The sequence below is a fragment of the Epinephelus lanceolatus genome, chromosome 22 (genome assembly GCF_041903045.1).
Source record: "Epinephelus lanceolatus isolate andai-2023 chromosome 22, ASM4190304v1, whole genome shotgun sequence".
Taxonomy (NCBI): domain Eukaryota; kingdom Metazoa; phylum Chordata; class Actinopteri; order Perciformes; family Serranidae; genus Epinephelus; species Epinephelus lanceolatus.
The window spans coordinates 9,922,895-9,994,983 of NC_135755.1; the positions used below are offsets into that span (position 1 = coordinate 9,922,895).

The 72,089-nt window shown below is 41.0% G+C and overlaps 2 protein-coding genes and 2 long non-coding RNA genes across 4 annotated transcripts; all 4 read right to left on the reverse strand.

Moving 5' to 3' along the window:
• Positions 1 to 590: 590 nt before the first annotated feature.
• LOC144459840 (uncharacterized) lies at positions 591 to 4,021 on the reverse strand. Its single transcript, XR_013488630.1, has 3 exons — positions 2,662 to 4,021; positions 1,171 to 1,281; positions 591 to 816 (listed from the first exon to the last, which is right to left on the reverse strand). It is a non-coding gene; the product is annotated as an uncharacterized LOC144459840 (long non-coding RNA).
• A 27,969-nt stretch (positions 4,022 to 31,990) lies between these two features.
• LOC144459606 (uncharacterized) lies at positions 31,991 to 38,686 on the reverse strand. The gene is made up of 4 exons (XM_078163755.1): positions 38,446 to 38,686; positions 36,400 to 36,455; positions 34,165 to 34,524; positions 31,991 to 33,355 (listed from the first exon to the last, which is right to left on the reverse strand). Exons 1-4 carry the CDS (start codon positions 38,448 to 38,450, stop codon positions 33,168 to 33,170), a joined length of 609 nt encoding a protein of 202 aa, XP_078019881.1. The 5' UTR covers positions 38,451 to 38,686; the 3' UTR covers positions 31,991 to 33,167.
• A 1,344-nt stretch (positions 38,687 to 40,030) lies between these two features.
• On the reverse strand, positions 40,031 to 42,134 carry LOC144459936 (uncharacterized; the record flags this gene model as incomplete). Its single annotated transcript, XM_078164771.1, has 2 exons — positions 40,031 to 41,503; positions 41,780 to 42,134. Coding segments are annotated over 2 exons (642 nt in total), but the record flags the coding sequence as incomplete, so codon positions are not given.
• Positions 42,135 to 42,389: 255 nt separating this feature from the next.
• Positions 42,390 to 49,343, reverse strand: LOC144459609 (uncharacterized). The gene is made up of 3 exons (XR_013488454.1): positions 49,227 to 49,343; positions 42,802 to 42,912; positions 42,390 to 42,446 (listed from the first exon to the last, which is right to left on the reverse strand). It is a non-coding gene; the product is annotated as an uncharacterized LOC144459609 (long non-coding RNA).
• Between the last annotated feature and the right edge of the window lie 22,746 nt (positions 49,344 to 72,089).

Consider the following 72,089-nt stretch of genomic DNA (forward strand, 5'->3'; position numbering starts at 1 on the left):
AGTACTTTAATGTTTCTGTAGAGTAACTGAATTAAATATTCAAACTAGAGCTAAAACATGAATAATCTTGATCTTTAATTTTCAAGTTCAAACAGAAAAACAGTCTCTGGTTCCAGTATTAATCAATTTACCAGTGACAGTGAGCCGACATGTAGCAGTGCTGCTGCCATAACGTGTGAACACTTCACACATGTACAGTCCTGAGTCATTAGTCCTGAGTCTGGACACATGAAGTCTGAGTCGTCCCTCTCTGAGGACGTCTTTGTCACACTGGACTCGTCCTGTAAACTGTTCATCCTGAGACTCTGGGACCTCAACACCTCCATGTAGACGAGACAGGACTGAGGCTCTGAGATCAGTTTTCAGTTCACAGTAGATATAAAGGGAGTGGAGGGAGCTGCCAGGTTTGGTGGTGAACATCCACTCCAGTGTGATGTTGTGGTTCTCCTCTGCCTGATAGGAGGTCTGTGTCACATTGACTACAAATGTTCCTGTTGAGGAGACAGAGAGGGAAAGTGAGGAGCAGACAAAGTGACAACTTTAACATGTGAGCCTTTAAACTCCATCTATAGATGTTTGTGTGGAGAGTTTGACTGATTCACTGAATAACAGTGTGCTCTTATTTAGAACAGAGCTGGAAGGCTGCAAAACTAAAGAGCTGAAAGATACCACAGGTAATACATGATAGCAAAAATCAACAGTCTGAGAGTGTGTTTAGTCTTTAGTGTTTGTGGATAATAAAGTGAAGGTGTAAACTAACCACAGACACAGGAGGTCAGGTTGATGAGCAGCAGGATGATGCACATCATCTTCTCCCTGTGAGAGGAGACAGAGGTGAAGAGTCACAAACACATGAGATCAAAGTTCACTTATTACAGGTGACACAGAGACAATCTACAGTCTGTCTGTAGTCAGTCATCACAACACTGGACTGTTTCTGGTCACATGTGAAACATTAACATATACCTTTATGTCAATATGATTTTAGCATTTTCTTTTTAATAAATGTGCAATGCATTTACATTATGGGGTGCTGAGTGGAGATTAATGAGGGGAAATAAATACATTTAAGTGATTTTAGCACAAGGCTGCAACCAAACAACATGGGAAAAAGGTGAAGTCTAAATACTTTCTGAATAAACTGTGAGTTACTCAGTAACAACATCCTACCTGTTCCTGTGTCAGGTGTCTGTTTGCTGTTGTCAGGAACCATGTACTCATCCTCAGTCTATGAGAATACTGGAAAACTTTCCAGCTGCATCTCATCAGTCAGACACTGAGCTGGAAATGAAACACAGTTGTTTACATATTTTCTTACTTATTTTTCTAAAGATGCTTCAGTCAACTTTCCATAAATACCAAAGACACCACATATATTTCACTGGTTTGCATCATCAGTACAGTGTTGATGTTGATGGTATTCAGAGGCCTGTACTATGAAGCAGGATTTGAAGTGAGCAAGGTAACTTCAGTATGGGGTGCCGTCTGTAAAGTGGCTCACATTTAGCTTCAAACAACGTTTAAAAAAGTGGTGTGAATGTGTTAAAGTCACTTTTTACCACATTTACAGCAATATTTGAAACATGTTAAATATGTTGTCATAGTTACATCTAAATATTAAATGTTAAATCTAAATGTTAAATCTAAACTAGTCCATACCCATTGAGTGCACAGTTGCCCACGTACAGTTTCACATGGTGTGTGTTTGGGATACAGGTCATAGGAAATTGCAGATTAAATAGTCAACTGAACCCATTAAGAAGAGCAATGTATTCAGACAGAGGTTTTGTGAATTTGATGGTACGACTGCTTTATTGAAAGTACAGTAGTACCATTGCCAATAGTGGGATAGGTAGTGGGCTAAAACTGTACATTAGTAGTTGAGGTAGCACATTGAAAAGCAGATAGTTAAAGTCATTGCCTTATAGAAGCTCAGTTTTAGTAAGTTTTCCAACTTTTGCCAAGAGGGAACTTTAGATATTGGTCCCTAGATTATGTTCACCCAGTTTCATGCAGATTGCTCAAACTTCCTAGGAAGAGATCGATTTGAAGTGTTTTTCAGAAAATTCAAAATGGCGGAAATCTATATAAGCGGAAGTTATGGGTTCTTGAGGCAAATGTGTTCCTCATGAGGAGAGGCATCTCTGTGCAAAGTTTCACGTCTCTGCGACATACGGGGCATGAGATACGCACATTCAAAGTTTGTAATTTCAATCGGTTGCTATAGCGCCCCCCTTTGGCCAATTGATGTAATATTGCTTCATTCACATCCTCCCATGACCCTCTACCACTGTGCCAAATTTCACATGGATTGACCAAGTCAGTGAGGAGAAAAACGTGGAACAAACACAAACACACACACACACACACACACACACACCTTGCTTGGCAACATGCCAACATGTGCAGCGACTTAGCTAGAAACATTGGAAGGGCCGTTTTGGCCGCAATTCAGAATTTCAGCAGTGCATCGTTGGCGTCTTCAGTGAATCACATGTCTGTTAAATTGTTGTTGTTGAATTGTCTCTTTACTGAGAGAAGCCAGCACATTATTATCTGTTAACATCTTGTCTAATCCAGGCACTGATCTCAGTCCCCAAATACAACATCTTTACATCTGGATTCATTTAATATCAACTGAAATACAGAGACATATATTACCTTGTCTTCAGGCACATACGGACCAAAGCGTTAGATGAGTGGACTCCATCAGTCAGGTAAAATGTGTCTGTGTGACTGTGGTTTATAGTTCACCTCAGTGGTCCTGCAGACACAAAGACCTGATACGCCCTCTGCTTATTCAAATAAGAGCCATCTGACAGTAGGCGTGGTTTCCCAGTAACCGTTAACAGAAACGGGGTGGGGGGGGGTGATTCAGCATTTTTGGGCTTGTGGAATGTAGAACACATCCAACAGCAACAGTCCACAGCACAGAAACACTAATGTTCACCTCAAGTTTTAAGTCTGAAAGCAAGGCGCTTCATAACCTCACTGCAGTGCCACATTAGAATAACAACAAAACTATGTCAGTATATATTATATGTGGTGTGAACAGAAAGAGGACTGACACCTCTTTCAAATGAACTGACAATGTGAACACAAACAGAACTTAGTCCCTTTTCTGTTGGTCCACTTTTTGGTGAAGAGGAAGAAGATGACAAAGAAGATGAAGATGAAGAGTTATTGATGTTATTAATAATAAGGTCAAAATCAAAACAGCAGAGGTCAAGATTCCCTTTCTTTTCTCTCTAATGTGGGTAAAACTCTGGCATTTCCAGATCCTACGTTTCCCATAATGCATCTTTTATTGGTCCCCATCCATCCACCAGATGCCCTCAGTCTTTCCCACCAGTCCCCTGTCTCTTCCTCACCTGCTCACCTGTCCCCAGTGTCCCTAATCAGCCCCTTTCCCACAGCCAGTTGTCAGTGTTGTGCCTTTGCTCTTTGACCTGTTGCCTGTTCCTGACCTGCTCAGCCGTCGTGCCTCCTCTTGGATTTGCTTCTTCCTGACCATTACCTAGATAACTTCTCCTTCATCCCACCTTCTTGCCTATTACTGTCTGCATTAGAGTCCACCTCTGGGCTGTGACAGGTGGGGCTGGAGGAACCATGTGGAGTTGTATGAAGCTAACGTGACTTGATGGCTGAGGTGAGCACGCACAGCTTATTTCACCTTTTTATTCTATGAAACTTGTTGTGCTGCTTTTCTCTGAAAGAGGCTGGACACTGGTGCATGTCGTCATGTCAAAGGTCAAAGTTCAGTCAGTGTGTAGGAGGTAAGGGAGGAAGTGCCTCCATTGAAATGACCACACTTGGGTGTTGATGTGGCATTAAGGCCTGCTCACACCAGTGATGTAACAAACTCAATGCCAAACACTTTGTTCTGCTCTTGTTTCATGAATGAGACCCATTGTGTTTATAGGGCTTGATATACCTGAAATCAGCACAATGATGTCAGATCTTTGTTTCAGAATTTTATCACCAACACTTTAACTGTTATTGATATCTGATTGCTTTTTGAAGAGACTGACCAATGAACTTTAAAGGGGGCGTGGCTCAGCACTACTCCACAACCCTTGGGCCAATCATCACAATATTTGCAAGCAATGTTCTCAGAGGTACCAGGATCATATCCTGAAAGTTTCACTTAAATTGACTACTAGGGGGCACCACAAATGCAAAAATGTGCATGGGACGATAGAAATAAAACTAGAAATCAGAAGCTGATTGTCCAATCATCACAGAACTTGCAGGGTATGTTGAATAACAATGATGAACCATGTGTAGTAAATTATTTTGACATCAGTCGATAGAGGGCGCCACAAGGTCCAAACAAGTGCAATGGCCTTTTGCAAGATTCCAAAGAACAGCGAGGCCCTGTAGAGATTTGGACATTAATGAATGAGCATCTGTCTGTATTTCCACTTTATAATGTGAGATAATTTGTCTGACTTGATGGTGAAAGAATAAACTCTTTGGTCATTATTGTAGAGGAACAGCCTCTCTGGACTTCCCTTGAACCAGTATTATCAATGAACAAGACCCGCGAGACCACCCGGGGTCAAATGTTTAGGACTCCACCCCTGTATTTCCCCAGACTGGATGAACACTTCTTTCAGCCATCCTTAAGCCAAAAGGAGGTAAAAAGTCACTTGGGATCCCTCAAGTTTCAGATGCCATCATAAAGTATCCAGCCTTGGGGCAAAACGCGGTGATGAACGACCCACTAGTTGTCGTGAGACAATGCTTCTTTCTCAACCACATCCTGTCTATTCGCATCGCCCCGGGGAAATCAGGCCCTCCCCTCTCTTACCAAATGTTCCTGTGTGACAAACTTGAAATGTCTGTTGAAAGTGAAATTACACATTTTATCCATGTTATATATTTGGAGTTAAAATATAGTTGGGTTTATTAATCAACTTGTTTTCATGAATATGTGCTTCCTCATTTTGTTTTTCATTATATGTTGCAACTATAGGTTAGTCTACAGTGTGTGTGTATTTGAAGCAGTTTAGGCTATACATGTACTTTGCTGATACACGTGGTATAACAATAGTATTCATTTTAATTGGATGTTAAGAACCAATTTTGACCATAATGGGAAGAGTATGTGTCTATCGCGCGTAACATGTTAAAGTATATGATCTCATATAATAGAAGCATTAAGTTTCCTTCAAAATAAAGTAATAAGCCTATTTTACAACTAAGAAGACCGCCTTAGCAAACCTGCCCCCCTTTGGCCGGATAAAAACATGTGAGCTCTGATGCGCTCTCTCTCTTATATTCTTGCTCTCTCTTTTCCTTTTTTGATTCTTCTCTTCTTGTTTCTTCTTCTCTTCCTTTTTGTGTCTTCTTTTTCGTATCTTAGCCTCTCTTGTATTTACGTTTTAGTTACGCTTTTATACTCTCACATCAAAGTTATTTTAAACTTTTAAGGTTTGCTTATCCAGTTTTCTTTTATCTCCAGTGTTTTCAACATTTTTATGCGCGTTAATAATAACTTTGATAACAATATCAAACGACCAACGATATTGTTTTCACTATTATTATCATCGAGTAATTATAACAAAGCAGACAAGTGCCCTTTTCGACCTGCCTCTTCACCCAAAGATTCATCAAACCCAGCGGCTGCCAGCCACTTGCCACAGTGGTTCTTGTGCCAAACCCAAAGGCTTTTTGCAGCATAAGGAAACCAACGTTGGGGGCACCCACTGGACGTCACAGGCTCAACAGCTCCCCCCACCACAGTGCGCCAGCTGGTTTCATTCTGCTGGAAAGTCTGGGAGTTGCAAAGTGACAGTCTGGGGCCCCAGGAGAAACTTCTGCATGATTGGCTGCTAAGAAAGGAGGCAACGAACTCCCCTCACAGGTGACCCACTGGGCAGTGGTAAGAGCTGATGTCGAATAGGAGATTTAATTATCTTCATCATAATTTAGGATTCATTTGATAAATATTTTGTGCATCCCTGCATTCCCAATTTATCTATAGTCACATACTCTCTCACTATCGCCAAATTAGATAACTCACACGAGTGTTACTTCTTGTTTAATCCATTTATTCATACTGTTAATTTTGTGTTATTTCATATTATCCTCTTTCATTTATTTAGTTGTTACCCATTTAGCTTAAATACATTTGCATTTATGGCCAAGTCGTTGTCTGTGGATATTTCTTTTGAGCAGGAATTAAGACCACTGTATGGAGATTTCATAACGCAGATACTGAGATTGATTCATTATTGATAAGCGTGCTGACGAATTAATCATTGGTTTAATTTGATTAGTCGCTTCCCTCATTAGGAGGGTGGTGCCCCAACCTTTATTACGAGTGCAAACATTCTCAAAAAGGTATTTCCCCTACATTATGATGACACATTTTTAATCCCCAGTCATGGACTATACAGACCATTATTTAAACACTGATTAACAGTTAAATGTATCAGGCCCATAAATAACATTTTATTCTGATAAATGTTTATGAGTCTTCCTTCATAAAGGCTTTCCACCAGAAGTGATGTTTAACATTTCGCTTTACACCGTGTTTACCTTCCCATCACACCTGGATGCTTCTTTACTTTCACTTTCACCAGTAACAAACCTGCGGTGGCTCAATACACCATCTAGTGACCTGTTCAGGTATTACACCAACACAGGAACAAGTAAAGTACAATGACAGTGCATTAGATTCCTATTTAAGACATAGTAGAATAAGAAATGTATATTTAACTCATTATTTTAGACATGACCTGAACCATAGCCTCACTTTCTGTATATTAATGTCTGTTTTTTTAACCCTTTACATTTACATATATTACATTCAAGGTAAACAAAAATCATGTGTATTTTAACAACTGAAACGCTGTGTGAATAAAAACAATATTACTGTGCAGCTGATTACACGTGCTTCATTTTAAATAGTACAGTAACTGCAACATGTCACCTGAGGAGAAATACCAGTCTCACTAATAAAACTGCAGTGTTTTGAGTTGTTGAGTTAGGGACAGGGCTGTTGCTGGACATTCAGCGACTGCAGATGCATAGTGGTTTTTTCATCAGTAGATAGTAAAACGGACTATGACAGCACAGAGAGTGATGCAGACAGTCAGTAGAGCTGCTGCTAGCGGTTCCAGTCCACTATAGAGGCCGATCCCTCCCCCACTCTCTGTTGGTCTCTGAGGTTTGGGCTCATCAGCAGCTGCTGACAGAAAATAAGATCAGCAGACTGACAGGGATCCTAATCTGCATCACAGGTCACATATTAAAGATGTGAGGTTTTACTTCAAAGTCAGAAAAAGGTCTCTTAAAAGTACTTTAATGTTTCTGTAGAGTAACTGAATTAAATATTCAAACTAGAGCTAAAACATGAATAATCTTGATCTTTAATTTTCAAGTTCAAACAGAAAAACAGTCTCTGGTTCCAGTATTAATCAACTTACCAGTGACAGTGAGCCGACATGTAGCAGTGCTGCTGCCATAACGTGTGAACACTTCACACATGTACAGTCCTGAGTCATCAGTCCTGAGTCTGGACACATGAAGTCTGAGTCGTCCCTCTCTGAGGACGTCTTTGTCACACTGGACTCGTCCTGTAAACTGTTCATCCTGAGACTCTGGGACCTCAACACCTTCATGTAGATGAAACAGGACTGATGGTCTGAGATGAGTTAACAGTTGACAGTAGATATAAAGGGAGTGGAGGGAGCTGCCAGGTTTGGTGGTGAACATCCACTCCAGTGTGATGTTGTGGTTCTCCTCTGCCTGATAGGAGGTCTGTGTCACATTGACTACAAATGTTCCTGTTGAGGAGACAGAGAGGGAAAGTGAGGAGCAGACAAAGTGACAACTTTAACATGTGAGCCTTTAAACTCCATCTATAGATGTTTGTGTGGAGAGTTTGACTGATTGACTGAATAACAGTGTGCTCTTATTTAGAACAGAGCTGGGTGAGTGGACAGTGCTAAAGATACTACAATATAAAAAGGTAATGTGTGATAACAGTAATAAACAGCCTGAAAGTGTGGATGATAAAGTGAAGGTGTAAACTAACCACAGACACAGGAGGTCAGGTTGATGAGCAGCAGGATGACGCACATCATCTTCTCCCTGTGAGAGGAGACAGAGGTGAAGAGTCACAAACAAACACCAAAAACATGTTAAAGTCAGGACTGACTCCTTATTATCAGGAGTTTCTCTTTACTCAACCAGTTAGGAGCTACTTTAAGCTTTAGGATGGATGTTGTGTGAATACGAGCCAGGAGTGCAGAAAATCCTAAAGTGTGAACCTGCAGCTCAGATAAACATGTTACATGAGTCAATGTGCCTGCATATAAAGGAAAGACAAAACCCTGTCAACTGAGTTACACTGAGTTCAAATAGAGTGTAGGGCTCCTTATAATGATACACAACAGAAACTATTAAAGCTAAAGCTTTTTCTGTGGATCAGGTTTTAGGATGATCTGTCTTCAATCAATCACATGTCTGTTAAAGTGTTGTTGTTGAATTGTGTCTTTACTGAGAGAAGCCAGCACATTATTATCTGTTAACATCTTGTCTAATCCAGGCACTGATCTCAGTCCCCAAATACAACATCTTTACATCTGGATTCATTTAATATCAACTGAAATACAGAGACATATATTACCTTGTCTTCAGGCACATACGGACCAAAGCGTTAGATGAGTGGATCCATCAGTCAGGTAAAATGTGTCTGTGTGTCTGTGGTTTGGAGTTCACCTCAGTTCCTGCTGTAGCCTGCCTTTACCACAAAATCATGAACTGAGGACAGGTGCAGCTTTCAGAAGCAGCTCACTGTATCTCCCCCAACCACAGTGCATGATGGGAAACTCTCTGCTCTCCTCTAATCTAATGAAGTTTAATACAAACTTTTCTTTATGTTGAACTGTAAAGATGATTCTTCAGTATGCATTACCTTATGATCTATAAGGAATCATGTGGAGGTGGATCAGTGACGTGTAATTTAAAAGCAAAACAGAGTAATGGCTGTTACGTGTAAAATAATAAACACTCTGGATGTCTGTCAGAGAGATCTTATTGCTGCTGATGACATATGTCTGTATATCAGCCACTTGACTTGTTTTAACTTCCAGCTTATTACTCTCATCTCAGATAAGTTCTATATTACCTTTTGTTTGTATATTTATGTATTTTATCTTTTGAAAATTATTATTAGTGAATCTTATCTGTCTTTATTTAGACATCCTGTGAAGCACCAGTGTTGGTGGTGATGATGATGATGATGATGATGATGATGATGGTGGTGATGAACTGTTTTAGTTCTTGTCAAAGACATGTCTCCACGTCTAACAAAACATTTCATTTTAGAAATGAGAGATAAAATGTGGGCTGTAAGTATTTCCTGTGCATGTGTGTATATTATTTGAGACAACAACATAAGAGAGACATTATTATCAGAAAACCAACAGTATGATCTTAAACCTGTTAATAACTGTTAGGTGACTTCATCCTTTTGGTTTAAAAAAAAAAAACACTATAGGTGTGCGTTAAGCAGCATATAAAGAACACACAATGCATTTGGTCTTTGCAAAATGAAATTATTCACGTTTATTTGCCTGTAGAGTGAGATCCTATCACAGGTGGTCAGCCTCATGTGAAGCCACATTTACATATCAGGTCTGAATACACAGACATAGAACTGTCCACTGGTGATTGGATCACCCAGGACTGGTAACACCAATGTAAGTGTTAGGTCAAGAATAGATTATGTGTGTGTGGTATCTGGATCAGCAGCCAAGTCTGTGCTGGGGAAACTGGATGTTTTGCATGCTCGAGCTCTGAGGATTTGTTTAGGGACAGTCAAAACAGCACCTCACTCCAGGCACAACAGCACAGAAACACTAATGTTCATCTTAAATATTAAGTTCATTTGAAAGCAAGGCGCTTCATAACCTCACTGCAGTGCCCTGTCAGAGTCGAAAAAGAAGAAGAGGAAGAAGAAGAAGAAGAAGAAGCAGAAGTAGTAGTTCAGGGAACTTCCAGGAGACAGATGTAAAACAGAAAGGTCAAAATCAAAACAGCAGAAGTCGAGATTCCCTTTGTTTTCTCTCTAATGTGGGTAAAACTCTGGTATTTCCAGATCCTGCATTTCCCATAATGCAACCGATAGCATCTTTTTATTAGTCCCCATCCATCCACCAGATGTCCTCAGTCTTTCCCACCAGTCCCCTGTCTCTTCCTCACCTGCTCACCTGTCCCCAGTGTCCCTAATCAGCCCCTTTCCCACAGCCAGTTGTCAGTGTTGTGCCTTTGCTCTTTGACCTGTTGCCTGTTCCTGACCTGCTCAGCCGTCGTGCCTTCTCTTGGATTTGCTTCTTCCTGACCATTACCTAGATAACTTTTCCTTCATCCCACCTTCTTGCCTATTACTGTCTGCATTAGAGTCCACCTCTGGGCTGTGACAGGTGGGGCTGGAGGAACCATGTGGAGTTGTATGAAGCTAACGTGACTTGATGGCTGAGGTGAGCACGCACAGGTTATTTCACCTTTTTATTCTATGAAACTTGTTGTGCTGCTTTTCTCTGAAAGAGGCTGGACACTGGTGCATGTCGTCATGTCAAAGGTCAAAGTTCAGTCAGTGTGTAGGAGGTGAGGGAGGAAATGCCTCCATTGAAATGACCAACCTTGGGTGTGACTGTGGCATTAAGGCCTGCTCACACCAGTGATGTAACAAACTCAATGCCAAACACTTTGTTCTGCTCTTGTTTCATGAATGAGACCCATTGTGTTTATAGGGCTTGATATACCTGAAATCAGCACAATGATGTCAGATCTTTGTTTCAGAATTTTATCACCAACACTTTAACTGTTATTGATATCTGATTGCTTTTGGAAGAGACTGACCAATGAACTTTAAAGGGGGCGTGGCTCAGCACTACTCCACAACCCTTGGGCCAATCATCACAATATTTGCAAGCAATGTCTTCAGAGGTACCAGGAACATATCCTGAAAGTTTCACTTAAATTGACCACTAGGGGGCACCACAAATGCAAAAATGTGCGTGGGATGATAGAAATAAGACTAGAAATCAGAAGCTGATTGTCCAATCATCACAGAACTTGCAGGGTATGTTGAATAACAATGATGAACCATGTGTAGTAAATTATTTTGACATCAGTCGATAGAGGGCGCCACAATGTCCAAACAAGTGCAATGGCCTTTTGCAAGATTCCAAAGAAGAGGGAGGCCCTGCAGAGATTTGGACATTAATGAATGAGCATCTGTCTGTATTCCTACTTTATAATGTGAGATAATTTGTCTAACTTGATGGTTAAAGAATGAACTCTTTGGTCATTATTGTAAAAAGGAACAGCCTCTCTGGACTTCCCTTGAACCAGTATTATCAATGAACAAGATCCGCGAGACCACCGGGGGTCAAATGTTTAGGACTCAACCCCTGTATTTCCCCAGACTGGACGAACACTTCTTTCAGCCATCCTTAAGCCAAAAGGAGGTAAAAAGTTGTGGGGCAAAACGCGGTGATGAACGACCCACTAGTTGTCATGAGACAATGCTTCTTTCTCAACCACTTCCTGTCTATTCGCATTGCCCCAGGGAAATCAGGCCCTCCCCTCTCTTACCAAATGTTCCTGTGTGACAAACTTGAAATGTCTGTTGAAAGTGAAATTACACATTTTATCCATGTTATATATTTGGAGTTAAAATATAGTTGGGTTTATTAATCAACTTGTTTTCATGAATATGTGCTTCCTCATTTTGTTTTTCATCAAATGTTGCAACTATAGGTTAGTCTACAGTGTGTGTGTATTTGAAGCAGTTTAGGCTATACATGTACTTTGCTGATACACGTGGTATAACAATAGTATTCATTTTAATTGGATGTTAAGAACCAATTTTGACCATAATGGGAAGAGTATGTGTCTATCGCGCGTAACATGTTAAAGTATATGATCTCATATAATAGAAGCATTAAGTTTCCTTCAAAATAAAGTAATAAGCCTATTTTACAACTAAGAAGACCGCCTTAGCAAACCTGCCCCCCTTTGGCCGGATAAAAACATGTGAGCTCTGATGCGCTCTCTCTCTTATATTCTTGCTCTCTCTTTTCCTTTTTTGATTCTTCTCTTCTTGTTTCTTCTTCTCTTCCTTTTTGTGTCTTCTTTTTCGTATCTTAGCCTCTCTTGTATTTACGTTTTAGTTACGCTTTTATACTCTCACATCAAAGTTATTTTAAACTTTTAAGGTTTGCTTATCCAGTTTTCTTTTATCTCCAGTGTTTTCAACATTTTTATGCGCGTTAATAATAACTTTGATAACAATATCAAACGACCAACGATATTGTTTTCACTATTATTATCAGCGAGTAATTATAACAAAGCAGACAAGTGCCCTTTTCGACCTGCCTCTTCACCCAAAGATTCATCAAACCCAGCGGCTGCCAGCCACTTGCCACAGTGGTTCTTGTGCCAAACCCAAAGGCTTTTTGCAGCATAAGGAAACCAACGTTGGGGGCACCCACTGGACGTCACAGGCTCAACAGCTCCCCCCACCACAGTGCGCCAGCTGGTTTCATTCTGCTGGAAAGTCTGGGAGTTGCAAAGTGACAGTCTGGGGCCCCAGGAGAAACGTCTGCATGATTGGCTGCTAAGAAAGGAGGCAACGAACTCCCCTCACAGGTGACCCACTGGGCAGTGGTAAGAGCTGATGTCGAATAGGAGATTTAATTATCTTCATCATAATTTAGGATTCATTTGATAAATATTTTGTGCATCCCTGCATTCCCAATTTATCTATAGTCACATACTCTCTCACTATCGCCAAATTAAATAACTCACACGAGTGTTACTTCTTGTTTAATCCATTTATTCATACTGTTAATTTTGTGTTATTTCATATTATCCTCTTTCATTTATTTAGTTGTTACCCATTTAGCTTAAATACATTTGCATTTATGGCCAAGTCGTTGTCTGTGGATATTTCTTTTGAGCAGGAATTAAGACCACTGTATGGAGATTTCATAACGCAGATACTGAGATTGATTCATTATTGATAAGCGTGCTGACGAATTAATCATTGGTTTAATTTGATTAGTCGCTTCCCTCATTAGGAGGGTGGTGCCCCAACTTTTATTACGAGTGCAAACATTCTCAAAAAGGTATTTCCCCTACATTATGATGACACATTTTTAATCCCCAGTCATGGACTATACAGACCATTATTTAAACACTGATTAACAGTTAAATGTATCAGGCCCAGAAATAACATTTTATTCTGATAAATGTTTATGAGTCTTCCTTCATAAAGGCTTTCCACCAGAAGTGATGTTTAACATTTCGCTTTACACCGTGTTTACCTTCCCATCACACCTGGATGCTTCTTTACTTTCACTTTCACCAGTAACAAACCTGCGGTGGCTCAATACACCATCTAGTGACCTGTTCAGGTATTACACCAACACAGGAACAAGTAAAGTACAATGACAGTGCATTAGATTCCTATTTAAGACATAGTAGAATAAGAAATGTATATTTAACTCATTATTTTAGACATGACCTAACCATAGCCTCACTTTCTGTATATTAATGTCTGTTTTTTTAACCCTTTACATTTACATATATTACATTCAAGGTAAACAAAAATCATGTGTATTTTAACAACTGAAACGCTGTGTGAATAAAAACAATATTACTGTGCAGCTGATTACACGTGCTTCATTTTAAATAGTACAGTAACTGCAACATGTCACCTGAGGAGAAATACCAGTCTCACTAATAAAACTGCAGTGTTTTGAGTTGTTGAGTTAGGGGCAGGGCTGTTGCTGGACATTCAGCGACTGCAGATGCATAGTGGTTTTTTCATCAGTAGATAGTAAAACGGACTATGACAGCACAGAGAGTGATGCAGACAGTCAGTAGAGCTGCTGCTAGCGGTTCCAGTCCACCATAGAGGCCGATCCCTCCCCCACTCTCTGTTGGTCTCTGAGGTTTGGGCTCATCAGCAGCTGCTGACAGAAAATAAGATCAGCAGACTGACAGGGAGAAAACCTGTTTTAAGTCAGTAGAAAGACTAAATCAAATCCTAATCTGCATCACAGGTCACATATTAAAGATGTGAGGTTTTACTTCAAAGTCAGAAAAAGGTCTCTTAAAAGTACTTTAATGTTTCTGTAGAGTAACTGAATTAAATATTCAAACTAGAGCTAAAACATGAATAATCTTGATCTTTAATTTTCAAGTTCAAACAGAAAAACAGTCTCTGGTTCCAGTATTAATCAACTTACCAGTGACAGTGAGCCGACATGTAGCAGTGCTGCTGCCATAACGTGTGAACACTTCACACATGTACAGTCCTGAGTCATTAGTCCTGAGTCTGGACACATGAAGTCTGAGTTGTCCCTCTCTGAGGACGTCTTTGTCATACTGGACTCGTCCTGTAAACTGTTCATCCTGAGACTCTGGGACCTCAACACCTTCATGTAGATGAAACAGGACTGAGGCTCTGAGATCAGTTAACAGTTCACAGTAGATATAAAGGGAGTGGAGGGAGCTGCCAGGTTTGGTGGTGAACATCCACTCCAGTGTGATGTTGTGGTTCTCCTCTGCCTGATAGGAGGTCTGTGTCACATTGACTACAAATGTTCCTGTTGAGGAGACAGAGAGGGAAAGTGAGGAGCAGACAAAGTGACAACTTTAACATGTGAGCCTTTAAACTCCATCTATAGATGTTTGTGTGGAGAGTTTGACTGATTCACTGAATAACAGTGTGCTCTTATTTAGAACAGAGCTGGGTGAGTGGACAGTGCTAAAGATACTACAATATAAAAAGGTAATGTGTGATAACAGTAATAAACAGCCTGAAAGTGTGGATAATAAAGTGAAGCTGTAAACTAACCACAGACACAGGAGGTCAGGTTGATGAGCAGCAGGATGATGCACATCATCTTCTCCCTGTGAGAGGAGACAGAGGTGAAGAGTCACAAACAAACACCAAAAACATGTTAAAGTCAGGACTGACTCCATATTATCAGGAGTTTGTCTGTACTCAACCAGTTAGGAGCTACTTTAAGCTTTAAGATGGATGTTGTGTGAATACGAGCCAGGAGTGCAGAAAATCCTAAAGTGTGAACCTGCAGCTCAGATAAACATGTTACATGAGTCAATGTGCCTGCATATAAAGGAAAGACAAAACCCTGTCAACTGAGTTACATTGAGTTCAAATAGAGTGTAGGGCTCCTTATAATGATACACAACAGAAACTATTAAAGCTAAAGCTTTTTCTGTGGATCAGCTTTTAGGATGATCTGTCTTCAATCAATCACATGTCTGTTAAAGTGTTGTTGTTGAATTGTGTCTTTACTGAGAGAAGCCAGCACATTATTATCTGTTAACATCTTGTCTAATCCAGGCACTGATCTCAGTCCCCAAATACAACATCTTTACATCTGGATTCATTTAATATCAACTGAAATACAGAGACATATATTACCTTGTCTTCAGGCACATACGGACCAAAGCGTTAGATGAGTGGACTCCATCAGTCAGGTAAAATGTGTCTTGTGACTGTGGTTTGTTGTTTTTCTCAGTTCCTCCTGTAGATGCCATAAAGACCAGGGGCCTGTATCACGAAGCGAGATCAACCTTTCCTGGGTTAACCAGACCTATCCTGGGTTGACTAACCCTAACAATGGCAATCAAGATAATCGGTATCACGACGCTGGATATCAACTCTGTAACCCAACCCAGGGTTGCTTTATCAAGAGCCGTGAACGCGCACGCAGCGGACCAATCACAATCATGAGAGAAGTGCAGCATCACTGAGCGTCACTGAGCATCACTGAGCATCCTCAGAGTGAGGGGAAAAAGTATTTCTCATGTGAGGATCAGACATTAATTCTACTAAAATATGAGGAGGAGAAAAGCAACATTAGAGAAAAGGCCAACACCGTGGCAGCTGCAGGAGGAGGAAACATGCGTGGCAACGCATAACGGGATGAATAATGTTTAGTTTTAGTTTAGATTAGTTTATTTGCACATAATGTTAAAAACAGACAGTATAACATTTACAAGATTAAAAAAAAGAAAAGTGCCGGAGAGGTTAGAAGCCACTAAAAGCTTATCAAAGAAATTCCCCTGTCAAAACATCAATGAAATCACATGATAGAGAAGAAAAAAAACGGGTGAGGAAAGAAGAAATAGAGGAGGAGAGAGGGAAAAATCAAGACAAAACAAGGCAGCAAATAAAATGATGTGTAGGTTAAATGACTGATCACTGGTTCAAGTAGCTACAGTACCTGTACCTGTACATCTGACACTGATCACACCCTTGAATCCCATGAAATCAATGCTGCGCACTTTGGCAGCACGCTCTGGAGGACAGACATGTGACAACACACGACAGTAACACCGACTTCAAAGCAGGTTAGTCCAGCTTTCAGGTCCGTTAGCTGGTTTGGAAACTTGAGGAGTCCAGCCTGACAGAGAAAAAAATTGCAACACATGACTGTCCTCCAGAGCGTGCTGCCAAAGTGCCTTGAGAAATCGCATAGTTTACCGTTTCCTCGTCCCTTGGATACTTTTCGTGCCTATGAGAACACATGTTAAGATGTGGACATACACTTTAGGTGTCAACCTTAAATTCGGCGATGTGCTTTCCATTGATATAAATCTGACGGCACGCACTTATCACACTGTTGTATTGACTTCGTTTACTTCTGTTGGTGGTGAAGACGATCAAAACAGACTAGCCGACAGCATATAGCAAATAACCAATCGGAGGAGAACTCTTCAAGCCAATCAGAGGCGGAAAAGGCGGTACCTTCACCTACCATCCTACGAAATGCGTCTCTCACTTTCACCAGTAACAAACCTGCGGTGGCTCAATACACCATCTAGTGACCTGTTCAGGTATTACACCAACACAGGAACAAGTAAAGTACAATGACAGTGCATTAGATTCCTATTTAAGACATAGTAGAATAAGAAATGTATATTTAACTTATTATTTTAGACATGACCTGAACCATAGCCTCACTTTCTGTATATTAATGTCTGATTTTTTTTAACCCTTTACATTTACATATATTACATTCAAGGTAAACAAAAATAATGTGTATTTTAACAACTGAAACACTGTGAATATAAACAATATTACTATGCAGCTGATTAGACGTGCTTCATTTTAAATAGTACAGTAACTGCAACATGTCACCTGAGGAGAAATACCAGTCTCACTAATAAAATTGCAGTGTTTTGAGTTGTTGAGTTAGGGACAGGGCTGTTGCTGGACATTCAGCGACTGCAGATGCATAGTGGTTTTTTCATCAGTAGGTAGTAAAATGGACTATGACAGCACAGAGAGTGATGCAGACAGTCAGTAGAGCTGCTGCTAGCGGTTCCAGTCCACTATAGAGGCCGATCCCTCCCCCACTCTCTGTTGGTCTCTGAGGTTTGGGCTCATCAGCAGCTGCTGACAGAAAATAAGATCAGCAGACTGACAGGGAGAAAACCTGTTTTAAGCCAGTAGAAAGACTAAATCAAATCCTAATCTGCATCACAGGTCACATATTAAAGATGTGAGGTTTTACTTCAAAGTCAGAAAAAGGTCTCTTAAAAGTACTTTAATGTTTCTGTAGAGTAACTGAATTAAATATTCAAACTAGAGCTAAAACATGAATAATCTTGATCTTTAATTCTCAAGTTCAAACAGAAAAACAGTCTCTGGTTCCAGTATTAATCAACTTACCAGTGACAGTGAGCCGACATGTAGCAGTGCTGCCGCCATAACGTGTGAACACTTCACACATGTACAGTCCTGAGTCATTAGTCCTGAGTCTGGACACATGAAGTCTGAGTCGTCCCTCTCTGAGGACGTCTTTGTCACACTGGACTCGTCCTGTAAACTGTTCATCCTGAGACTCTGGGACCTCAACACCTCCATGTAGATGAAACAGACTTGATGATCTGAGATCAGTTAACAGTTGACAGTAGATATAAAGGGAGTGGAGGGAGCTGCCAGGTTTGGTGGTGAACATCCACTCCAGTGTGATGTTGTGGTTCTCCTCTGCCTGATAGGAGGTCTGTGTCACATTGACTACAAATGTTCCTGTTGAGGAGACAGAGAGGGAAAGTGAGGAGCAGACAAAGTGACAACTTTAACATGTGAGCCTTTAAACTCCATCTATAGATGTTTGTGTGGAGAGTTTGACTGATTCACTGAATAACAGTGTGCTCTTATTTAGAACAGAGCTGGGTGAGTGGACAGTGCTAAAGACACTACAATATAAAAAGGTAATGTGTGATAACAGTAATAAACAGCCTGAAAGTGTGGATGATAAAGTGAAGGTGTAAACTAACCACAGACACAGGAGGTCAGGTTGATGAGCAGCAGGATGATGCACATCATCTTCTCCCTGTGAGAGGAGACAGAGGTGAAGAGTCACAAACACATGAGATCAAAGTTCACTTATTCCAGGTGACACAGAGACAATCTACAGTCTGTCTTTAGTCATCACAATACTCCTTTGTATTTATTATCCTGATTATCACACACAACTGATGGACACCAGGCATCAGCACTAAAAACTATGTCAACTACAACCACAGCAAAGCTTTTTCTTTTCCCTGAAGACACCTGAGATTTATCATTTAAATAACTTTCTTGCTGCAGTAATGCATTTCTGCCACAAGATGGCGCCAGTGGTTGAAGTGAATATGTGTTGACTCCAAGCATTGTAGACTGTGAGCCCCTCTAAAACGTATGTCATGCAAGAGTACCAATAGAAACAAATGGATTGATAACAGTTATTTTGACATTCAAAGTGTGTCGACAGATTCATGTCATCAAGTCATGCATTCAGAAACATGTAAGAAAATATTCCACCTCATGGCAAAAATACATGGGACATGATGGAGGTACGACACATCAGCCAGCGCATGCCCACAGCAGACCACAACCAATCAACTTGTGGTGAGGTGCTCCTTTAATGCAGTGTGTTTCAGGCATTTAGTGCTATTGAATGCAGCCTAGCCCTGCCTCCTCCCCAACCACACCCCTAATCAGTGCCAGATTATATAAGGCCCCTGGTGGCTCCTGTCCTCTTCCCTGTTGTGGCTGATTGTTAGCAGCTCTGATCCATTATCTGAGCACGATGCATGTGGAAACCCTGCTGAGTGATTCTGTGTTAATGCCCTGTATCAGAGGTGGTTCTTTTTATTTAGCTTTATAATTGGTTTGCTTAAGTTGTCCTTATTCAGCTGTTAAATCAAACCAACTGGGTTTAATTGTATGAGCTCTTTTCTTTCAGTAAAGCAGAGCACCACCTGTGTTGGGAGGCGAGGCACCTATGATGATGTCCCTGAACTTACTGCATGCGAATAAAAGCAGTAGGACACGAGTGTAGATTGCACCATTTTGCCACGAGTATTGTTGTGTTGCACCTGAGGTGAAAGGGTGGTGGCAGCCCTGGGCACTCCTCAGTGCAGCCTACCTCTCCACGAGTGGCCTCTGCTCACCATCCCTTGTTCAGTTGTGTGTCGGACTCGATATTTTATCTAACTTGTGGTTTTAGATTTTGGGTAAAGACTCTTTTAAGCTAATTCTAAAACAGTATTTTAATTTCCTCTTATTAGTATTTGCGTTGGTTTGACAATTAACGTTTTTTTCTCCCAGCAGCTCCAGTCCCTACTTGCTCATTTTTGCAAAATTCAACAAAATATTTGGTTTATATTGACTTCACGTCTCTGTCCTTGTTTCAGTAACAAGTCTGTTTGCAGCATTCCTAATGAAGTCAGGAACACTTATTTCCATTTGCAGGATTATATTTGGTGGTATGGCTCTGTTCTGGGGCCTCTTTGTCTTTCCTCAGGCCTACGCAGAAAGCCTAAGGTTAAGAGTGCACACCTCTCTGCCCTTCCATGTGCAAAAATGAGGAAAGCCTGGGGCAGAGAGCACATATCCCTGCCCTTCCATGCGCCTACATGGAAAGCCCAAGGCAGGGAACGCAGCAGCAAAGACCCCCAGGAACAGAAGAGAGCAGCATCAATAATAAGTCAGACACAGCATGAAAAGGAGGAGCTGGGGTGGAGGCAGGTTGCAAAGCAGCTTGCAGAGGAAGCAGCAACAGTAGGCAGGCCAGAGCAGTTTAAATAGGGCGCCCTGAATGAGATTTGCCAATTGGTTGCATAGAAAGCAATCATGTGATCTATCAGCTGACTCCCTTCATCAATCAGCTACTCCATCAGTTGATTGGGCTGTTTGAGATCAGCTGATGTAGCTGAGCTTGACATCGTGTCCTGCCTGAACTAATGCTATGCTCAAGTTTTGAACTAAATTTAGGGTTCTGGAAAAAGTATTTCCTGGGGTGTAATTCCCCCAGATGGCGTTGTCGGTCCTCTTCTACTTTTTCCACTTGTTGCCCCCCCCCTCGCCACAAACTGAAGCTGCTACACTGACCACATTAGCCACACCTGCCTGTATGGGCACTGTGCTGCTAGTGAAGAGTCCTGTCTCTGACTTCTCACAGACTGAGGACACAGTTTTAGTGCTAAAAGGTCAAACACCAAAAACATGTTAAAGTCAGGACTGACTCCTTATTATCAGGAGTTTGTCTTTACTCAACCAGTTAGGAGCTACTTTAAGCTTTAGGATGGATGTTGTGTGAATATGAGCCAGGAGTGCAGAAAATCCTAAAGTGTGAACCTGCAGCTCAGATAAACATGTTACATGAGTCAATGTGCCTGCATATAAAGGAAAGACAAAACCCTGTCAACTGAGTTACATTGAGTTCAAATAGAGTGTAGGGCTCCTTATAATGATACACAACAGAAACTATTAAAGCTAAAGCTTTTTCTGTGGATCAGGTTTTAGGATGATCTGTCTTCAATCAATCACATGTCTGTTAAAGTGTTGTTGTTGAATTGTGTCTTTACTGAGAGAAGCCAGCACATTATTATCTGTTAACATCTTGTCTAATCCAGGCACTGATCTCAGTCCCCAAATACAACATCTTTACATCTGGATTCATTTAATATCAACTGAAATACAGAGACATATATTACCTTGTCTTCAGGCACATACAGACCAAAGCGTTAGATGAGTGGACTCCATCAGTCAGGTAAAATGTGTCTGTGTGACTGTTGTTTATAGTTCACCTCAGTTCCTGCTGTAGGTGCAAAAAAGACCTGATTCGCCCTCTGTTTTTGCAGATAAGCTGTTTGTTTCAGTAAGATCAGTGCGATATGAGATCTTGTGCCCTTGTTATCTTTATCACAAAGTCATCACTGACAACAGGTGCAGCTTTCAGAAGCAGCTTATCTCCCCCAACCACAGTGCATGATGGGAAACTCTCTGCTCTCCTCTAATCTAATGAAGTTTAATACAAACTGTTCTTTTCTGATTCTTCAGTATGCATTACCTTATGAACCATAAGGAGCCATGTGGAGGTGGATACATGTCTAACAGTAACAGCTGTTAGGTGTAACAATAAACAATAAACACTTTTATAATTCTCAAGTCTTGTTTCCATGAGTTGATTTTCTCATCCTGATGATTTACCTGCAGCCACACGGCAACACTCTCAAACACCAACCACACAAAGCACCAAGACTTGCAAAATAGAAATCATAGAAATAAGAGAGACATTATAATCACAAATCCAACAATATAAGAGCAGTTAAAGAGGCAGGATCTTAAAGCTGTTAATAATTATTAGGTGAGTTTATCCTTCTGGTCTTTAAAATAATAGCCACTGTAGGTGTGCGTTAAGCAGCATAAAAAGAACAACGCATTTGGTGTTTTCAAAGGGAAACTAGATATAATGCCTTAAGAGATGTTACCAGAAGTGATGTTTAACATTTCGCTTTACACCGTGTTTACCTTCCCATCACACCTGGATGCTTCTTTACTTTCACTTTCACCAGTAACAAACCGACAACAGCGCCTCCTTCAACCTGCGGTGGCTCAATACACCATCTAGTGACCTGTTCAGGTATTACACCAAGACAGGAACAAGTAAAGTACAATGACAATGCATTAGATTCCTATTTAAGACATAGTAGAATAAAAAAATGTATATTTAACTTATTATTTTAGACATGAACTGAACCATAGCCTCACTTTCTGTATTACATTCAAGGTAAACAAAAAATCCTGCATATTTTTCCTTTTGTCAATATTGACCAACAACTGAAACACTGTGTGAATAAAAACAATATTACTGTGCAGCTGATTGGACATGTTTAATGTCAAATAGAACAGTAACTGCAACATGTCACCTGAGGAGAAATACCAGTCTCATTTATAAAATTGCAGTGTTTTGAGTTGTTGAGTTAGGGGCAGGGCTGCTGCTGGACATTCAGGTCTTGAATCAGTGCTCTAATGACTCACTCACAGGGTCCTGTACGTCCTCATGAGTTGTTTCTCTGGTAAACTCAGTGTCTGTGGATGCATAGCTTTCCTTCTTATCAGTTCATTTAGTTAAATAGACTTTGACTGCAAAGAGTATGGCACAGACAAACAGTAGAGCTGCTGCCAGTCCCAGTCCAACGTAGAGGCTGATCCCTCCTCGACTCTCTGGTTGTGGACTCTCTGTTGGTCTCTGAGGTTTGGGCTCATCAGCAGCTGCTGACAGAAAATAAGATCAGCAGACTGACAGGGAGAAAACCTGTTTTAAGCCAGTAGAAAGACTAAATCAAATCCTAATCTGCATCACAGGTCACATATTAAAGATGTGAGGTTTTACTTCAAAGTCAGAAAAAGGTCTCTTAAAAGTACTTTAATGTTTCTGTAGAGTAACTGAATTAAATATTCAAACTAGAGCTAAAACATGAATAATCTTGATCTTTAATTTTCAAGTTCAAACAGAAAAACAGTCTCTGGTTCCAGTATTAATCAACTTACCAGTGACATTGAGCCGACATGTAGCAGTGCTGCCGCCATGATGTGTGGACACATCACACATGTACAGTCCTGAGTCATCAGTCCTGAGTCTGGACACATGAAGTCTGAGTCGTCCCTCTCTGAGGACGTCTTTGTCACACTGGACTCGTCCTGTAAACTGTTCATCTGTTTGGACCTCAACACCTTCATGTAGACGAAACAGACCTGATGATCTGAGATCAGTTAACAGTTGACAGTAGATATAAAGGGAGTGGAGGGAGCTGCCAGGTTTGGTGGTGAACATCCACTCCAGTGTGATGTTGTGGTTCTCCTCTGCCTGATAGGAGGTCTGTGTCACATTGACTACAAATGTTCCTGTTGAGGAGACAGAGAGGGAAAGTGAGGAGCAGACAAAGTGACAACTTTAACATGTGAGCCTTTAAACTCCATCTATAGATGTTTGTGTGGAGAGTTTGACTGATTCACTGAATAACAGTGTGCTCTTATTTAGAACAGAGCTGGGTGAGTGGACAGTGCTAAAGATACTACAATATAAAAAGGTAATGTGTGATAACAGTAATAAACAGCCTGAAAGTGTGGATAATAAAGTGAAGGTGTAAACTAACCACAGACACAGGAGGTCAGGTTGATGAGCAGCAGGATGATGCACATCATCTTCTCCCTGTGAGAGGAGACAGAGGTGAAGAGTCACAAACACATGAGATCAAAGTTCACTTATTACAGGTGACACAGAGACAATCTACAGTCTGTCTTTAGTCATCACAATACTCCTTTGTATTTATTATCCTGATTATCACACACAACTGATGGACACCAGGCATCAGCACTAAAAACTATGTCAACTACAACCACAGCAATGTAAAGCTTATTTGTTCTCCTGCACACATGTAGGCCTGACTTTTCAAAGAACAAAAGCTGCAGTAATATATTTCTGCCACAAGATGGCGCCAGTGGTTAAAGTCAATGAGTGCTCTCCTAGCAGCAGGTGAATGGGACTTGTTGGTGACTGAGGAGTCCTCTGGACTGTCTCTGAAAATGTTTATATATTATATATTACTATTTTTACTGATAAAACACTAGTGGTAAGTTATGGCGAAGGGTTACACTTAAAATACAGCTAAGGATGAGTGGTTAAACATTTCAGTAATCAAAAGAAAAATGACGTACTGATGGAGGGCAGGGGCGATTCTAGGATCAGAGGTTTAGGGGTGCTGAGCACCCAGAGAGCTGCCCGGCCAGGCAAGATAATTTTGACTGTTTTGTACATTTTAACTCAATTTCATTCCCACATTTGTGAAAGAAAAGCACTTTTTGGGAAAGTCTGTGACTAAACCATCAAATCTGATAAAGGTTATTTAAATGCTGAGCCACAGCAAAAGAGGAATGGATTGGAATCATGAAATAAACATATCGTAACCCTAATTTCTGGGGGAAGACAACTCATTTTGATACAGCAGCTCCTCAACATACATATAAACAGTATGTATGTTTCTGGAGTAAACCAGCCCCCCATAGTGAGTACCAAAAATACCAAAAATGGACCTTGGACTTATTTTTTGGACTTTTATTTGAAATGCAATGCACAACATGTAACATTAACACATTAACAGTAATTGACTTTTTCAGTGTTTGTCTCTGCCTTTTTCCTTCTTGTCTGTATTATATAATACAAATACATAAATAAAAATACACTTCAAAAAAAGAGAAGTGCTTGAAATCTACAAAATAATAATAATAAATACACACAATAAGAGTTATAATGTTAATGGGCATCCAGTCAGTTAGCTAGTCAGTAGCACCTTGGCTTTAATATTAACACATGCACATGACACAACAGCTAGCTTCTCTCTCAAACAGAGGACAGTGGTACTGACCACCTGTAACGTTTCCTAGCTAGAAAAAATGTCAGCTAACTCCTACCTAACAACATAAACAGTGACCTACGATTAAATGCAGCAAAAATGAGGACTGGTAATGATAATAATGTGTTGGTATTGAGTGGTAGGAGTTAAGAAATGTCCTATATATCCTGGTTTCAGCCAGGTTCTTACACCACTACTGCATATCACCCATTCTGGAAGGCAGCACATTGCTCTGTGCAGATAGAGCGCTCAGAGCCCGAGTCGGGGAAAGGTGGGAGGGATGAGGTGGATCAAACCATTTTTGAGGCAAGGGGGGGGAGGTGCTGCTGTATTTTTGTTGTTAAAATATTACGTTGCAACCAAGTACTGTATGGTTTTGACACTTTTCTAGCTTGTTAAAAAGGGACATACAGTAAAAAAAAAAAAAAAAAAAATCCCAAAAATGGGCTAGAAACGCCTAGGATGGAGGGCTATTTTATTGTTTTAAATCATGTGCAGACAAAATATTCTTTTAAAACTCTCTCACTCACAAATACAGTTACAGATACGCAAAACAATACAAAATACACAATACTAAAAGGAAACAAAAGGTAAGACTCAAAATAATTACGCACAAAGACACAAATTAGGCTACTGCTTTCCTCCTTCCCTCACGATTTGCAAGTATGGCACAATGAATCAGAGTATTTAATTTAACGCGGCTTCGAAAAAAAGAAGATTTCAAAAGCTCTCTGGTAGTTGAATGCCTCTGGAACAGGCCCATTTGTGGCAACACACTGGATCCGTGGCGTGCACGATCCGGCCGAGGTGCGGGTGCCGGAGCCAATAACGCCCAGTCATCTATTGGTGTTGCTTTAATTTGCAGCTATGCTTTTAATGAAGCTGACATGTCATGACAGTCAAGTCCGGCGTTGTTTCGGGCATGGAGGCTCCGTAGGATCCCTTGATATCCGTGGCGGGGAATCTGAGGTGAGGCCGGATGATATTCCACAGGGAAGTGCAACTACTTCGTGGACTTTGAGTGGAGAAATACCAGTCTCACAAATAAAACTGCAGTGTTTTGAGTTGTTGAGTTAGGGGCAGGGCTGCTGCTGGACATTCAGGTCTTGAATCAGTGCTCTAATGACTCACTCACAGGGTCCTGTTCGTCCTCATGAGTTGTTTCTCTGGTAACCTCAGTGTCTGTGGATGCATCGTTTTCTTTCTTGTCAGTACATTTATTAAAATAGACTTTGACTGCAAAGATGGCACAGACAAACAGTAGAGCTGCTGCTGCCAGTCCCAGTCCAACGTAAAGGCCGATCCTTCCTCGACCCTCTGGTTGTCGACTTTCTGGTTGTGGACTCTCTGGTTGTGGACTCTCTGGCTGTGGACTCTCTGGTTGTGGACTCTCTGTTGGTCTCTGAGGTTTGGGCTCATCAGCAGCTGCTGACAGAAAATAAGATCAGCAGACTGACAGGGAGAAAACCTGTTTTAAACCAGTAGAAAGACTAAATCAAATCCTAATCTGCATCACAGGTCACATATGAAAGATGTGAGGTTTTACTTCAAAGTCAGAAAAAGGTCTCTTAAAAGTACTTTAATGTTTCTGTAGAGTAACTGAATTAAATATTCAAACTAGAGCTAAAACATGAATAATCTTGATCTTTAATTTTCAAGTTCAAACAGAAAAACAGTCTCTGGTTCCAGTATTAATCAACTTACCAGTGACAGTGAGCCGACATGTAGCAGTGCTGCCGCCATAACGTGTGAACACTTCACACATGTACAGTCCTGAGTCATCAGTCCTGAGTCTGGACACATGAAGTCTGAGTCCTCCCTCTCTGAGGACGTCTTTGTCACACTGGACTCGTCCTGTAAACTGTTCATCCTGAGACTCTGGGACCTCAACACCTCCATGTAGATGAAACAGGACTGATGGTCCTGGACTTGTTGGTGACTGAGGAGTCCTCTGGACTGTCTCTGACTTCTCACAGACTGACGACACAGTTTTAGTGCTAAAAGGTCAAACACCAAAAACATGTTAAAGTCAGGACTGACTCCTTATTATCAGGAGTTTCTCTTTACTCAACCAGTTAGGAGCTACTTTAAGCTTTAGGATGGATGTTGTGTGAATACGAGCCAGGAGTGCAGAAAATCCTAAAGTGTGAACCTGCAGCTCAGATAAACATGTTCCATGAGTCAATGTGCCTGCATATAAAGGAAAGAGAATCAAAGTGCAAATAAAGCTTTCAAGTGAATTCTATGAAATGAAAATAAATGCTGTGGTCTCTTATAAACAATAGACAAGAGAAAATATTCAAAGTTAAAGACAAATAGAAAGTGTGTCTCTTTCCTAAATGTTGCAGCTGTTGTTTAAAGTCACATAGAGGAGCTTTTTCTGTGGATCAGGTTTTAGGATGATCTGTCTTCAATCAATCACATGTCTGTTAAAGTGTTGTTGTTGAATTGTGTCTTTACTGAGAGAAGCCAGCACATTATTATCTGTTAACATCTTGTCTAATCCAGGCACTGATCTCAGTCCCCAAATACAACATCTTTACATCTGGATTCATTTAATATCAACTGAAATACAGAGACATATATTACCTTGTCTTCAGGCACATACGGACCAAAGCGTTAGATGAGTGGACTCCATCAGTCAGGTAAAATGTGTCTGTGTGACTGTTGTTTATAGTTCACCCCAGTTCCTGCTGTAGATGCAAAAAAAGACCTGATTCGCCCTCTGTTTTTTCAGATAAGCTGTTTGTTTCAGTAAGATCAGTGCGATATGAGATCTTGTGCCCTTGTTATCTTTATCACAAAGTCATCACTGACAACAGGTGCAGCTTTCAGAAGCAGCTTATCTCCCCCAACCACAGTGCATGATGGGAAACTCTCTGCTCTCCTCTAATCTAATGAAGTTTAATACAAACTGTTCTTTTCTGATTCTTCAGTATGCATTACCTTATGAACCATAAGGAGCCATGTGGAGGTGGATACATGTCTAACAGTAACAGCTGTTAGGTGTAACAATAAACAATAAACACTTTTATAACTCTCAAGTCTTGTTTCCATGAGTTGATTTTCTCATCCTGATGATTTACCTGCAGCCACACGGCAACACCGTCAAACACCAACCACACAAAGCACCAAGACTTGCAAAATAGAAATCATAGAAATAAGAGAGACATTATAATGACAAATCCAACAATATAAGAGCAGTTAAAGAGGCAGGATCTTAAAGCTGTTAATAATTATTAGGTGAGTTTATCCTTCTGGTCTTTAAAATAATAGCCACTGTAGGTGTGCGTTAAGCAGCATAAAAAGAACAACGCATTTGGTGTTTTCAAAGGGAAACTAGATATAATGCCTTAAGAGATGTTACCAGAAGTGATGTTTAACATTTCGCTTTACACCGTGTTTACCTTCCCATCACACCTGGATGCTTCTTTACTTTCTCTTTCACCAGTAACAAACCGACAGCAGCGCCTCCTTCAACCTGCGGTGGCTCAATACACCATCTAGTGACCTGTTCAGGTATTACACCAACACAGGAACAAGTTAAGTACAATGACAATGCATTAGATTCCTATTTAACACATAGTAGAATAAAAAAATGTATATTTAACTTATTATTTTAGACATGAACTGAACCATAGCCTCACTTTCTGTATTACATTCAAGGTAAACAAAAAATCCTGCATATTTTTCCTTTTGTCAATATTGACCAACAACTGAAACACTGTGTGAATAAAAACAATATTACTGTGCAGCTGATTGGACGTGTTTAATGTCAAATAGAACAGTAACTGCAACATGTCACCTGAGGAGAAATACCAGTCTCATTTATAAAACTGCAGTGTTTTGAGTTGTTGAGTTAGGGGCAGGGCTGCTGCTGGACATTCAGGTCTTGAATCAGTGCTCTAATGACTCACTCACAGGGTCCTGTTCGTCCTGATGAGTTGTTTCTCTGGTAAACTCAGTGTCTGTGGATGCATAGCTTTCCTTCTTATCAGTTCATTTAGTTAAATAGACTTTGACTGCAAAGAGTATGGCACAGACAAACAGTAGAGCTGCTGCCAGTCCCAGTCCAACGTAGAGGCCGATCCTTCCTCGACTCTCTGGTTGTGGACTTTCTGGTTGTGGACTCTCTGTTGGTCTCTGAGGTTTGGGCTCATCAGCAGCTGCTGACAGAAAATAAGATCAGCAGACTGACAGGGAGAAAACCTGTTTTAAGCCAGTAGAAAGACTAAATCAAATCCTAATCTGCATCACAGGTCACATATTAAAGATGTGAGGTTTTACTTCAAAGTCAGAAAAAGGTCTCTTAAAAGTACTTTAATGTTTCTGTAGAGTAACTGAATTAAATATTCAAACTAGAGCTAAAACATGAATAATCTTGATCTTTAATTTTCAAGTTCAAACAGAAAAACAGTCTCTGGTTCCAGTATTAATCAGCTTACCAGTGACAGTGAGCTGACATGTAGCAGTGCTGCTGCCATGATGTGTGGACACATCACACATGTACAGTCCTGAGTCATCAGTCCTGAGTCTGGACACATGAAGTCTGAGTCGTCCCTCTCTGAGGACGTCTTTGTCACACTGGACTCGTCCTGTAAACTGTTCATCTGATGATCTGAGATCAGTTAACAGTTCACAGTAGATAAAAAGGGAGTGGAGGGAGCTGCCAGGTTTGGTGGTGAACATCCACTCCAGTGTGATGTTGTGGTTCTCCTCTGCCTGATAGGAGGTCTGTGTCACATTGACTACAAATGTTCCTGTTGAGGAGACAGAGAGGGAAAGTGAGGAGCAGACAAAGTGACAACTTTAACATGTGAGCCTTTAAACTCCATCTATAGATGTTTGTGTGGAGAGTTTGACTGATTCACTGAATAACAGTGTGCTCTTATTTAGAACAGAGCTGGGTGAGTGGACAGTGCTAAAGATACTACAATATAAAAAGGTAATGTGTGATAACAGTAATAAACAGCCTGAAAGTGTGGATGATAAAGTGAAGGTGTAAACTAACCACAGACACAGGAGGTCAGGTTGATGAGCAGCAGGATGATGCACATCATCTTCTCCCTGTGAGAGGAGACAGAGGTGAAGAGTCACAAACACATGAGATCAAAGTTCACTTATTACAGGTGACACAGAGACAATCTACAGTCTGTCTGTAGTCAGTCATCACAACACTGGACTGTTTCTGGTCACATGTGAAACATTAACATATACCTTTATGTCAATATGATTTTAGCATTTTCTCTTTAATAAATGTGCAATGCATTTACATTATGGGGTACTGAGTGGAGATTAATGAGGGAAAATAAATACATTTAAGTGATTGTAGCACAAGGCTGCAACCAAACAACATGGGAAAAAAGTGAAGTCTAAATACTTTCTGAATAAACTGTGAGTTACCCAATAACAACATCCTACCTGTTCCTGTGTCAGGTGTCTGTTTGCTGTTGTCAGGAACCATGAACTCATCCTCAGTCTATGAGAATACTGGAAAACTTTCCAGCTGCATCTCATCAGTCAGACACTGAGCTGGAAATGAAACACAGTTGTTTACACAATTTCGTACTTATTTTTCTAAAGATGCTTCTGTCAACTTTCCATAAATACCAAAGACACCACATGTATTTCACTGGTTTGCATCATCAGTACAGTGTTGATGTTGATGGTATTCAGAGGCCTGTACTATGAAGCAGGATTTGAAGTGAGCAAGGTAACTTCAGTATGGGGTGCCGTCTGTAAAGTGGCTCACATTTAGCTTCAAACAACGTTTAAAAAAATGGTGTGAATGTGTTAAAGTCACTTTTTTACCACATTTACAGCAATATTTGAAACATGTTAAATATAATGTCACAGTTAAATCTGAATATTAAATCTAAATCTAAATATTAAACCTAAACGTGCTTTGTGAAACTAAATATTTAGCTAATATGCAAATGCACACTGCCAGTTGCAGGAAGTACCAAAAGAAAAGCCCGGGTGGTCAGACTGTGTTTATAGCATCAAATAATGAATTAAAAACAAACTAATGGGAGAAAATGAACACTTGAACAAACATCAGCGTGATAAGAACTACCTAAAATGACAGAAACCAGGTTTGGGAATATTTCATTTGACGCCACTGACATTTTACTGACTTGCAGTCACAAACCCTTTTAGTACCATTTCATCACACGTGATATGAAGCAGCCTCCTTCATTCATGGTTCTGATGATGTCGCTCATGAACGCACTCGTGACTGGATGGGAAAATCCAGAGTGGACTGAACTAGTTGATAACCAGCTTTGTGTTACCAGTTATGAGACAGAGACCATCTTTTAATCCCCCTTACTGGTATTTGTGTTGATTTCACTATCAATGTTTTTCTTTTCTCCCAGCAGCTCCAGCCTCTGCTTATTTGCTCATTTGGTTTATTTTGACTTCATGTCTCTGTCCTTGTTTCCCATAATGCATCTTTTTATTAGCCCCCATCCATCCACCAGATGCCCCCAGTCTTTCCCACCAGTCCCCTGTCTCTTCCTCACCTGCTCACCTGTCCCCAGTGTCCCTAATCAGCCCCTTAATTAAATTAATATGTATATGTTTTTAAGGTTTCAACATATTTAACTGATACACAAAAACATATAAATAGCCAAAATATTTTCATAAAATGTCTCATAAAACCTTTTCCCTGCAGCTGACCTCTGATTATAATCAAAAGCCAGCTGCAGGGGGAAAAGTTTGTGGAGAGTTGGTGGTTATTGTGATCGTGAGCATTGGCGGGTTGGAAATCAAAAATCAATAACTGACATGGATCGGAGAAGGCGTCTTGGTGCAGTTACTGCAGCAGGATTTTTGTACCTGCAGGCTGAAGAGGAGGCTGCCCAGCTGAGGAGGCAGATCCCAGAAAGACAGTGGAGGATGAGGATGAGACATGATGAGATGAATGAAATGAATGAATCAAAAGTTAAAAGTACTCAATATGCAGAGTGACCCAATTTCAAGTGCTGTTATCATCATATACATTCTTAGTTACTGTCCATCACTGCATTTGTCTCATCATTTTGCTTTCTGTCTATATTTTTATGGAGACTTGGTTCACCTAGAACAAACAACAGCAGTTTAATATTCAGTCTGACATTTTACTGAAGTGTTGAGTTGTAGATTGTGGTGCTGTTGAACTGTACTGGATTACACTGACAGCAGTTTCTCATTTAGTCTGTCCTCACCAATATAAATGGATCAAACAGGTCAGAAGTGAAGAGGAAAAGTTTATTCAGCCACACTTCAGACATCAGGTATACAATTCATATCAGATAATCAATATTTAAAATGCAGTTGAATAAATACTACAAGAAATACAATTCTTAAAATCATTATTGAATGGTAAAGACACAAATAGGCCTAAATAAGCAAAAGAATGCAAAGAACAATAACATGTTACAACATTAAATAATATAATAATATATCTTATACTGAGACTGAATGTTGCCCATTAGACATTCCCCAAACGGATTACATCTCATATTTAACCACTACAGAGATATCAGTGATGAATTTAAAAGGACTACTTGAGAGAGGCTGCTCTCAGTGGGGCAGCCTGAGCGCTCATACACACGTTTATTATCTATGAGCACTGACACTGCTGTCATCTAGCGGACCTCAGTCACATTCAACTGGGCTCTGTATTAAAACATCGACCACGGGTCTGACGTTTAAACTACGTGTGAAAAGAACTACGTTATGTGACAACACAACAGTCACATATTGGTAATTATGGCTTACAATTGTGCGCCTTTCCTTTCTGATGCATCCCCTGTAAAAGGGGCATGGCGAGAACACATCCAGTACTTGGGCTGTGACTGATGACGTGTCACAAGTCCACAAGAACACAAGTTCGCACATTGAGAAACGGCTACGGACGAAATGAACGCGGAGCACAGACAGACGGCTCTGTCTCTATCCAGATCCGTATTTAACGTTGAGCATAAATGGGCCTTTAGGGGCAGGTCTGCTGCTGGCAATATAGGTGCCCTTTCTTTGTGGTGCCAAGTTCCACCCCAACACACACACACACACACACACACACACACACCTTCTTTAAAAAACAAACAAAAGAATACTGCGGACCTATTCACATCTAGCCCAGAGGTAACCACCCAATATTAATACCAGTGTTAACAACTCAGAGCTTTTCTTTTGAGCATACATACAATGAAATAATGACCGTAAATAACAGACAGTAAAAAATAACAGCCAGCTGTAACAGACACAAATAAAACAGTAACTGTACATCTGAGTTTAAAGGGCATATTACAAAAAAAAAGTAAACGCTCTGCATGTTAGAATTAGGCGGCACGGAGGTGCAGTGGTTAGCACTGTCACCTCACAGCAAGAGGGTTCCCTCTGTGTGGAGTTGGCATGTTCTCCCCGTGTCAACGTAGGTTTTCGGCTGGGAATAAAAAACTCCCCAAAGGATCCAGCACTGCTGCTGCTGCTACTGCTGCTACTGCTGGTGCTGCTGTCAGTACCAGGAGACAGTGTAGCACGATCCGTCCCCAACTCTCTGGTTGTGGTGCACTTGTTGGGTTTGGTCTCACAGGTTTGGGCGAAGCCTTTGCTGCTGTAAAGAGACCAAACAAATCTGTGTCATTCCTATGAAGAAATAACATTTCAATAAAAACGACCATCTTGCTATAGGATCACACCAGCCGCAACACTGTGATTTGCAACTTAAAACAAGTGGCATGAAGTGGGGGGCCAGTGGCCCATTCTCTACTTCCTACCCCCCTATTTCTGTCCCCCTTGCTCAGACCACAGCCCTCTATGAATTTGGCTTTAATTTTGATCTCAACTACACACCTGTAAAGTATTGTGACTGTGTCTTGCACAGTTGTGATGCTATCACGTTGACAAAATCAGTCCCATATCTTCAGTAGCTAGCTAGCTAACCCTACACTTTTCAGGGTTTGATTCTGGTTTTGGAACAGAGAAGAAATTTATATCTTTTTCCAACCTCTCCAGGTAACGAGTAACATTAATACACAACGTGCCCCAGGCACAACATTTAGCTCCAAATCCACAAAACCAGCCTGACAATGAAGGAAATCTGAAACGACTGCATTAGAGTCAATGGAGCACAGCTGTGTTGTTGGACCCTGGTCTGAGCCGGCCTGATGCTACTTCTCTTACTTAATGAAGGGTCAATGGGTGTCATCAGGACCATATTCGTCATGATGACAAACACACAGACTTGCGGCTGGCAAATATCCACAACAGAATGAGTTGTAACATAATTCGCAGATACTACAAGAAGGAAGTGTACAGATTGTGGATTGCAGAAGTCCACAATATTTTCCTCCTCAGGTTCTTATTTATCTAAAAAAGCTGCTGAATTGAATCTGCTAAGACAGTTCTACTGAGTTTACTTACCAGTGACAGTGAGCCGACATGTAGCAGTGCTGCTGCCATAATTTGTGAACACTTCACACATATACTGGCCTGAGTCATCAGTCCTGAGTCTGGACACATGAAGTCTGAGTCGTCCCTCTCTGAGGACGTCTTTGTCACACTGGACTCGTCCTGTAAACTGTTCATCCTGAGACTCTGGAACCTCAACACCTCCATGTAGACGAAACAGGACTGAGGCTCTGAGATCAGTTTTCAGTTCACAGTAGATATAAAGGGAGTGGAGGGAGCTGCCAGGTTTGGTGGTGAACATCCACTCCAGTGTGATGTTGTGGTTCTCCTCTGCCTGATAGGAGGTCTGTGTCACATTGACTACAAATGTTCCTGTTGAGGAGACAGAGAGGGAAAGTGAGGAGCAGACAAAGTGACAACTTTAACATGTGAGCCTTTAAACTCCATCTATAGATGTTTGTGTGGAGAGTTTGACTGATTCACTGAATAACAGTGTGCTCTTATTTAGAACAAAGCTGGAAGGTCGGGAAACATGAGAGCTCAGAGTTGCTGCAGCTAAGAGGTGATGCATGAAACCAGTAATTAACTAGAAAGGCACTCGGACAGACTTTCTCTGAGACCAATAGTCCAGTCTTCTATGATATGGAAAGCCTCAAGTACAACCACTATACATGTCTGGATATATTTCCACAACTATTAGAATGAAGTCAATGATGTATTGTTTGTATGGACTATAACATTTTTAACCACTAGATGGTGGTCTGTGTATGGTCTATGTATAGTAACACTGGTCACAGGTGATATGAATCAGGTGTTATAAGGTCACGGGGGAGGAGGAAGTCTTTCTGAACACAGCCCACCCGACTAACACCATCATTAAGTTTGCGGATGACACGGTTGTAGTTGGACTCATAACAGGGGGAGACGAGTCCAATTACAGAGACGAGATCCAAAGACTGTCGAGGTGGTGCGGCACAAATAACCTGGAACTAAACACAACCAAAACAAAAGAACTCATCCTGGACTTTAGGAGAAAACACAAGGCAGACCCATCACCACTGTGGATTAATGGAGCATGTGTGGAGCAGGTTCACTCTTTCAAGTACCTGGGGCTCCACATATCCAACAACATCTCCTGGAACATCAGCACCACAGAAATAACCAAGAAGGCACAGCAGCGTCTCCATTTCCTCAGGCTGCTGAGGAGGAACAACCTGGAGGAGAAGCTGCTTGTGGCCTTCTACCGGTCAGCCATTGAAAGCATCATAACATACAACATTACAGTCTGGTACGCAGGCAGCACAGCTGCGGAGAGACACTCACTACAACGCATCATCTGCACAGCTGAAAAGGTCATCGGCTGCTCACTTCCCTCATTAAACGACATCGCCACTGCTCGCTACCTCAAAAGAGCTTCCACTATCTCAAAAGACTGCACTCACCCTGGCCATAACCTGTTTCAGCTGCTGCCCTCAGGCAGGCGCTGTCGGTCCATCAAAACACACACATCCAGATTTAGAAACAGTTTCTTCCCCCAGGCCATTACTGTGATAAACTCTCACTGACTTTCTTTCTTGTTCTGTTTTTTTCTCTGTCTCCACTTTATTGCTATTTGCACCGGACTACTGCTGATAGATGCAGTATTGCACTATGGACTCTATTTTAATGTGGAATGTGTGTCTATGAGTGATACTTTTTTAGTGTGGAGTTGTTGTTGTGCACCATTAGGAGCAGCATGTCCAATTTCGTTGTATCTGGTATACAATGACAATGAAGGTTTCTATTCATATTGTTCTTACCCTAAGCAGGGCACGGCATGAACATGGCATCTAGATCGCTTCACGTTCATCTCAGTAAGTCATCACGTTAATCTACTTATGTCTGTATCATCATGCTGCAATTAATGGGAACATCACCCAACCAAAGATGCTTTTTTGTTTTGGACATTAACTCATTTGACTGGATACGTGTCAAGAACATTATTCTGTCAACCCAAGTTGAAAAAGTAATTGGTGTATCTGCCTAGTGATTCAGATCTGCTCCAGAATTTAGTGGGTTCTTTTTCTTTGTTTGCCCGTGATACACCCTTCCACCAAGTTGCATGGAAATCAGGACGGTAGTTTTTCTGTAATCCTGCTGAGTTACAAACAATCATACCGCAAACACAACCTCCTGGTCAGAGGCAAAAAGCCTGAGAGTACTCTGTCTTTAGTGTTAGTGGATGATAAAGTGAAGGTGTAAACTCACCAGAGACACAGGAGGTCAGTTTGATGAGCAGCAGGATGATGCACATCATCTTCTCCCTGTGAGAGGAGACAGAGGTGAAGAGCTAGACAGTAATTATAATACTGGGGCGGACACATCCACCACAATATTCAAATATATCATAGTAGCCTATAGTATGCCAAAAAGAAAAGTTATGGTGTGTACTAAGCCTGCTCCCTAATAGTCGACCAAATGTTAGTCGACCAGAAAGGTCATTATTCCCAAGATTTCATTGGTCGCTTAGTCGCAGAACAGAATCTAGAATTTAGAATATTAAAGTCTGTGTTCGTTGGACCCATCCAGTATCCTGCCCCAGTCGGACTTTAGCCGCCTTAATTTTTGTCCTTGTCCTGCTGTGTTTCCCCCTGATGCTGACAGACACCGTTAAACTATAACAGCAACCAGCTGCGTATCATGTCAACGTCACAGGTTGCCTTTTTTGTTGGTTTCTCATGCCGCAAGTCACTGCCCATGCACTGAATTTCGACGACTTCGAAGTGAAACCGGGCTTGACAGACACAGGAAGTGTCCACGCTCAGCAGTCAGACAGGAGTCAGGTTAATTTCCAGGGCTGGTACCTGCGGTTATTCCACAGGCTAGTTAATAACATGTCGGGCAGGAAATCCAAAGTGTGGGATCATTTTGAGAAGGTGAAGGACGAACCCAAGGTGATATGTAAACTCATCTTCATTGGTCGACTACAAACATGACGTATCATCTGAAACATGGAAGTAGCTACATGCCCATTAGCCCACAGCGTCATTAACAGGCGGCTCGCTCAGTGTGTGACGTGCACTTGGAGATAAAATATAGGCCTATATTAATGAAGGTTCATTAGTACGGTTTTGTATTTCTCTGTAATGTAGCACAGTGTTAACAATGTTACTGATACTATTCTTTCTCACACCTTCAACTCAAACCACCAAAATATATCATTTAATTATTACATTAATATCTTAAACATGCGAGCGACTAGTGATGACTATTGGTTGACCAGGAAAATTCTTGTCGGGGTCAGCCCAAGTGTGTGAACCTTTCCTGTGCCGCCCTCAATCAGATGCTGCCCCCTAAAGTGGCGCTCAGTCATGAAAAGTTTGAGAACCCCTGATCTAAGATTTTTATTTTTTTCAAAAATGTTTTAAAATGATCACTTTACCTGTGAAGTTGTTCCTGTGGGGAATAACCCCCCACCCCCCCTTACAACGAGTGATGACATTATAGATACTAAATATATACAGAATAATTCATACTCAGTTTAGATGCACCCATAGGAGCAGTGTGGCACAAACTGTAAGTGGACAATGTGGTAAAAACATTGGTTGTTGGGTCGTAGTACCTCAGATACAGGCACAGTACATCAGAATATCCTCTTAAAATTTGTTTTATTGACAAGATTGACCCCAAAACCTTTGGAACAGACACAGAATATGTTAAATAGGTGTACAGTACATACACCATCTGATATTAACATGATGTCACCCAGACCATGTGACTGTGAAATGACCTTGAAAAATAATGTTCCATTAAATCCATAAAGGTTTATTATATGATACAGGAGGGTATTAGGACCAATCAAAACTATGAAACACTGCTATTGTGTTTTCTCCTAGGTTGGGCCCACTTTGGATTTAAATTGACTTGACTATATCATCATATTCAAAATATTTCCATCCAGCGTTCGACTGAAAAACAAAACAAACTGAAACTATAGCAGAAAGGGCAGGAAACCACGAGCTCTCACCTCACCTAAAATACATGCGTCGAAAAAAAATACAGGAAACAAGTCGGCTGTTAATCATGTCACTTTACAGTTAACGTATACAATGCTTCCAAAATAAGGATGCTATGAATTGGATAAGAAAGAGGAGAGGAGAAAAAGCCTTCAGAGGCACCAAGTTGTTTTTTTTTTTAATTTATTTCTGTTTCCTCTGCTCTCTTCAACAGCTGTGGGAACAGTCCAAATTACTGTCAGCTAATAGACTACAGGACTATTAACAGTGATATCAGCTCTTTGTATTTGCACATTACCTCATGTTTCATCTGGCACACTGGAAAGGTCCAAAAGTTGAAATTTTGCACAGCAACTCACACAATGTAAAAGTTAGCAGGTGGAGTTTCGTGGTGGGTGGATGGTAAGATGTCTTCCTCTGTGTCTCAGTGCAGTCAGTTCGTGGTGATGGTGCTGCAAACAGCGCACGCTCTACGAAACTGCTGGAGCGTGATTGGTTGATCAGAGTAACTCTAAGTCTAACACATATTTGTGACAACCCCCTTCCTCTAAAGTGCTGGCAGTCAGCTTATCTCAAACACCCAGTTGTTCAATCTGTAGCTCATTTCTCTTTCAGTTTTGTAAAATAAACAGGTCTTTAGTTATAACAGCAGCATCTTGAATCAGTGCTCTAATGACTCACTCACAGGGTCCTCAAGAAAGAGTCCTGTACGTCCTGATGAGTTGTTTCTTTGAGAACCTCAGTGTCTGTGGATGCATAGCTTTATTTCTAATCAGTAAATTTAGTGAACCAGGCTTTGACAGCACGGACAGTGATGCAGACAAACAGTAGAGCTGCTGCCAGTCCCAGTCCAGCGTAGAGGCCGATCCTTCCTCGACTCTCAGGTTCACTTATTCCAGGTGACACAGAGTCAATCTACAGTCTGTCTTTAGTCATCACAATACTCCTTTGTATTTATTATCCTGATTATCACACACAACTGATGGACACCAGGCATCAGCACTAAAAACTATGTCAACTACAACCACAGCAATGTAAAGCTTATTTGTTCTCCTGCACACATGTAGGCCTGACTTTTCAAAGAACAAAAGCTGCAGTAATATATTTCTGCCACAAGATGGCGCCAGTGGTTAAAGTCAATGAGTGCTCTCCTAGCAGCAGGTGAATGGGACTTGTTGGTGACTGAGGAGTCCTCTGGACTGTCTCTGAAAATGTTTATATATTATATATTACTATTTTTACTGATAAAACACTAGTGGTAAGTTATGGCGAAGGGTTACACTTAAAATACAGCTAAGGATGAGTGGTTAAACATTTCAGTAATCAAAAGAAAAATGACGTACTGATGGAGGGCAGGGGCGATTCTAGGATCAGAGGTTTAGGGGTGCTGAGCAGCCAGAGAGCTGCCCGGCCAGGCAAGATAAATTTGACTGTTTTGTACATTTTAACTCAATTTCATTCCCGCATTTGTGAAAGAAAAGCACAACACTTTTTGAGAAAGTCTGTGACTAAACCATCAAATCTGATAAAGGTTATTTAAATGCTGAGCCACAGCAAAAGAGGAATGGATTGGAATCATGAAATAAACATATCGTAACCATAATTTCTGGGGGAAGACAACTCATTCTGATACAGCAGCTCCTCAACATACACATAAACAGTATGTATGTTTCTGGAGTAAACCAGCCCCCTATAGTGAGTACCAAAAATACCAGAAATTGACTTTTGGACTTTTATTTGAAATGCAATGCACAACATGTAACATTAACACATTAACAGTAATTGACTTTTTCAGTGTTTATCTCTGCCTTTTCCTTCTTTTCTGTATTATAGAATACAAATACATAAATAAAAATACACTTCAAAAAAGAAAAGTGCTTGAAATCTACAAAATAATAATAATAAATACACACAATAGGAGTTATAATGTTAATGGGCATCCAGTCAGTTAGCTAGTCAGTAGCACCTTGGCTTTAATATTAACACATGCACATGACACAACAGCTAGCTTCTCTCTCAAACAGAGGACAGTGGTACTGACCACCTGTAACGTTTCCTAGCTAGAAAAAATGTCAGCTAACTCCTACCTAACAACATAAACAGTGACCTACGATTAAATGCAGCAAAAATGAGGACTGGTAATGATAATAATGTGTTGGTATTGAGTGGTAGGAGTTAAGAAATGTCCTATATATCCTGGTTTAAGCCAGGTACTTACACCACTACTGCATATCACCCATTCTGGAAGGCAGCACATTGCTCTGTGCAGATAGAGCACTCAGAGCCCGAGTTGGGGAACGGTGGGAGGGATGGGGTGAATCAAACCATTTTCGGGGCGGGGGGGCTGTATTTGTGTTGTTAAAATATTACATTGCAACCAAGTACTGTATGGTTTTGACAGTTTTCTAGCTTGTTAAAAAGGGACATACAGTAAAAAAAAAAAAAAATTTTTTTAAATCTCTTAAATTTTAGGGGTGCTGGGATTTAATTTAGGGGTGCTTCAGCACCCCCAAAATGGGCTAGAAACGCCTAGGATGGAGGGCTATTTTATTGTTTTAAATCATGTGCAGACAAAATATTCTTTTAAAACTCTCTCACTCACAAATACAGTTACAGATACGCAAAACAATACAAAATACACAATACTAAAAGGAAACAAAAGACTCAAATTAATTACGCACAAAGACACAAATTAGGCTACTGCTTTCCTCCTTCCCTCACGATTTGCAAGTATGGCACAATGAATCAGATCCGGCCGAGGTGCGGGTGCCGGAGCCAATAACGCCCAGTCATCTATTGGTCTATTGTTGCTTTAATTTGCAGCTATGCTTTTAATGAAGCTGACATGTCATGACCGTCAAGTCCGGCGCTGTTTTGGGCATGGAGGCTCCGTAGGATCCCTTGATATCCGTGGCGGGGAATCTGAGGTGAGGACAGATGATATTCCACAGGGAAGTGCAACTACTTCGCGGACTTTGAGTGGAGAAATACCAGTCTCACTAATAAAACTGCAGTGTTTTGAGTTGTTGAGTTAGGGGCAGGGCTGCTGCTGGACATTCAGGTCTTGAATCAGTGCTCTAATGACTCACTCACAGGGTCCTGTACGTCCTGATGAGTTGTTTCTCTGGTAACCTCAGTGTCTGTGGATGCATCGTTTTCTTTCTTGTCAGTACATTTATTAAAATAGACTTTGACTGCAAAGATGGTACAGACAAACAGTAGAGCTGCTGCTGCCAGTCCCAGTCCAACGTAAAGGCCGATCCTTCCTCGACTTTCTGGTTGTGGACTCTCTGGCTGTGGACTCTCTGGTTGTGGACTCTCTGTTGGTCTCTGAGGTTTGGGCTCATCAGCAGCTGCTGACAGAAAATAAGATCAGCAGACTGACAGGGAGAAAACCTGTTTTAAGCCAGTAGAAAGACTAAATAAAATCCTAATCTGCATCACAGGTCACATATTAAAGATGTGAGGTTTTACTTCAAAGTCAGAAAAAGGTCTCTTAAAAGTACTTTAATGTTTCTGTAGAGTAACTGAATTAAATATTCAAACTAGAGCTAAAACATGAATAATCTTGATCTTTAATTTTCAAGTTCAAACAGAAAAACAGTCTCTGGTTCCAGTATTAATCAACTTACCAGTGACAGTGAGCCGACATGTAGCAGTGCTGCTGCCATAACGTGTGAACACTTCACACATGTACAGTCCTGAGTCATCAGTCCTGAGTCTGGACACATGAAGTCTGAGTCGTCCCTCTCTGAGGACGTCTTTGTCACACTGGACTCGTCCTGTAAACTGTTCATCCTGAGACTCTGGGACCTCAACACCTTCATGTAGATGAAACAGGACTGAGGCTCTGAGATCAGTTAACAGTTCACAGTAGATATAAAGGGAGTGGAGGGAGCTGCCAGGTTTGGTGGTGAACATCCACTCCAGTGTGATGTTGTGGTTCTCCTCTGCCTGATAGGAGGTCTGTGTCACATTGACTACAAATGTTCCTGTTGAGGAGACAGAGAGGGAAAGTGAGGAGCAGACAAAGTGACAACTTTAACATGTGAGCCTTTAAACTCCATCTATAGATGTTTGTGTGGAGAGTTTGACTGATTCACTGAATAACAGTGTGCTCTTATTTAGAACAGAGCTGGGTGAGTGGACAGTGCTAAAGATACTACAATATAAAAAGGTAATGTGTGATAACAGTAATAAACAGCCTGAAAGTGTGGATGATAAAGTGAAGGTGTAAACTAACCACAGACACAGGAGGTCAGGTTGATGAGCAGCAGGATGATGCACATCATCTTCTCCCTGTGAGAGGAGACAGAGGTGAAGAGTCACAAACACATGAGATCAAAGTTCACTTATTACAGGTGACACAGAGACAATCTACAGTCTGTCTGTAGTCAGTCATCACAACACTGGACTGTTTCTGGTCACATGTGAAACATTAACATATACCTTTATGTCAATATGATTTTAGCATTTTCTCTTTAATAAATGTGCAATGCCATTTACATTATGGGGTACTGAGTGGAGATTAATGAGGGAAAATAAATACATTTAAGTGATTGTAGCACAAGGCTGCAACCAAACAACATGGGAAAAAAGTGAAGTCTAAATACTTTCTGAATAAACTGTGAGTTACCCAATAACAACATCCTACCTGTTCCTGTGTCAGGTGTCTGTTTGCTGTTGTCAGGAACCATGAACTCATCCTCAGTCTATGAGAATACTGGAAAACTTTCCAGCTGCATCTCATCAGTCAGACACTGAGCTGGAAATGAAACACAGTTGTTTACACAATTTCTTACTTATTTCTCTAAAAATTCTTTAGTCAACTTTCCATAAATACCAAAGACACCACATATATTTCACTGGTTTGCATCATCAGTACAGTGCTGATGTTGATGGTATTCAGAGGCCTTTACTATGAAGCAGGATTTGAAGTGAGCAAGGTAACTTCAGTATGGGGAGCTGTTAGTAAAGTGGCTCACATTTAGCTTCAAACAACGTTTAAAAAAGTCATTTTTTACCAAATTTACAGCAATATTTGAAATATGTTAAGTATAATGTCACAGTTAAATCTAAATATTCAATTTTAAATCTAAATGTTAAATCTAAATCCAAACTAGTCCATACTCACTGAGTGCACAGTTGTCCATGTACAGTTTCACATGGTGTGTGTTTGGGATACAGGTCATAGGAAATTTCAGATTAAATAGTCAACTGAACCCATTAAGAAGAGCAATGTATTCAGACAGAGTTCTTGTGAATTTGATAGTACGATTGCTTTATTGAAAGTCTGTGGCGTAAATATTGTCAGTGCAGCCGGTGCAGCTGCACTGGGGCCCAGACACCGTCAGGGGCCCATGAAGGAACGAGGTGTTCCACGCTATCCACCCGGGTACACTGAACAAAGCGCAGGATGACGCACTTCACCAGGATGCACGGCGCCTAACGGACCACTACAGCAGGGATTTATCCTCAAGTTTCCCCGACCAACTCCTTGCATTCAGAGCCTGCTTTAAGTCTGAAATAGCAAAAGAGCCAACTGTGAAGGATCTGGCTAAGATGCTAATTGTGGAAAACAGCACCATGGCAGCATCATTTACTGATGTTTGCACTATCTCACCATACCTGTCACTGTCGCGACTGCAGAGCGCTCATTCTCCAAGCTCAAGTTGATAAAGACTTTGCTGAGCTCAAGGCCCGTAAGATGAGCTTCTAATGAGTGAGTACAGCTTCTCTTTGTTATGAAGTGGAATTAGTGGGATTTAAATCTATGGCAATGGACTTGTAACCTCATATGTTGGAAAAATGTGTGTGTGTGTGTGTGTGTCTGTATGTGTGTGTGTGCGTGCGTGCAGTGCGCACGAGCGTGCGCTTGTGTTTAGGGCGGGGGGCACAAAACAAATATTTGCACCGGGGCCTATCACCATGATGTTACGCTACTGGCTACACGACCAGGGCCACCACAAGGGGGGGTTGTATAATCCCACTCAGGCGTACCTCGTGTGGGCAGTCAGTCCTTTCAGTTGCAGGTAGCCACATCTGGAATAGCACACCATCCATGATACGGGACTGTAATACGTATGCCACATTCAAAATAAATCTAAAGAAGTGGCTCAAAAGTACACAAATCTGTAACCACAATTAATGAACTAATGTACATTATATGTTTTTTTTCGTTTTTTTTGTGAGTGACTCTTTGTTTTTTATTTATGGTTCCCTTCTTCTTTCTTTTTGTGTTTAGTTACCATGCACCTCACTATATAACTGACTCCTACAATCAATTACTCACAACTACAACAATAACTACGATCTGGACTCTGCATTGCTGCAGCTTCACACTCCACCTACACACCCCATACAGCCCCCCCCCCCCCCAAAATCTGATTATTACTTGGTTGCATCCAGAAACAAGGCGTAAAGTTTACACATACTTAAGGCACTGGAGGCAACACGATGTGTGAAATATTACTATTTGTGTCTAGGGATGTCACGATTATAGATTTTCTTGGTACGATTATTGTCAGAGAAATAATCACGGTTTTACGATTATCACGATTATTATGCTTTAATTAATCTCACACTATAAATGTGTAAAATCACATGAACACAGCCAACATAACAAAAATAATATAGCAACAAAGAAAAGTAACCAAAAAGTAGTGTGTGGACTCTACTTTCACTACATGCCTCTTTGTGGTCCAGCAGTCTAAGTTTTTTCTAGGATGTGTGTGTCTTTTTGTTCTCTTTAAATTACAATTACACAAATAAATTGAGAGCATATCTCGTGCAGTGTTAATAATAAATGAAACAGACATAGTGCTGGAAGGACAAGTCCAACATTTACTCAACACAGATGGGAGGAAGCATTACTTGAGAAGACATTACGTATATCTTCCACATTGCACACTGACACTGAAACAGCCTGACGACTAAAAAAAGGATTTGAACTTGTAAGAGTCACATATATGAAATGTGCCTTTAACATGGTGTATACTGTGTTGCCTAGCAGCAACGTCATCAAACAGCGCCTGTTATGATTTGAGTCTGTTGAGCGCACCCAACGCTGGTCGGACGTAGGGGCCGTTCAGATGTAGCGTCTTTTGCGCGCACAAATCCATTAGTTTCAATGTAGACGCGCGTCAAGCGCGCTCACAATCCAAAGTGACGCCGTAGCGGCGCGCATTCGGTGCGACGCGCCTGTTTTGTCGTGCGCATCTGTGGCGCACAGAGATGGAAAAATCTCAACTTTTTCGAATGCAGCAAGCGCACTGCATGTCATGTGATAAGAATTAACCAATCAGCTCCACGGACCTGCTTCTTCCTTTCCGTCGGACTTCACAACATTCAGTGGTGTGAAAGGCAGCAAGCAGTGGAGGAGCGACTGATCATTCTTGTCCAGGGATACCCAGAGTTACATGACCTGTCTTCGTCGTACTACTTTGACTCCAACAGAAGGAACAATGCCTGGAGAATTATCAGCTCGGAGCTTGGGATAACTGGTGAGCATGATGATACGCTATTTCTGTGTCACTTTTTACTCCCCCTGTGAGTGACAGGCGGTTTTGGTTGCTTAGTAACGGTGTTGTGTCCCTACTGGTTTCCAATTTAACTGGTTTCCTTACCGAACAGCTGCAGATGTGCTGCGCCTCCGTCGGCAGATTCGTCACAAATTCACAAACATACACAACATATTACTGGCGATCTTAAAGTCGCAGCCCACATCTACCACAGCGAATATGCTTCTGTAAGTGAGCACTACGTACCAGCGACATTAAAAAGAGAAAGGAAAGAAAATATGATATACACAAATTTGCGTCAAGCTGGACTCGATTTCACGTCAACAAAAGACAACATAACACAAACTACATGTCTACCTGTGTGAGCCACTGAGACTCACAGAGCGCACAGCTTTCCTCAGGTATTAGTAAATTACGTCAGCATCCAGGTAACATTTTGATTTGGGCTGACCTGAGACAACTGGTTACCCTCGGCTTGCCTTGAAAGTACCCACACATATAATGTTTCTTGTTCTTTGTCCACGAGTCTACAAACATATTCAGTGCCACATTACAGTCTGCACAACACTGCACACTATGACAAAGCCTGTCATGTTTAAAAAGTGACGATCTAACTCGCTCACTGCGTACCTGTAGAGACAGAGATAACAGCATGACGTCACCTCTCTCGGACCATGGCGACATTTCTTTTAGTGTGCGTCCATAATTGTGAGTTTGTTCTTAGAGCTCCTATGTCTCCATCAGAGCTAGCTGCCAGGTTGTCATAGAGTGTAATACTATTATTATTGTGTCATGTAGTTAACGCTTATACAATTCCGTTTGCTTTTTTAAAATTTCGGCCGACTTTTTTTTTTTTTTACTCCGTCACAGAAGTCATTTAAAATGCAGCGAAGCATAATACTTAAATTAAAACATAGGCTACTGATGCAACACTCAAATTAGATTTTAAAAAGTGCAAGTACACAAAAAAATACTCAGTTACAGTGACGTGAGTAAATGTAAGTCCTTGCGTCACCTCTGTAATGATCCAGTGGCTGTAAGTGCTTGGTTTTTATTTACATATCATTAAGCGTATTTTGAGAGCATTTTCCGAGTTAGATCGTCACTTTTTAAACATGACAGGCTTTGTCATAGTGAGCAGTGTTGTGCAGACTGTAATGTGGCACTGAATATGTTTGTAGACTCGTGGACAAAGAACAAGAAACATTATATGTGTGGGTACTTTCAAGGCAACCCGAGGGTAACCAGTTGTCTCAGGTCAGCCCAAATCAAAATGTTACCTGGATGCTGACGTAATTTACTAATACCTGAGCAAAGCTGTGCGCTCTGTGAGTCTCAGTGGCTCACACGGGTAGACGTGCGGTTTGTGTTAGGCCTATATTATCTTTTGTTGACGTGAAATCGAGTCCAGCTTGATGCAAATTTGTGTATATCATATTTTCTTTCCTTTCTCTTTTTAATGTCGCTGGTACGTAGTGCTCACTTACAGAAGCATATTCGCTGTGGTAGATGTGGGCTGCGACTTTAAGATCGCCAGTAATATGTTGTGTATGTTTGTGAATTTGTGACGAATCTGCCGACGGAGGCGCAGCACATCTGCAGCTGTTCGGTAAGGAAACCAGTTAAATTGGAAACCAGTAGGGACACAACATGGCAGGCGCAACAGTAGCGCAACCTCCGAAGCGCCTTGGATAAAAAGGATGGAAACGGCACAGCTGGCGTTTTCCACACGCTTTTAGAAGCTACATCTGAACGGGGACGTATACTTATGTGCTCCTGCTTTTTCTTTTATCTCTCAACACAACAGTGATGGTTATAAGTACGCGTGGCGTGTTCATGTATGAAAATGTAGTAGCCGTACAACCGGGCTTGGTAAGCTTGGAGTGTTTTTAAGTTGATGTAAAAATAAACGACGAGCAGTTGTGAAGTCCCGCACTCGTGTGGACGTGAGTTTCTGCCTGTCGTCTCACTCCAAAGACCTACAGTAACCCAAAACCATTACAACCTCACGCTGTGTGCACACAAACTGCAAAACTATCCATCAAAAAAGTTTTTGAGACGTGCCTTAGCTTGTCACGTTGCACTGTAAGCCCAACTCGTATCATACCACCACGCCATTAATTGCAAATGACATGCTAACATGTAATTTTTAATTCAGTGTTACATTAGATAAATTGAGATTGACGTATTTTAACCCAGTTATTGTGCAGTTACCTTTACTTGCACATGTAAAGCCGGGTGGTTGTCCTGCAGGTGTTGTATCATGTTGCTCGTGTTTGATCCTTTGGCCGCGACTTTTTTGCGGCATGTTTTACACACTGGAAAGCCGTCGTCAACAATGACCCCTTGGTCATTTTGCGATAGCCAAAATGATCCCACACGGCTGACTTTATCCGTTTTTTTGGGGGTAAAAGTCTTCTTCATCCATACTTCATCACTCGGAGATGCCGCTTGTGTTTAACTTTGTTTTCGTTCCGTGTGAGTTGCGCTGATCTGCCTACTGTATATGGTTCCGCGTCCCGGCATAATCTTTGGAGAGTGACGGTGTTGAGGAATCTTTACCAATAATTAACCGTGGCGTTTAAAATCGCGGTTAATAGTGAAATCAAGTAATTGTGACATCCCTACTTGTGTCGCTGGGTGACTTTATACTGTGACAAGATCATTATGTGTCTTAATGTATTTTATATTTTGTAACTGCATATTTTATGTGAACTGTATTGATTCTTTATTATTTCTGTAGGAACTATGTTTTCTTTTTCCTTCTTTAAAAGGAATGTTTATTGATGTACACTGTCCCTTCTTAAACAAATAAATTATTTTAATTGAAAAACACTACTGCGCACGGGGAGACAGAGACCTGCTCTGCTCCAGACACACTCAGCACCTTGGACAGCACGGCGCACCTGACTATTGTCGCTACTGTTACTAGCCAAAGTTAATTCATAAAGTTGGTGATTTGCGAGTGGGGTTGGATACAGCACAGATACTGAAATGTCAGACCAATGGAACATGTTCAGAGCCTCCTCACAGGCTCACACAAATGCAATCAAATCGCAATTTCTTTTTTCTTTCTTTTTTTTTTTCATGGATCTTACTGGGTGTGCAAGCTGTCAATCTGGTGCCCACTCAGGCCCACCCATAGATCCGCCCCTGGGTGTAATTCTGCCAGATGGAAAAAGGTGAAACACCAAAAACATGTTAAAGTCAGGACTGACTCCTTATTATCAGGAGTTTCTCTTTACTCAACCAGTTAGGAGCTACTTTAAGCTTTAGGATGGATGTTGTGTGAATACGAGCCAGGAGTGCAGAAAATCCTAAAGTGTGAACCTGCAGCTCAGATAAACATGTTCCATGAGTCAATGTGCCTGCATATAAAGGAAAGAGAATCAAAGTGCAAATAAAGCTGTCAAGTGAATTCTATGAAATGAAAATAAATGCTGTGGTCCCTTATAAACAATAGACAAGAGAAATCCAGGCACTGATCTCAGTCCCCAAATACAACATCTTTACATCTGGATTCATTTAATATCAACTGAAATACAGAGACATATATTACCTTGTCTTCAGGCACATACGGACCAAACCATTAGATCAGTGGACTCCATCAGTCTGCAGACACAAAGACCTGATACGCCCTCTGCTTATTCAAATAAGAGCCATCTGCCAGTTGGACCTGTTTCCCAGTAACCGTTGAAAGAATAGAAAACAATAAACTGTAGGCAGCTGTATTTTGGGGTGTGGGGGTGGAGTCAGTGGAGCATGATCTTCTTTCTTGCAGCACATATGAGGGATAAAAAAGAGTGATGATGGCAGGACTACAGAGGCCAGGATTAAGGACATGCTTGTGAGTGGAGACCCTGTGGAGGGGAGAAAGGTGATATTCAGGTGTCTGAGGATGTTTTCACACTTGGTCCTTTTCAGCCCTCTGAGCACACTAAGCAGTGGTGACTCAGCATTTTTAGGCATATGTGAACACTCCAAGAGAACTCCGACCCCTCTGAAGTGAACCATACTCGGACCACCTTGAGTATGGCTCTTTGCCCTTTGTATTTAGCCGTCTAGATCACAAGCTGTTGCACTGGGACGCTTGATAAGACAGACCAAACCACGTCGGCCTGTAACGGTTGCAAGGACGCAGGACGAGGATTAGTTTGATCCACTGAAGATACTGCACGTCTCCAGGTGTGGAATGTAGAACACATCAAACAGCAACAGTCCACAGCACAGAAACACTAATGTTCACCTCAAGTTTTAAGTTAATCTGACAGCAAGGTGCTTCATAACCTCACTGCAGTGCCACATTAGAATAACAACAAAACTATGTCAGTATATATTATATGTGGTGTGAACAGAAAGAGGACTGACACCTCTTTCAAATGAACTGACAATGTGAACACAAACAGAACTTAGTCCCTTTTCTGTTGGTCCACTTTTTGGTGAAGAGGAAGAAGATGACAAAGAAGACGAAGATGAAGAGTTATTGATGTTATTAATAATAAGGTCAAAATCAAAACAGCAGAGGTCAAGATATCATTTCTTTTCTCTCTAATGTGGGTAAAACTCTGGCATTTCCAGATCCTACATTTCCCATAATGCATCTTTTTATTAGTCCCCATCCATCCACCAGATGCCCTCAGTCTTTCCCACCAGTCCCCTGTCTCTTCCTCACCTGCTCACCTGTCCCCAGTGTCCCTAATCAGCCCCTTTCCCACAGCCAGTTGTCAGTGTTGTGCCTTTGCTCTTTGACCTGTTGCCTGTTCCTGACCTGCTCAGCCGTCGTGCCTCCTCTTGGATTTGCTTCTTCCTGACCATTACCTAGATAACGTTTCCTTCATCCCACCTTCTTGCCTGTTACTGTCTGCAAGTAGGTTAAGCTGACTCTCTTCCAGTAGATGGCAGTATGAGTACTTAAATGTATGCCTGGTTTGTCTCTTTGTGAACTGTTGGCTTATTTTCCAGGTTATCGATGCAGATGTATTTAATACTATTCATTTAATTTGATATTTGATGTTTATGGTTTATTTACAACCTAGTTATAGACAGCATGTATTTACTTTTTATTCAGAACCACACGTAGGCCTACCTGTATGGAAGAATGAGCATGTGTTGATAGTGGACACGATTGAGTGGATCAGGCTTCAGTTACCAGCCAGTCACAGCACCACCTGTACACTATACCTTCATCATTTACTCTCAGCTCAGAGTCAAAGCTGCATGTCCTTCTGTTCCAACTCTGCTGTTAGCGGCTTACATCAGAAATTTCTTGATGTAGGCTGTTTGGTCTAAAGAATGATTTACAGGAGTGCAGAAATAGGACACAGCCAATACAAAGGCACAATTTACTGACCCTCCACAGAAACTGTAGCAAAAGATGAATGAATGACGAGAGGTAATCATAGAAAGAGTGGCAGGATTAGTTTGAATTGTTCAGGCTTATATGTACCAGATTTATGAGAGTGATACTTGAATATGTTGTGAACACTATTCATATGTACCACTGTTTGACTAATCAGCCAAGTGCTAATCCCAAGCTCCACATAGACCACCACTGTTTACAAGAAGAAAACATCTTACCTAAACTTTAACCGCCCTCTTTCAATTAGGACGTTTGTGCCAAATTTGAATAAATTCCCTCAAAGTGTACTTGAGATATAGCATTCAAAATAATGGTGATGATAAAGGATGATGATTATTTTGCATACACAATCACTGACTGTATATAAGAAAACCAGAAGTGGCATTAGACACCAACCTGATGAAGGGAAGCCCAAAGTGTTTGTTGAATAAAGCATTGTGTACCTGAGAAGAGTAGAGGAATGTGTTTTAATTGTAATGGACTTGCATAGAAGCTCAACATGGTTTGCACCATGCTGTAAGTGAATTAATTGAAAATGAACCATAAAAATGAACATGAACTGAGGCAGTATTCATATTAGAATTCAGATTGTATCGTATTTGGCTCTGAAACAGCTGAAAAAAAGAACAAATACAGTTGAAAAAGTCAACATTTTCTGACAATATTGTAGTTTTTATTCCACTCCAATTATTTCACAGTTTACTTTAGAAAAGAACATTTTGCACGCAAAACATGAATAATCAATTTGAGGTTTGGACTGTTGGTGAGACAAAACAGGCCTCATTTTGAGTTCTTTCTGAGTTGCAGTCAAACTGTATATAAAATAGTTACTTCACACATAAAAATAAAACAATCAAACTAATCCTGCCACTCTTTCTGTGATTACCTCTCGTCATTCATTCATCTTTTGCTACAGTTTCTGTGGAGGGTCAGTAAATTGTGCCTTTGTATTGGCTGTGTCCTATTTTATTATTATTATCACCTTCATTTATTCAGGGAGGGCCAATTGAGAGCGAGCTCTCATTTCCAATGGCGCCCTGATTACAGTACAATAAAATACAATTCAATACACATTACAATACATATCAATAACAATAATATACACACAACAGAAGCATATAATGAAATCAACAAGTACATGTACATTCAGAAAGCATGAGGTCAATAAGTATGTGTTTAAAATGATTAAAAGGAATCAATGTATCCAACTGAAGCTGAGACAGCAGATTATTCCATTTAAGAGGAGCGAAATAACCAAAAGCAATTTTTCCTACCTCCGTTCTAACAGTTGGGATATTAAGAGCTAGTGAGTTTTGTGCACGAGTGGGGTAGTTAAAAGATCGAAAACTCAGTAAGCTCAATAAATAGAGAGGAAGTTTTTTAAGCAATGCCTTATAAATAAACAATATACAGTGTTGCTCCCTTCTCAGAGCCAGGGAAGTCCAGCCTACATTCTGATAGAGTTGGCAGTGATGGGTCATGAACCCATTAAGTGGTTTAAGAATCGAGGGAGAAGCAGGCATATAAATAATATCACCATAATCTAAAACTGATAAAAAGGTGGCAAGTACTAACTGCTTTCTACAGTGCTGAGGTAGACAGGATTTATTTCTATAAAAGAATGCCAATAAAGGCTTCAGCTTCTTTAAAAGTTCTGCAACATGTAAATTAAAAGACAATTTGTCATCGATCCAGATACCCAAGTACTTATAACAGGAAACCCTTTCTAAGGGAGTCCCATGAGCAGTAGCAAGGCTGATCTTATTTAAATCAGCAGTGCGTTCTTTTGTGAAAATCATGTACTTTGATTTTCCTGGATTTAAAACCAATTTAAGATCAGTCAGAGTTCTTTGGATACAACAGAAGTCATCTTGTAAATTACTCAGAGCTAGTTCAACAAAGGGAGCAAGAGAATATATGATTGAATCATCAGCGTAAAGATGAATTGAGCTATTTTTGATACCACAATTAAAATCATTGATATAAATATAAAATAACAGAGGTCCTAAAACAGAACCCTGTGGTACCCCTTTGTATATATTCAGAAATTCTGATATGAAACCATCACCAATCACAGCTTGGGATCTACCAGATAAATAATTCTCAACCCATTTACATGACTTGTAATCAAGCCCAATATTATGCAGACGCTCAAGAAGGATAGTATGGTCAACCGAGTCAAAGGCCTTAGAAAGGTCAATAAAAAGGGCAACACAATCAAGTTTACTGTCTAGTGCTTGAGCGATATCGTTAACAACCTTAGCAGTTGCTGACACAGTGCTATGCCCAGGTCTGAAACCAGACTGATAGATGTTTAAAACTTCATGTTCAGATAAAAAAATCTTTAATCTGAGACTTTCCTCATGCTGTGTAGATGAATCAATGCACAATATTAATCTACATGTAATCAATCCCTGTTTCCATCGGTCCATTTTTTTGGTGTATTTATTTACTTATTAATTTGATTGATTAATTTATATTTGTGTATTTTTCCTCAGATGTTACCCTGGTATGTGCTCGCATAACGTTAATGTTATAGAATGGCTATTGTATTCTCTTGGCTTTTATTTTGAAAGGCCCATATTTACTTGGACTTCCGGGAAGCTCACCTGTCTTACTTTTCTTCACGTTCTTTTCGAGAGGAAAGATGAAAACAGGCATCGGAAGAAACCACCGAAATATCAAACTGATTGGATGTGTTTCATTTTAAATAGCACAGCAACTGCAAGTAAAAGTGCAGTGTTTTGAGTTGTTGAGTTAGGGGCAGGGCTGCTGCTGGACATTCAGCATCTCAGTGTCCTCAGATTCTGTGGATGCATAGTTTTTTTTCTTATCAGTAAATCTAGTAAAATGGACTTTGACAGCACAGAGAGTGATGCAAATCAGTAGAGCTGCTGCCAGTCCCAGTCCAATGTAAAGGCCGATCCTTTCTCGACTCTCTGGTTGTGGACTCTCTGGTTGTGGACTCTCTGTTGGTCTCTGAGGTTTGGGCTCATCAGCAGCTGCTGACAGAAAATAAGATCAGCAGACTGACAGGGAGAAAACCTGTTTTAAGCCAGTAGAAAGACTAAATAAAATCCTAATCTGCATCACAGGTCACATATTAAAGATGTGAGGTTTTACTTCAAAGTCAGAAAAAGGTCTCTTAAAAGTACTTTAATGTTTCTGTAGAGTAACTGAATTAAATATTCAAACTAGAGCTAAAACATGAATAATCTTGATCTTTTATTTTCAAGTTCAAACAGAAAAACAATCTCTGGTTCCAGTATTAATCAACTTACCAGTGACATTGAGCCGACATGTAGCAGTGCTGCCGCCATAACGTGTGAACACTTCACACATGTACAGTCCTGAGTCATTAGTCCTGAGTCTGGACACATGAAGTCTGAGTCGTCCCTCTCTGAGGACGTCTTTGTCACACTGGACTCGTCCTGTAAACTGTTCATCCTGAGACTCTGGGACCTCAACACCTTCATGTAGATGAAACAGGACTGAGGCTCTGAGATCAGGTAACAGTTCACAGTAGATAGAAAGGGAGTGGAGGGAGCTGCCAGGTTTGGTGGTGAACATCCACTCCAGTGTGATGTTGTGGTTCTCCTCTGCCTGATAGGAGGTCTGTGTCACATTGACTACAAATGTTCCTGTTGAGGAGACAGAGAGGGAAAGTGAGGAGCAGACAAAGTGACAACTTTAACATGTGAGCCTTTAAACTCCATCTATAGATGTTTGTGTGGAGAGTTTGACTGATTCACTGAATAACAGTGTGCTCTTATTTAGAACAGAGCTGGGTGAGTGGACAGTGCTAAAGATACTACAATATAAAAAGGTAATGTGTGATAACAGTAATAAACAGCCTGAAAGTGTGGATAATAAAGTGAAGGTGTAAACTAACCACAGACACAGGAGGTCAGGTTGATGAGCAGCAGGATGATGCACATCATCTTCTCCCTGTGAGAGGAGACAGAGGTGAAGAGTCACAAACACATGAGATCAAAGTTCACTTATTACAGGTGACACAGAGACAATCTACAGTCTGTCTTTAGTCATCACAATACTCCTTTGTATTTATTATCCTGATCATCACACACAACTGATGGACACCAGGCATCAGCACTAAAAACTATGTCAACTACAACCACAGCAAAGCTTTTTCTTTCCATGAAGACACCTGAGATTTATCATTTAAATAACTTTCTTGCTGCAGTAATGTATTTCTGCCACAAGATGGCGCCAGTGGTTGAAGTGAATATGTGTTGACTCCAAGCATTGTAGACTGTGAGCCCCTCTAAAGCGTATGTCATGCAAGAGTACCAATAGAAACAAATGGATTGATAACAGTTATTTTGACATTCAAAGTGTGTTGACAGATTCATGTCATCAAGTCATGCATTCAGAAACACGCAAGAAAATATTCCACCTCATGGCATAAATACATGGGACATGATGGAGGTACGACACATCAGCCAGCGCATGCCCACAGCAGACCACAACCAATCAACTTGTGGTGGGGTGCTCCTTCAATGCAGTGTGTTTCAGGCATTTAGTGCTCTTGAATGCAGCGTAGCCCTGCCTCCTCCCCAACCACACCCCTAATCAGTGCCAGATTATATAAGGCCCCTGGTGGCTCCTGTCCTCTTCCCTGTTGTGGCTGATTGTTAGCAGCTCTGATCCATTATCTGAGCACGATGCATGTGGAAACCCTGCTGAGTGATTCTGTGTTAATGCCCTGTATCAGAGGTGGTTCTTTTTATTTAACTTTATGGTTGGTTTAGTTAAGTTGTCCTTATTTTGCTGTTATATCAAACCAACTTAGTTTATTTATTTGTGATTCTTTTTGTACGAGCTCTTTTCTTTCAGGGTGGTGGCACCCCTGGGCACTCCTGAGTGCAGCCTGCCTCTCCACGAGTGGCCTCTGCTCACCTTCCCTTTTTCAGTTGTGTGTTGGACTGGATATTTTATCTAACTTGTGGTTTTAGATTTTGGGTAAAAACTCTTTTAAGCTAATTCTTAAACAGTATTTTAATTTTCTCTTATTAGTATTTGCGTTGATTTGACAATTCATGTTTTTCTTTTCTCCCAGCAGCTCCAGTCCCTCCTTGCTCATTTTTGCAAAATTCAGCAAAACATTTGGTTTATATTGACTTCATGCCTCTGTCCTTGTTTTAGTAATGAGTCTGTTTGCAGCATTCCTAATGCAGTCAGGAACACTTAAGTCAATGAAAACTTTATTTCCATTTGCAGGATTATATTTGGTGGTATGGCTCTGTTCTGGGGCCTCTTTGTCTTTTCTCAGGCCTATGCAGAAAGCCTAAGGTGGAGAGAGCACATCTATCTGCCCTTCCATGTGCAAAAATGAAGAAAGCCTGGGGCAGAGAGCACACATCTTTGCCCATCCATGCGCCTACTTGGAAAGCCTAAGGCAGAGAAAGCACACATCCCTGCCCTTCCATATGCCTACATGGAAAGCCTAAGGCAGAGAAAGCACAATCCCTGCTCTTCCATGCGCCTACATGGAAAGCCTAAGGCAGAGAAAGCACACATCCCTGCCCTTCCATATGCCTACATGGAAAGCCTAAGGCAGAGAAAGCACAATCCCTGCCCTTCCATGCGCCTACATGGAAAGCCTAAGGCAGAGAAAGCACACATTCCTGCCCTTCCATACGCCTACATGGAAAGCCTGAGGCAGAGAAAGCACAATCCCTGTCCTTCCATGCGCCTACATGGAAAGCCTAAGGCAGAGAAAGCACACATCCCTGCCCTTCCATGTGCCTACATGGAAAGCCTGAGGCAGAGAGCACACATCCCTGCCCTTCCATGCACCTACATGGAAAGCCTAAGGCAGAGAAAGCACACATCCTTGCCCATCCATGCGCCTACATGGAAAGCTTGAGGCAGAGAAAGCACACATCCCTGCCCTTCCATGCGCTTACATGGAAAGCCTAAGGCAGGGAGAACAGCAGCAAAGACCCCCCAGGAACAGAACAGAGCAGCATCAATGATAAGTCAGACACAGCATGAAAAGGAGGAGCTGGGGTGGAGGCAGGTTGCAAAGCAGTTTGCAGAGGAAGCAGCAACAGTAGGCAGGCCAGAGCAGTTTAAATAGGGCACCCTGAATGAGATTCACCAATTGGTTGCATATAAAGGAATCATGTGATCTATCAGCTGACTCCCTTCCATCAATCAGTTGATTGGGCTGTTTGAGATCAGCTGATGTAGCTGAGCTTGACATCCCGTCCTGCCTGAACTAACGCTATACTCAAGTTTTGAACTAAATGTAGGGTTCTGGAAAAAGTATTTCCTGGGGTGTAATTCCACCAGATGGCGTTGTTGGTCCTCTTCTACTTCTTCCACTTGTTGCACCCCCCATCACCACAAACTGAAGCTGCTACACTGACCACATTAGCCACACCTGTCTGTATGGGCACTGTTCTGCTTGTGAAGAGTCCTGTCTCTGACTTCTCACAGACTGAGGACACAGTTTTAGTGCTAAAAGGTGAAACACCAAAAAGATGTTAATGTCAGGACTAGTCTCGCTCACCAGACCTTTCTCAAGAAAAGAAAGGTCTGGCTGCGCCGATTCTCACTGTGAGATTGGAGAAAAAAATGCCCCGGCTGCTTGTACTTCTTTCAACCAATCACAATCGTTCTGGGCGGTGCCACAGCAATGGTGCGCTTGCAAAAATATTGGCGGGGGGGAAATAGGTTTTGGTGTAACACGCCCACAAAAATATCGCCTACAGGACGCGAACTATGGCAGAAAAATGGCTACATCCCCACAAGATCAAACACCGCAAAAGTTAGTAAAGGACGTGTTGAAAACGGTTGAAAACTGCTACACAACCGGAGGTGGTAGGGCGGGACTTCAGCGGGTGGCTCGTTCTGCCCAATGAGAGGCTGATCTCTGCAGCGAACTTCCGCCCACTCAGACTATGTCAGGACTGACTCCTTATTATCAGGAGTTTCTCTTTACTCAACCAGTTAGGAGCTACTTTAAGCTTTAGGATGGATGTTGTGTGAATACGAGCCAGGAGTGCAGAAAATCCTAAAGTGTGAACCTGCAGCTCAGATAAACATGTTACATGAGTCAATGTGCCTGCATATAAAGGAAAGACAAAACCCTGTCAACTGAGTTACACTGAGTTAAAATAGAGTGTAGGGCTCCTTATAATGATACACAACAGAAATTATTAAAGCTAAAGCTTTTTCTGTGGATCAGGTTTTAGGATGATCTGTCTTCAATCAATCACATGTCTGTTAAAATGTTGTTGTTGAATTGTGTCTTTACTGAGAGAAGCCAGCACATTATTATCTGTTAACATCTTGTCTAATCCAGGCACTGATCTCAGTCCCCAAATACAACATCTTTACATCTGGATTCATTTAATATCAACTGAAATACAGAGACATATATTACCTTGTCTTCAGGCTCATACGGACCAAAGCATTAGATGAGTGGACTCCATCAGTCAGGTAAAATGTGTCTGTGTGACTGTGGTTTGTAGTTCACCCCAGTTCCTGCTGTAGATGCAAAAAAGACCTGATACGCCCTGTGCTTATTCAAATAAGCTGTTTGTTTAAGTGAGCTGCAGCTTTCAGAAGCAGCTTCTCTCCACCGACCACAGTGCATGATGGAAACTCCCTGCTCTCCTCTAATCTAATGAAGTTTAATACAAACTTTTCTTTATGTTGAACTGTAAAGATGATTCTTCAGTATGCATTACCTTATGATCTATAAGCAATCATGTGGAGGTGGATCAATGACGTGTAATTTAAAAGCAAAACAGAGTAGTGGCTGTTACGTGTAAAATAATAAACACTCTGGATGTCTGTCAGAGAGATCTTATTGCTGCTGATGACATATGTCTGTATATCAGCCACTTGACTTGTTTTAACTTCCAGCTTATTACTCTCATCTCAGATAAGTTCTATATTACCTTTTGTTTGTATATTTATGTATTTTATCCTTTGAAAATTATTATTAATGAATCTTATCTGTCTTTATTTAGACATCCTGTGAAGCACCAGTGTGAATGAACAATTATTGATGATGATGATGATGATGATGATGATGAACTCTTTTAGTTCTTGTCAAAGACATGTCTACAAGTGTAACACAGAGATAAAATGTGGGCTGTACAAGTATTTCCTGTGTATGTGTGTATATTATGTGAGACAGCATAACCATAAGAGAGACATTATAATCAGAAAACCAACAATATAATATAAACCTGTTAATAACTGTTAGGTGACTTTATCCTTTTGATTTTGAATAATCACCTCTGTAAGTGTGTGTTTAGTATGACACACCTCCCACTGGTTAAACAGAAGATTCATGTTTATTAGCATATTAGGTCTGAATAAACAGACATAGAGAACTGTGCACCTGTGACTGGATCACCCAGGACTGGTAACACCAGTGTAACCAGGCTTGTTTTACTCTCTGTCAGCATCTACAGGTGTTATTGATGTTATAATTGTAAAAAAAGGAACTTCCAGGAGACAGATGTAAAACAGACGGGTCAAAATTTAAAGCAGCAGAGGCAGAGATATCCTGACTTTTCTCTCTAATGTGGGTATTCTCTCTGGCATTTCCAGATCCTACGTTTCCCATAATGCATCTTTTTATTAGTCCCCATCCATCCACCAGATGCCCTCAGTCTTTCCCACCAGTCCCCTGTCTCTTCCTCACCTGCTCACCTGTCCCCAGTGTCCCTAATCAGCCCCTTTCCCACAGCCAGTTGTCAGTGTTGTGCCTTTGCTCTTTGACCTGTTGCCTGTTCCTGACCTGCTCAGCCGTCGTGCCTCCTCTTGGATTTGCTTCTTCCTGACCATTACCTAGATAACTTTTCCTTCATCCCACCTTCTTGCCTATTACTGTCTGCATTAGAGTCCACCTCTGGGCTGTGACAGGTGGGGCTGGAGGAATCATGTGGAGTTGTATGAAGCTAACGTGACTTGATGGCTGAGGTGAGCACGCACAGCTTATTTCACCTTTTTATTCTATGAAACTTGTTGTGCTGCTTTTCTCTGAAAGAGGCTGGACACTGGTGCATGTCGTCATGTCAAAGGTCAAAGTTCAGTCAGTGTGTAGGAGGTGAGGGAGGAAATGCCTCCATTGAAATGACCAACCTTGGGTGTGACTGTGGCATTAAGGCCTGCTCACACCAGTGATGTAACAAACTCAATGCCAAACACTTTGTTCTGCTCTTGTTTCATGAATGAGACCCATTGTGTTTATAGGGCTTGATATACCTGAAATCAGCACAATGATGTCAGATCTTTGTTTCAGAATTTTATCACCAACACTTTAACTGTTATTGATATCTGATTGCTTTTTGAAGCGACTGACCAATGAACTTTAAAGGGGGCGTGGCTCAGCACTACTCCACAACCCTTGGGCCAGTCATCACAATATTTGCAAGCAATGTTCTCAGACGTACCAGGATCATATCCTGAAAGTTTCACTTAAATTGACCACTAGGGGGCACCACAAATGCAAAAATGTGCGTGGGACGATAGAAATAAAACTAGAAATCAGAAGCTGATTGTCCAATCATCACAGAACTTGCAGGGTATGTTGAATAACAATGATGAACCATGTGTAGTAAATTATTTTGACATCAGTCGATAGAGGGCGCCACAAGGTCCAAACAAGTGCAACGGCCTTTTGCAAGATTCCAAAGAAGAGGGTGGCCCTGTAGAGATTTGGACATTAATGAATGAGCATCTGTCTGTATTCCTACTTTATAATGTGAGATAATTTGTCTAACTTGATGGTTAAAGAATAAACTCTTTGGTCATTATTGTAGGGGAACAGCCTTTCTGGACTTCCCTTGAACCAGTTTTATCAATGAACAAGACCCGCGAGACCACCGGGGGTCAAATGTTTAGGACTCCACCCCTGTATTTCCCCAGACTGGATGAACACTTCTTTCAGCCATCCTTAGGCCAAAAGGAGGTAAAAAGTTTTGGGGCAAAACGCGGTGATGAATGACCGACTAGTTGTCGTGAGACAATGCTTCTTTCTCAACCACATCCTGTCTATTCGCATTGCCCCGGGGAAATCACGCCCTCCCCTCTCTTACCAAATGTTTCTGTGTGACAGACTTGAAATGTCTGTTGGAAGTGAAATTATACATTTTATCCATGTTATATATTTGGAGTTAAAATATAGTTGGGTTTATTAATCAACTTGTTTTCATGAATATGTGCTTCCTCATTTTGTTTTTCATCATATGTTGCAACTATAGGTTAGTCTACAGTGTGTGTGTATTTGAAGCAGTTTAGGCTATACATGTACTTTGCTGATACACGTGGTATAATAATAGTATTCATTTTAATTGGATGTTAAGAACCAATTTTGACCATAATGGGAAGAGTATGTGTCTATCGCGCGTAACATGTTAAAGTATATGATCTCATATAATAGAAGCATTAAGTTTCCTTCAAAATAAAGTAATAAGCCTATTTTACAACTAAGAAGACCGCCTTAGCAAACCTGCCCCCCTTTGGCCGGATAAAAACATGTGAGCTCTGATGCGCTCTCTCTCTTATATTCTTGCTCTCTCTTTTCCTTTTTTGATTCTTCTCTTCTTGTTTCTTCTTCTCTTCCTTTTTGTGTCTTCTTTTTCGTATCTTAGCCTCTCTTGTATTTACGTTTTAGTTACGCTTTTATACTCTCACATCAAAGTTATTTTAAACTTTTAAGGTTTGCTTATCCAGTTTTCTTTTATCTCCAGTGTTTTCAACATTTTTATGCGCGTTAATAATAACTTTGATAACAATATCAAACGACCAACGATATTGTTTTCACTATTATTATCAGCGAGTAATTATGACAAAGCAGACAAGTGCCCTTTTCGACCTGCCTCTTCACCCAAAGATTCATCAAACCCAGCGGCTGCCAGCCACTTGCCACAGTGGTTCTTGTGCCAAACCCAAAGGCTTTTTGCAGCATAAGGAAACCAACGTTTGGGGCACCCACTGGACGTCACAGGCTCAACAGCTCCCCCCACCACAGTGCGCCAGCTGGTTTCATTCTGCTGGAAAGTCTGGGAGTTGCAAAGTGACAGTCCGGGGCCCCAGGAGAAACGTCTGCATGATTGGCTGCTAAGAAAGGAGGTAACGAACTCCCCTCACAGGTGACCCACTGGGCAGTGGTAAGAGCTGATGTCGAATAGGAGATTTAATTATCTTCATCATAATTTAGGATTCATTTGATAAATATTTTGTGCATCCCTGCATTCCCAATTTATCTATAGTCACATACTCTCTCACTATCGCCAAATTAAATAACTCACACGAGTGTTACTTCTTGTTTAATCCATTTATTCATACTGTTGATTTTGTGTTATTTCATATTATCCTCTTTCATTTATTTAGTTGTTACCCATTTAGCTTAAATACATTTGCATTTATGGCCAAGTCGTTGTCTGTGGATATTTCTTTTGAGCAGGAATTAAGACCACTGTATGGAGATTTCATAACGCAGATACTGAGATTGATTCATTATTGATAAGCGTGCTGACAAATTAATCATTGGTTTAATTTGATTAGTCGCTTCCCTCATTAGGAGGGTGGTGCCCCAACCTTTATTACGAGTGCAAACATTCTCAAAAAGGTATTTCCCCTACATTATGATGACACATTTTTAATCCCCAGTCATGGACTATACAGACCATTATTTAAACACTGATTAACAGTTAAATGTATCAGGCCCAGAAATAACATTTTATTCTGATAAATGTTTATGAGTCTTCCTTCATAAAGGCTTTCCACCAGAAGTGATGTTTAACATTTCGCTTTACACCGTGTTTACCTTCCCATCACACCTGGATGCTTCTTTACTTTCACTTTCACCAGTAACAAACCTGCGGTGGCTCAATACACCATCTAGTGACCTGTTCAGGTATTACACCAACACAGGAACAAGTAAAGTACAATGACAGTGCATTAGATTCCTATTTAAGACATAGTAGAATAAGAAATGTATATTTAACTCATTATTTTAGACATGAACTGAACCATAGCCTCACTTTCTGTATATTAATGTCTGTTTTTTTAACCCTTTACATTTACATATATTACATTCAAGGTAAACAAAAATCATGTGTATTTTAACAACTGAAACGCTGTGTGAATAAAAACAATATTACTGTGCAGCTGATTACACGTGCTTCATTTTAAATAGTACAGTAACTGCAACATGTCACCTGAGGAGAAATACCAGTCTCACTAATAAAACTGCAGTGTTTTGAGTTGTTGAGTTAGGGACAGGGCTGTTGCTGGACATTCAGCGACTGCAGATGCATAGTGGTTTTTTCATCAGTAGATAGTAAAACGGACTATGACAGCACAGAGAGTGATGCAGACAGTCAGTAGAGCTGCTGCTAGCGGTTCCAGTCCACTATAGAGGCCGATCCCTCCCCCACTCTCTGTTGGTCTCTGAGGTTTGGGCTCATCAGCAGCTGCTGACAGAAAATAAGATCAGCAGACTGACAGGGAGAAAACCTGTTTTAAGCCAGTAGAAAGACTAAATCAAATCCTAATCTGCATCACAGGTCACATATTAAAGATGTGAGGTTTTACTTCAAAGTCAGAAAAAGGTCTCTTAAAAGTACTTTAATGTTTCTGTAGAGTAACTGAATTAAATATTCAAACTAGAGCTAAAACATGAATAATCTTGATCTTTCATTTTCAAGTTCAAACAGAAAAACAGTCTCTGGTTCCAGTATTAATCAACTTACCAGTGACAGTGAGCCGACATGTAGCAGTGCTGCTGCCATAACGTGTGTACACTTCACACATGTACAGTCCTGAGTCATCAGTCCTGAGTCTGGACACATGAAGTCTGAGTCGTCCCTCTCTGAGGACGTCTTTGTCACACTGGACTCGTCCTGTAAACTGTTCATCCTGAGACTCTGGGACCTCAACACCTTCATGTAGATGAAACAGGACTGAGGCTCTGAGATCAGTTAACAGTTCACAGTAGATAGAAAGGGAGTGGAGGGAGCTGCCAGGTTTGGTGGTGAACATCCACTCCAGTGTGATGTTGTGGTTCTCCTCTGCCTGATAGGAGGTCTGTGTCACATTGACTACAAATGTTCCTGTTGAGGAGACAGAGAGGGAAAGTGAGGAGCAGACAAAGTGACAACTTTAACATGTGAGCCTTTAAACTCCATCTATAGATGTTTGTGTGGAGAGTTTGACTGATTGACTGAATAACAGTGTGCTCTTATTTAGAACAGAGCTGGGTGAGTGGACAGTGCTAAAGATACTACAATATAAAAAGGTAATGTGTGATAACAGTAATAAACAGCCTGAAAGTGTGGATAATAAAGTGAAGGTGTAAACTAACCACAGACACAGGAGGTCAGGTTGATGAGCAGCAGGATGATGCACATCATCTTCTCCCTGTGAGAGGAGACAGAGGTGAAGAGTCACAAACACATGAGATCAAAGTTCACTTATTCCAGGTGACACAGAGACAATCTACAGTCTGTCTTTAGTCATCACAATACTCCTTTGTATTTATTATCCTGATTATCACACACAACTGATGGACACCAGGCATCAGCACTAAAAACTATGTCAACTACAACCACAGCAAAGCTTTTTCTTTTCCATGAAGACACCTGAGATTTATCATTTAAATAACTTTCTTGCTGCAGTAATGTATTTCTGCCACAAGATGGCGCCAGTGGTTGAAGTGAATATTTGTTGACTCCAAGCATTGTTGACTGTGAGCCCCTCTAAAGCGTATGTCATGCAAGAGTACCAATAGAAACAAATGGATTGATAACAGTTATTTTGACATTCAAAGTGTGTCGACAGATTCATGTCATCAATTCATGCATTCAGAAACATGTAAGAAAATATTTCACCTCATGGCAAAAATACATGGGACATGATGGAGGTACGACACGTCAGCCAGCGCATCTCCACAGCAGACCACAACCAATCAACTTGTGGTGGGGTGCTCCTTTAATGCAGTGTGTTTCAGGCATTTAGTGCTCTTGAATGCAGCGTAGCCCTGCCTCCTCCCCAACCACACCCCTAATCAGTGCCAGATTATATAAGGCCCCTGGTGGCTCCTGTCCTCTTCCCTGTTGTGGCTGATTGTTAGCAGCTCTGATCCATTATCTGAGCACGATGCATGTGGAAACCCTGCTGAGTGATTCTGTGTTAATGCCCTGTATCAGAGGTGGTTCTTTTTATTTAGCTTTATAGTTGGTTTGCTTAAGTTGTCCTTATTCAGCTGTTATATCAAACCAACTTAGTTTATTTGTTTGTAATTTTTTCACATAGGCTCTTTTCTTTCAGTAAAGCAGCTAGAGCACCACCTGTGTTGGGAGGCGAGGCACCTATGATGAGGTCCCTGAACTTACTGCATGAGAGTAAAAGCACCAGGACACGAGTGTAGATTGCACCGTTGGTTTGACAATTTATGTTTTTCTTTTCTCCCAGCAGTTCCAGTCCCTACTAGCTCATTTTTGCAAAATTCAGCAAAATATTTGGTTTATATTGACTTCACGTCTCTGTCCTTGTTTCAGTAACAAGTCTTTTTGCAGCATTCCTAATTCAGTCAGGAACACTTAAGTCAAAGAAAACTTTATTTCCATTTGCAGGATTATATTTGGTGGTATGGCTCTGTTCTGGGGCCTCTTTGTCTTTCCTCAGACCTACGCAGAATGCCTAAGGTGGAGTATGCACACCTCTCTGCCCTTCCATGTGCAAAAATGAGTAAAGCCTGGGGCAGAGAGCACACATCCCTGCCCTTCCATGTGCCTACATGTAAAGCCTAAGGCAGGGAGAGCAGCAGCAAAGACCCCCCAGGAACAGAACAGAGCAGCATCAAAGACAAACAGAACAGCAGGCACAGCATGAAAAGGAGGAGCTGGGGTGGAGGCAGGTTGCAAAGCAGCTTGCAGAGGAAGCAGCAACAGTAGGCAGACCAGAGCAGTTTAAATAGGGTGCCCTGAATGAGATTCGCTAATTGGTTGCATATAAAGGAATCATGTGATCTATCAGCTGACTCCCTTCCATCAATCAGTTGATTGGGCTGTTTGAGATCAGCTGATGTAGCTGAGCTTGACATCGTGTCCTGCCTGAACTAACACTATGCTCAACTTTTGAACTAAATGTAGGGTTCTGGAAAAAGTATTTCCTGGGGTGTAATTCCCCCAGATGGCGTTGTTGGTCCTCTTCTACTTCTTCCACTTGTTGCCCCCCCCCTCGCCACAAACTGAAGCTGCTACACTGACCACATTAGCCACACCTGTCTGTGTGGGCACTGTGCTGCTTGTGAAGAGTGCTGTCTCTGACTTCTCACAGACTGAGGACACAGTTTCAGTGCGAAAAGGTGAAACACCATAAACATGTTACATGAGTCAATGTGCCTGCATATAAAGGAAAGACAAAACCCTGTCAACTGAGTTACACTGAGTTAAAATAGAGTGTAGGGCTCCTTATAATGATACACAACAGAAACTATTAAAGCTAAAGCTTTTTCTGTGGATCAGGTTTTAGGATGATCTGTCTTCAATCAATCACATGTCTGTTAAAGTGTTGTTGTTGAATTGTGTCTTTACTGAGAGAAGCCAGCACATTATTATCTGTTAACATCTTGTCTAATCCAGGCACTGATCTCAGTCCCCAAATACAACATCTTTACATCTGGATTCATTTAATATCAACTGAAATACAGAGACATATATTACCTTGTCTTCAGGCACATACGGACCAAAGCGTTAGATGAGTGGATCCATCAGTCAGGTAAAATGTGTCTGTGTGTCTGTGGTTTGGAGTTCACCTCAGTTCCTGCTGTAGCCTGCCTTTACCACAAAATCATGAACTGAGGACAGGTGCAGCTTTCAGAAGCAGCTCACTGTATCTCCCCCAACCACAGTGCATGATGGGAAACTCTCTGCTCTCCTCTAATCTAATGAAGTTTAATACAAACTTTTCTTTATGTTGAACTGTAAAGATGATTCTTCAGTATGCATTACCTTATGATCTATAAGGAATCATGTGGAGGTGGATCAATGACGTGTAATTTAAAAGCAAAACAGAGTAATGGCTGTTACGTGTAAAATAATAAACACTCTGGATGTCTGTCAGAGAGATCTTATTGCTGCTGATGACATATGTCTGTATATCAGCCACTTGACTTGTTTTAACTTCCAGCTTATTACTCTCATCTCAGATAAGTTCTATATTACCTTTTGTTTGTATATTTATGTATTTTATCTTTTGAAAATTATTATTAGTGAATCTTATCTGTCTTTATTTAGACATCCTGTGAAGCACCAGTGTTGGTGGTGATGATGATGATGATGATGATGATGATGATGGTGGTGATGAACTGTTTTAGTTCTTGTCAAAGACATGTCTCCACGTCTAACAAAACATTTCATTTTAGAAATGAGAGATAAAATGTGGGCTGTAAGTATTTCCTGTGCATGTGTGTATATTATTTGAGACAACAACATAAGAGAGACATTATTATCAGAAAACCAACAGTATGATCTTAAACCTGTTAATAACTGTTAGGTGACTTCATCCTTTTGGTTTAAAAAAAAAAACACTATAGGTGTGCGTTAAGCAGCATATAAAGAACACACAATGCATTTGGTCTTTGCAAAATGAAATTATTCACGTTTATTTGCCTGTAGAGTGAGATCCTATCACAGGTGGTCAGCCTCATGTGAAGCCACATTTACATATCAGGTCTGAATACACAGACATAGAACTGTCCACTGGTGATTGGATCACCCAGGACTGGTAACACCAATGTAAGTGTTAGGTCAAGAATAGATTATGTGTGTGTGGTATCTGGATCAGCAGCCAAGTCTGTGCTGGGGAAACTGGATGTTTTGCATGCTCGAGCTCTGAGGATTTGTTTAGGGACAGTCAAAACAGCACCTCACTCCAGGCACAACAGCACAGAAACACTAATGTTCATCTTAAATATTAAGTTCATTTGAAAGCAAGGCGCTTCATAACCTCACTGCAGTGCCCTGTCAGAGTCGAAAAAGAAGAAGAGGAAGAAGAAGAAGAAGAAGCAGAAGTAGTAGTTCAGGGAACTTCCAGGAGACAGATGTAAAACAGAAAGGTCAAAATCAAAACAGCAGAAGTCGAGATTCACTTTGTTTTCTCTCTAATGTGGGTAAAACTCTGGTATTTCCAGATCCTGCATTTCCCATAATGCAACCGATAGCATCTTTTTATTAGTCCCCATCCATCCACCAGATGTCCTCAGTCTTTCCCACCAGTCCCCTGTCTCTTCCTCACCTGCTCACCTGTCCCCAGTGTCCCTAATCAGCCCCTTTCCCACAGCCAGTTGTCAGTGTTGTGCCTTTGCTCTTTGACCTGTTGCCTGTTCCTGACCTGCTCAGCCGTCGTGCCTCCTCTTGGATTTGCTTCTTCCTGACCATTACCTAGATAACTTTTCCTTCATCCCACCTTCTTGCCTATTACTGTCTGCATTAGAGTCCACCTCTGGGCTGTGACAGGTGGGGCTGGAGGAACCATGTGGAGTTATATGAAGCTAACGTGACTTGATGGCTGAGGTGAGCACGCACAGGTTATTTCACCTTTTTATTCTATGAAACTTGTTGTGCTGCTTTTCTCTGAAAGAGGCTGGACACTGGTGCATGTCGTCATGTCAAAGGTCAAAGTTCAGTCAGTGTGTAGGAGGTGAGGGAGGAAATGCCTCCATTGAAATGACCAACCTTGGGTGTGACTGTGGCATTAAGGCCTGCTCACACCAGTGATGTAACAAACTCAATGCCAAACACTTTGTTCTGCTCTTGTTTCATGAATGAGACCCATTGTGTTTATAGGGCTTGATATACCTGAAATCAGCACAATGATGTCAGATCTTTGTTTCAGAATTTTATCACCAACACTTTAACTGTTATTGATATCTGATTGCTTTTGGAAGAGACTGACCAATGAACTTTAAAGGGGGCGTGGCTCAGCACTACTCCACAACCCTTGGGCCAATCATCACAATATTTGCAAGCAATGTCTTCAGAGGTACCAGGAACATATCCTGAAAGTTTCACTTAAATTGACCACTAGGGGGCACCACAAATGCAAAAATGTGCGTGGGATGATAGAAATAAGACTAGAAATCAGAAGCTGATTGTCCAATCATCACAGAACTTGCAGGGTATGTTGAATAACAATGATGAACCATGTGTAGTAAATTATTTTGACATCAGTCGATAGAGGGCGCCACAATGTCCAAACAAGTGCAATGGCCTTTTGCAAGATTCCAAAGAAGAGCGAGGCCCTGCAGAGATTTGGACATTAATGAATGAGCATCTGTCTGTATTCCTACTTTATAATGTGAGATAATTTGTCTAACTTGATGGTTAAAGAATGAACTCTTTGGTCATTATTGTAAAAAGGAACAGCCTCTCTGGACTTCCCTTGAACCAGTATTATCAATGAACAAGATCCGCGAGACCACCGGGGTTCAAATGTTTAGGACTCAACCCCTGTATTTCCCCAGACTGGACAAACACTTCTTTCAGCCATCCTTAAGCCAAAAGGAGGTAAAAAGTTTTGGGGCAAAACGCGGTGATGAACGACCCACTAGTTGTCATGAGACAATGCTTCTTTCTCAACCACTTCCTGTCTATTCGCATTGCCCCAGGGAAATCAGGCCCTCCCCTCTCTTACCAAATGTTCCTGTGTGACAAACTTGAAATGTCTGTTGAAAGTGAAATTACACATTTTATCCATGTTATATATTTGGAGTTAAAATATAGTTGGGTTTATTAATCAACTTGTTTTCATGAATATGTGCTTCCTCATTTTGTTTTTCATTATATGTTGCAACTATAGGTTAGTCTACAGTGTGTGTGTATTTGAAGCAGTTTAGGCTATACATGTACTTTGCTGATACACGTGGTATAATAATAGTATTCATTTTAATTGGATGTTAAGAACCAATTTTGACCATAATGGGAAGAGTATGTGTCTATCGCGCGTAACATGTTAAAGTATATGATCTCATATAATAGAAGCATTAAGTTTCCTTCAAAATAAAGTAATAAGCCTATTTTACAACTAAGAAGACCGCCTTAGCAAACCTGCCCCCCTTTGGCCGGATAAAAACATGTGAGCTCTGATGCGCTCTCTCTCTTATATTCTTGCTCTCTCTTTTCCTTTTTTGATTCTTCTCTTCTTGTTTCTTCTTCTCTTCCTTTTTGTGTCTTCTTTTTCGTATCTTAGCCTCTCTTGTATTTACGTTTTAGTTACGCTTTTATACTCTCACATCAAAGTTATTTTAAACTTTTAAGGTTTGCTTATCCAGTTTTCTTTTATCTCCAGTGTTTTCAACATTTTTATGCGCGTTAATAATAACTTTGATAACAATATCAAACGACCAACGATATTGTTTTCACTATTATTATCAGCGAGTAATTATAACAAAGCAGACAAGTGCCCTTTTCGACCTGCCTCTTCACCCAAAGATTCATCAAACCCAGCGGCTGCCAGCCACTTGCCACAGTGGTTCTTGTGCCAAACCCAAAGGCTTTTTGCAGCATAAGGAAACCAACGTTGGGGGCACCCACTGGACGTCACAGGCTCAACAGCTCCCCCCACCACAGTGCGCCAGCTGGTTTCATTCTGCTGGAAAGTCTGGGAGTTGCAAAGTGACAGTCTGGGGCCCCAGGAGAAACGTCTGCATGATTGGCTGCTAAGAAAGGAGGCAACGAACTCCCCTCACAGGTGACCCACTGGGCAGTGGTAAGAGCTGATGTCGAATAGGAGATTTAATTATCTTCATCATAATTTAGGATTCATTTGATAAATATTTTGTGCATCCCTGCATTCCCAATTTATCTATAGTCACATACTCTCTCACTATCGCCAAATTAAATAACTCACAGTGTTACTTCTTGTTTAATCCATTTATTCATACTGTTAATTTTGTGTTATTTCATATTATCCTCTTTCATTTATTTAGTTGTTACCCATTTAGCTTAAATACATTTGCATTTATGGCCAAGTCGTTGTCTGTGGATATTTCTTTTGAGCAGGAATTAAGACCACTGTATGGAGATTTCATAACGCAGATACTGAGATTGATTCATTATTGATAAGCGTGCTGACGAATTAATCATTGGTTTAATTTGATTAGTCGCTTCCCTCATTAGGAGGGTGGTGCCCCAACTTTTATTACGAGTGCAAACATTCTCAAAAAGGTATTTCCCCTACATTATAATGACACATTTTTAATCCCCAGTCATGGACTATACAGACCATTATTTAAACACTGATTAACAGTTAAATGTATCAGGCCCAGAAATAACATTTTATTCTGATAAATGTTTATGAGTCTTCCTTCATAAAGGCTTTCCACCAGAAGTGATGTTTAACATTTCGCTTTACACCGTGTTTACCTTCCCATCACACCTGGATGCTTCTTTACTTTCACTTTCACCAGTAACAAACCTGCGGTGGCTCAATACACCATCTAGTGACCTGTTCAGGTATTACACCAACACAGGAACAAGTAAAGTACAATGACAGTGCATTAGATTCCTATTTAAGACATAGTAGAATAAGAAATGTATATTTAACTCATTATTTTAGACATGACCTGAACCATAGCCTCACTTTCTGTATATTAATGTCTGTTTTTTTAACCCTTTACATTTACATATATTACATTCAAGGTAAACAAAAATCATGTGTATTTTAACAACTGAAACGCTGTGTGAATAAAAACAATATTACTGTGCAGCTGATTACACGTGCTTCATTTTAAATAGTACAGTAACTGCAACATGTCACCTGAGGAGAAATACCAGTCTCACTAATAAAACTGCAGTGTTTTGAGTTGTTGAGTTAGGGACAGGGCTGTTGCTGGACATTCAGCGACTGCAGATGCATAGTGGTTTTTTCATCAGTAGATAGTAAAACGGACTATGACAGCACAGAGAGTGATGCAGACAGTCAGTAGAGCTGCTGCTAGCGGTTCCAGTCCACTATAGAGGCCGATCCCTCCCCCACTCCCTGTTGGTCTCTGAGGTTTGGGCTCAT

Bases quoted from the DNA above. Each gene is read 5' to 3' on its own strand.
- LOC144459606 (XM_078163755.1), bottom strand. The intron at 34,525-36,399 runs GTGAGTTTACAC...TCTCCTCAACAG, and splicing joins ACTGACCTCCTGTGTCTCTG to GAACATTTGTAGTCAATGTG. The intron at 33,356-34,164 runs GTAAGTAAACTC...GTCTCTTTACAG, and splicing joins ATGTCGGCTCACTGTCACTG to CAGCAAAGGCTTCGCCCAAA.